The following is a 72,089-nucleotide window of genomic DNA, read 5'->3' on the forward strand; positions in this document are numbered from 1 at the left end:
CCTCTGCCTGTGTCTCTGCCTCTCATTCTCTATGTCTCTTTTGCATAAAAAAATAAAATCTTTAAAAAAAAAAAAGAATCACTTTCACAAAGTCCTTTGTGTCTTCTTGGTCATGATGAAATTGACCTACATTTTAGAACACATCTGGTATTCTAAATATTTGTTATTTCCAGATAATGCCAGTTGAAAACCTTTCAACTGTAACAGTTACTCAAATAAGTGATCCATTTTTGTACAATAGGAAGAGTGGAGGATGGCCATGAAAGCAAAAGTCTTTCCATACAAGTTGGAAAGACTGACACTCTTTTTTTTTTTTTTACAGGAAAACACAATATCTATAAAGCAATTGTATATATATATATATCTATATATCTATATATCTATATCTATATCACAATATCTATAAAGCAATTGTGTATATATATATATATATATATATATAAATACATTTACAGTTGTAATGAAATATCTAGGAGGAAAATATCCCCTTCACCACCTCTCCATTTGAAACTCCAGCCTCTTATGGTTTAAAAAGTGTTTTTCTTTTTTTAAAGGAACAGAGAAGGTTAAAAATGGAGTAATTGTTAGGTAAATAAGTAGGTCAGAACTCCCTGCCTCTTTCTGGTAAGGTTTTGGTGGCCTATTTGTGCTAAGAGATAGCATTTATATAGTCACAAAACTGTCAAGAACTACCTGAAATGCTTCATCAGATGAAGATCTTCCTGATGATACTCAGTTCCTTTTGTTTCGCCATCCATCTCTAGATACATTAAAACTAGTGCAGTGCTACCTCCTTTCTTTTACCTACAATTAAATTGTTTCTTATCAATAGTTATTCCATGAACATTCATGAAATTTTGAGATAATACAACAACCATAAGTTTAGGAAACTTTTCTAAGAATGGAATGTAAAAGATGTTTGTTTATTTAATGTTAGAAGTACTTCTGGATGAATAGACTGGATAATAATAATAGATCTAACCTACAGCTTTATTTTTTTAAGTAGATAGTGATGCAAAATTAGATAATTTCTGAGGAATTGTAAAATGAAGACTAAATTTCAGTATAATAAATACCTCTAAAATATAGATCATTATATCATTGAAATTTTCTAGTGATCTATATTTCAAATGATAAAACAATACTTGATTAAAATTTTAATATGTAAGTGAGATGTGAATTGCATTCTACCCACTTAGCCTTGTATTAATGTCCTTTCTGAATACCACTTGCCTAGTGCTGTCAAACTCCAGGCTTGCTGATGCTGGTTACTTTTTGATCAAATACAGGAACATGTGGACTTGATGTTTCTTGTTGCAGTTCTGTCTTGTTATTTTTTCATATTGTAGTCAAAGTCATATTATAACTGCTGGAGTATAGGGCTGATAATATATCATGTAGCCTAAAATATGGAGACTAATCAAACTGTTTTCTGAAGTAACAGCAGTGATCAACTTTGATAAAACCTTCAGATTATTTTATGCCCTTAATTTATTAAAATTTTTTACAACACTTGAAGTCCAAAGAAAATGGATACATGTAAAACATACTTTTCACAAAAGAATTTGTTAGAAATTGTTAAATAATAGAATATCAAATAGAAACCTTATATTTTTTAGTTTTTCTTTATCTGAATTTCATCTAAGGTAGTAATGGAAGTCTGAATCAAATCCAAGCACTTTGACACTAATTCTATATTTGTTGCATTATCACAAACTTTGAAAGTTATCATAAAATAATCATGAAAATAATAATTCCAAAATGATTATACACAATTTCTTAGAAAAGTATATTTTGAATAAAATACATAATATTTACCTAAGTGTTTTCTCTGTGTAGTGCAAGTGAAATGATCAAAGCACAGGAAATATCTTTTTTCCCATTTCTTACAACCTTCCTTTTCTGTAAAAGTAAATGTTCCACTTGGACACTGTCCTCTGAGGTGGGGCTGAATCTCACTGAAAATAAATGAAAGAAAAAAGTAAAGAAAGCAATATAGTGGAAAGGACAGAAAAGTGTACGTAGCATTCTCAAGTAGTGTTCACTTAAAAAAAAAAACCTGAATGGAAATAAAGCCTTCCACAAAAGCACTACAATGTTTGTTCCCCATATTCCACTCCACATCAAACCTCAATTTCATTCATCATTCTCTTTGTCCACTATTCCTCCACCAGCTGCTGTTTCACTCAGAAGCAGAATTCTAGGTCTGTAACTTTCAGATATCCAGCCAGCTCTATAATGTAATATTTTCATCAGCACAAGGATGTCAACTTTTCACTTTGCTTGTTCTTTCCCCTTTTATCATCAGTAGAGCTCAGATGCTGACTTTACCAGCGTAAATGCATATACCATGTGTTTAGTACTGATAATGGCTATCAATGTTTAATTGTATTTTAAATTCATAATGGAAATAAATTATTAATGAATTGTGATCATCATACTATGTGAAATCTGTAACAACTTGGTGCTGACAATATTGTTGAAATTTATGACAAAATTACCAGATTGAAAATAAGTCATGCATGCCCATAAAATTCATTCAGTCCTTTGCACAGCACAGAAGAAGTTAGTCGTTTTTTTCCTGATTCAACAATTATTTTTTATATTTCAATACCTTTTTTTTGGCTCAGTTTTACTGAAAAATAATTGACATACATCATGGTGTAAGTTTATGGCATACGGCATGATCATTTCATGTGTGTATTTTGTGAAATGATTACCACAAGAGGGTCACCTAACATCTATCTTCTCACATAGGTGAGAATTTTTAGGATTTACTCTCTTAACAACTTTTCTATATAGTCTACAACAGTGATAGCTATTTTAATCATCTTATTCATTACATCTCTACTACTCACTTATAACAGGAAGTTTATACCAGTTCTACCTGTTTATACCAAAATTCCAGGAGTATTGGGGTGGTTGTTGTTAGATTCTACATATAAATGAGAACATATGTTATTTGTCATTCTCTGACTTTTTTTACTCAGCATAATGTCTGTGTTCATCCATGCTGACATATATAGTGGGATTTTCTCGTTTTTAAGACTGAATAATATTCCACTATATATATCAATATATAGTTTTTCTTTTTTAAAGATTTTATTTATTTATTCATGATAGAGAGAGAGAGAGAGAGAGGCAGAGACACAGGCAGAGGGAGAAGCAGGCTCCATGCACCGGGAGCCCGACGTGGAATTCGATCCCGGGTCTCCAGGATCGCGCCCTGGGCCAAAGGCAGGCGCCAAACCGCTGCGCCACCCAGGGATCCCAATATATAGTTTTTCAATAAAACTATTAACTTGGGTCCTTTCTCTTTTTATTCTGGTTAGTCTAGATAAGTTTGTCAATTTTGTTTATCTTTTCAAAAAACCAAATCTTTGCTAATCATTTTTATTGTTTTTCTGTTCTCTATTTCATTTATCTTTCTTCTAATCTTTATTATTTCCATCCTTCTGCTATCTTTGGGATCAGTAATTCCTTTTCTTGTTTCTTAAGCTATACAGTTAGGTTGTTTATTTAGGATATTTCTTGCTTCTTAATGTTGGTGTTTACACCAATGAACTCTCATTTTAGAATTGCTTTGACCCATAAGTTCTAGTATATTATGCTTCCATTTGCATTTGTCTCAAGGATCTTTTTTATTTCTTTTTTAATTCTTCTTTGATCTATTAGTTGTTTAGAAGAGTGTCATTTAATTTTCATGTGTTTGTGAATTTTCCAATTTTCTTCTTCTTGATTTCCAGTTTCTCACCATTTTGGTCAGAGAAGATACTTGGTGTGGTTTCAGTCTTCTTGACTTTGCTATTACTTGTTTTGTGGCCCAACATATGGTCTATCCCAGAAAAATGTTCCATATGTGCTTGAGAAGAACATGTTCTATTCATATTAGATAGTGCTCTGCATATGTCTGTTAGGTCCATTTGGTCTGTAATGGTGTTCAAATCCACTGTTTCATAATTGATTCTCTGCCTAGGTTATCTATCAATTTTTGAGACTGGTGTATTGAAGTCCTCAACTACTATTATATTAATATTTCTCCTTTAGCTCTGTTAGTTTTTGTATTATATATTAGGTACTTTGCTGATGGATGCATAAATACTTATAACTGTTATATCTTCTTGATATGTGGAACCCCTTTATTGTTATATAATGATCTCTTTTGTTTCTTTTTATCATTTTCATTTTAAAATCTATTTTGTTTAAAATAAGCTACCCCTGATTTTTTGGCCACCATTTGCTTCAATTTGGCCACCATTTGCTTCAAATGGTTTTTCCCATTCCTTCACTCTGTCTATGTGTATCCATAACTTTAAGGCTAAAGTTAGTCTCTTGTAGACAGCATATTGTTGGATCTTGTTTTTTTTTATTCTTTCAGCACTTCTTAGTCTTTTAATTGGATAATTTAATTTGTTTATATTGATAGGTAAGGTCTTACTGTTTCCATATTGTTCACTGTTCTCTGGATGTTTTTCCCATTCCTTCACTCTGTCTATGTGTATCCATAACTTTAAGGCTAAAGTTAGTCTCTTGTAGACAGCATATTGTTGGATCTTGTTTTTGTTTTTGTTTTTATTCTTTCAGCACTTCTTAGTCTTTTAATTGGATAATTTAATTTGTTTATATTGATAGGTAAGGTCTTACTGTTTCCATATTGTTCACTGTTCTCTGGATGTTTTGTAGCTCTCTGTTCCTTGTTTCTCCTCCTGCTGCAATGTTTTTGTGTGTGTGTGTGTGTGTGTGTGTGTGTGTGTGTGTATGTTTTGATATCTTTTAGTATTAGCATGCTTTAACTTCTTTATTGTCTTCTTTTTTGGTGAATACTGTGAGGCTTACATAAAATATCTTAAGCTTATAAGATATTTTTAAATTGATAAAAACTTAACTTCCATAGAACACACAAACTTTTTTCATTTCCACTTCTCCCTACCCCTTCACATTTTGTGTTATTGTTGTTACAATTTAAATTTATTTTTATATTGTGTAACTAATAACAGATTATTGTAGTTGTGGTTATTTTTGCCATGTCCTTTTAACTACTAAAGTATAGGCATAGGTGAATTATGCACCACTATAATAATGCAGGATCTAACTATGACTATATATTTACCATTGCCAGTGAGATTTATGCTACTTTTTAATGTTTATATGACATTAACTAACATTCTTTTATTTCCACTCAAAGAGCTCTCTTTCATATTTCTAGTAAGGTAGGACTCTTGGTAATGAATTCTCCTAGCTTGTGTTTGTTCAGGAAGGTCTTAATTCCTCCTTGGTTTCTGAACAACAGCCTTGCCAAATATAGAATTTTTGGTTAACAGGGTTTTTTTTTCCAATACTTTGAATATATTATCCCATTTTCTCCTGACCTGAAAAGTTCTTGTTGAGAAATTCCTTGCTAATCATATGGGAGTTCCCTTGTATGTAATTTCTTCCTTTTCTCTCACTGCTCTTAAAATTCTTTCTTTGTCTTTGAGTTTTGACAATTTAATTAATTATAATGTGTCTCTGTTTAGCCCTATTGGAGTCTAAACTATTTTTGGAATACTTTGGGCCTCATGGATCTGGATGTCCATTTCTCTCACCAGGTTTGGGAAGTTTTTGTTTTGTTTTGTTTTGTTTTTTTAACCAGGCTCCATGCCCAGTGCAGTGTGGAGCTTGAACTCACAATCCTGAGATCAAGAGCTGAGCTGAGATTGAGTCAGACACTTAACTGACTGAGCCACCCAGGTGCCCCATGTTTGGGAAATTTTAAACCATTATTAGTTTGAATATACTTTCTGTCCGTTTCTCTTCCTTTTCTCCATCTAGAATTCCCATAATGTGAATATTGTTTCTTATCATTATATACCATAATTGCCATAGATTTTATTTGCTCATTTTCTTTTTTTCTTTTGCTTCTCAGACTGGGTAATTACCAGTGTTTTATCCTCCAGGTTGTTGATTCATTTTTCTGCATCGTCAATCCTACTTCCGACACTCTTTACCGAATTCTTCAGCTTAATTATTGTAGTTTTTTAACTCTACGTTTCTTTTTATTTTTTAAATGGTTACTATTTCCTTGTCAAATTTCTCATTTTGTTCATGCATTGTTTTCTTAGTTTTATTTGTCTGTCTGTGCTTTCTTGTAATCCATTAAACTTCCTTAAGAATATTGTTCTAAATTCTTTGACAATTCAGAGAACTCTTACTTTAGGGTCAGTTATTGGAATTTTATTAGTTTCCTTTGGTGGCCTCATATTTACCTGATTTTTCGTGATCCTTGTTTTTTTATATTGCTATATGGACAGTTAGTAATTGGACTCCTCTTCCAAACCTTGTAGATTTGCTTTGGAGAGACCATTCTTCATTAGTAAAATCAGTTTGATTTCTAGGTGTGTCTTCCAGTAATGTCCTTGGGCAAACTACTATTATAGTCTATTTTGGGACAAGGGAACTGTTTGAGCTCTAAGGATGAGTATGGGGATCTATGTCTCTAGTAGAGAACGTTTGGATAGGACTGCTGTAGATGGGCTCCATGGATACTGGATTGTCTGGTCAGGCTTACTACATGATCAGCACTGGGCATTACATTCAGTGATAAATAGTGATATGAATTGGCTGTAGTGCCATGGCAGGGCAGCAGGACAGGACCTAAGGGCAGTATAGCCTGTCTTCTGGGAACATGAATCAGTCAAGGGTATGCACTGGATTTCCTGGTCAGATGAGGCCATCGATTTTGCTCTGTAGATGGGGGAATACATAGGCTATGCTCTCTGTTGAAGTCCACTCTACGTAGGGCTATCGAATAGGCTATGAAGTTTCCTGTATGTTCTGGTTAGGTTATCTGAGTGGACAGTCTGAAGGCCATACTCAGTGATGAGTTGAGCTATGAATTGGATTCCCTGCCTGGGTTCAGCAGAAAAAGCAACGTCAAAACTGGTGAAATTCTTTGTTATCTTAAGCTTATCCACATTCCAAGCTCCCTAGCCAAACAAGGTAATTGGCTTTGCGTTGCAAACTCTTGGCTCTGCTTGTCCTTCTGTTACCTTGAGTGCCATCGAACCACACAGCTTCCAAGGGTTGTTGCCAGTCCTCCTCAGATGGGGCTGGAAGATGCTCTTTACAGTGGTGTGACTATGTCTCAGCAACCTTGCCAGAGTGGGAAGGGGAAGGCCTACTCTAGAGTATTCTCAATTTTGATTTCCTAACAAGCTTTCTGGTGAGAGGTGCCAGGAGTTACTCTCAGCTTCGGCTATGAATTAATCACCCTGCCTATGCATAGCATAAGAATCCTCCATGCTTGGCACTGGCTTTACTCTGAGGATGATCATGGAGGATACTTCATAGTGGGTCAGGGTCAGACTGTGACATAGCATCTTTTCAGGGTGTGAGCAAATAGGCTTTAAGTCCAGCAAGAATCCTTGTTTGAGAATGCAAATTAAGCAGATGTGTATCCCACTGAGTTCTCTGCTCATAGTATCCTGTTAATTTGTTTTTTTAGATGAGCAAACCCCTGGTTGGGATTACTACTTTGGCACTGCATGTATGAATGTGGTCTTCCAAGATCTGTGTGCTAATTATTGCAAACCCTTTCTTGCTCTTCCATCACAAATTCCCAGTGGTTGAGCCTTGCAGATTTCCCTGTAATCCCTATGGTGCAATATCAGAGTAGGAAGTCCCACAAAGTGATCCTAATGGTAGGGGTGCTGGTTGTCCCCCTGGAGTTCCCTTTTGCACCAGTGGATCTGGAGGTTCAGGGGAGACCTCTCCATGTGGTACAGTGCTAGCTTGAGGGAGAAGCAATGCAGTCAACATGTAGCTGCTTCTCTTCTCCCTTTAATATAGTCTATCTTGGCCTTTGTGAAACAGGAGGGCATATCAGCCTCACTCCCATATTCTAGGAATCTTTTAGTAGTGTCTTATTTGTAAATAGTTGCTAGCTTTTCTTCTTATGAGAACAAGCAAAGTCAGGAATAATCTATTTTGCCCTGTTGGTATTGTCATTCCCAGCACTTTAACAATTGCATATGACTGTTTGCTCTGCCCTGATTTAGTTTTCTGACCTTGGGCAAGTCACTTAATCTTCTCTAGAAACTCAGTTTTCTCTGTTCAAAAAATTAATATAAAAGGATTGGACTGTATACTTTCTAAAATTTCTTCCAGACTTATTAAACTGTTTCTATGACTGCATAACAAAATCATTCAGAAGGATGCTATAAAATAAACAAAATAGAGGGGCATCTTGGGTGATAGAGTTAGTTAAGCATCAGACTCTTGGTTTTAGCTCAGGTCATGATCTCAGTCTCATGGGATTAAGCCCCATGTTCAGCTCTATGCTCAGTGTGGTGTCTGCTTCAGATTCTTTCTACCTCTCCGTCTGCTCCTCCCAGTCATACTCTCTTTCTTTCAAATAAATAAATATTTGAAAAAATAGACAAAACATAGACTTACTTTACACATGTCAATATTTGTTGTGAATGTGAGTGCTTTACTACTTTTCTTAAGTGTTTATAAGCCAATTTTGTTTAAGTAATAATTTTGAAGATTACAAATAACAATCATGGAGAGATTTATGCATAGTACAATGTTTTATGATAAAATTGGTGATAAAATCTCTCTTTTTATTATTGACAGGTATATATTCAATAAAGTACAGAGAGGAAACATTCTCTGTCTTTCATATTTCTTCACAGCTTCATTTTAATTGAAAAATAATTGACCTCAAAAATTTTTCTTATCTTATTGCCACTACTTAAGTTTTAAGATTTGATATATCTCTCATATCAAAGAGTAGAAAATTTAATACTCCCTAGAAACTGTCCTTTATTTTTTCATGTCTGTATTGCCATTAATAAAATTAAATGTTGCCATTCCATGATGATTCCTTTCTTTTAAAAAAATACATTTTTTAGTTTTTATGTATTTATGTTTTTCAAATACTTTACGCATTTATTCAAAAGTGATCAAATATATAAACTAAATTAGAAATATCTTTCTAAATTAGAAATATCACAATTATTTTAATGATGGTTAATCCTAATAAATCATATTCTAAATTTTTAATATAAACATTGATAATACATCAGCAAAGGCTTGCTTATCACCCTATATGACCTCTTCCTAAGGAAAAAAAAATCTTTTTTTACCTATAAGTATTCAAAAGCAATATATAATAAATTTATTTTCAAAGAATTAGATAATTAAAAGAAGCATGATAAAATTCTAGTCAATTTTTTATTTAAATTTGTTAATACACATTCACTTCAGTTTTTCTATACATCTTCTAAAAATCTCAAACATGTTCTATCCCATTAACTAATTTATATCAATTTACTTTATGTGATACTCGACTGATGTCAAGGTCTTCTGATATAATTTATTAATGTGTCTCTTATAAATTAACCTCATTCTTCCAATAGTTTGAAAGATACTTCTTTACCAGGAGAATATTTGAAACTTTCATGACATCTAGATTTTCATGGCATAACCTTATCCTTATTCTTTCTGAAGTCTTCTATTATTCATTATTTCCCAAATGTTTTCCAACATAAGGATTTGTATTCTTTTGCTGGGTGTAGTCTTCTCTATATGTTAATTAAGTCAAGTTGGTTGATAGTGTTGTTCAAATATTTCATATCTTTATCTACTTCATATTTACTTTATTAATTCATTGCAGGGAGAATTAAAATCCATCAATTTTGTTTTATATACTCAAAAGCTTTGTTATTGGGTGCATATACATAGTATTTTGTATTTTTTTGATCAGTCGATCTTTCACATCATTAATTTATTTTTATTTCTAGTAATTTATCTTGTCTTGAAATCTATTTTCTCTAATATCAGCATGACCAAGCCAATATTCTTACTGGTAATTTTTACATGTAAGTCATTTTTTTGTTTTTAATTTCAACCTATTTGTGTGTTTAGGAGTCAGTTGTGATTCTTTTTTCCTTCATCCTTTCTTTTCTTTTTTTTTTTTTTTTTAAGATTTTACTTATTTATTCATGAGAAACACACACAGAGGCAGAGATATAGGCAGAGGGAGAAGCAGGAACCTTTCAGGGAACTTGATGTGGGACTTGATCCCAGGACCCTGGATCATGACCTGAGTTAAAGGCAGATGTTCAACCACTGAGCCACCCAAGCGCCCCTCCTTCTTTTTCTTTTCTCTTTGTTTCTTTTCTTCTTTTTTTTTTGTTTCTTTTCTTTCTTTCTCTTCTTTCTTTCTTTCTTTCTTTCTTTCTTTCTTTCTTTCTTTCTATTTCTTTCTCTTTCTTTCTTTCTCCTTTCTTTCTTTCTTTCTTTCTTTCTTTCTTTCTTTCTTTCTTCTTTCTTTCTTTCTTTTTTTTCTTCCTTCCTTCCTTCCTTCCTTCCTTCCTTCCTTCCTTCCTTCCTTCTTTCCTCTTTCCTTTATAAATAATACATACAGACTAATTTTCTTATGAAGTCTGGGAAATCTGCCCTTTAATTGGATCTTTTTGTTTGTTTACACTCAGTGTAGTTATTGATATGTTTTTATTTAAGTTCACTTCTTGTTATTTGATTTCTATGTGGCCCACTCACTCTCTTTCTTCATTACTTCTCTCCTGCTTTTCTTAAGTTGATTTTATTTTAGATTTTACATATTTTATTTTAGATTTTACGTATTTGAAAGAGACAGAGAGTGAGTGCAAGTGGTAGGGGGTGGGCAGAGGGAGAGAATCTCAAGCAGACTCCTTACTGAGCATGGAGCCTGATGTGGGGCTTGATTCTATAACCCTAAGATCATGACCTGAACCAACACCAACACTTAACCAACTGAGCCACCCAGATGCCGCTCTATTTCATCACTTTTAATGACTCTCTTTTCTAGTGACTCTTTTAGGTTAAGACTCTTGGCAATATTTTTATGATAGTTCCTTTAGGAATTTCAACATCCTTCTATAATAATTGGATCTATGTACAAAAGAATTCTATCACTTCATGATTGTTTTAAGAATTTTATGACAATCTATCACTGAGAGATTGCCTTTCTACCTTTTATATACCGTTTTAATATATTTTTAGTTCTATAACTACTATAAAATGTACATTTATTTATTTCAACAACAAATAGTCTTTAAGGAGATTTAATTATATATATATAATATATATGTATATATAAAAATATATATATTAGGGTTTCTGAACTCCAGTACCACTAACATTATGAACTGGATGACTTTTTGTTGAGGAAAGGGCTGTCTTGTAAATCATAGGATGGTTAGCATCATCCCTACTCTCTACTCATTAGGTGCCAGTAGCACCGGCTTACAGACATTAAAATACACACAAATGTTTCCAAATACGAACATTAAAAAAATAAATAAATGTTTCCAGGTATCCAAATGCCCTCTAGAAGTAGGAAGGCAAAATTGTACTTACCCTTGGTTAAATACTACTGATCAAGAACACAAATCAATTGTATTTACTAACTTATTTACTTTTTCTGGTGTTTATTACTTGGTATCTATTTGATTTGCTTTTAAAGCTTATAGAACTTTATGAAGCAGTTCTTACACCAGTTTACTAGAGATATCTTCTTTCAGTTTTGTCTCTCTGAAAATGTCTTTGCTTATAGGTTGTATACTGTACGTTGACAGTTTTGTTTTTTTTTTTTTTGCCACTGAAAAAAAATTGGGGTATAAAATGTCATATATGGACATGTCATATTTGTATCACCCACGAATCAGTGGTCTGCTAAAAACTGTAATATGCAAATAAAACATCTGTTAATTAAAACAGAAGAGGAAAGGGATTTAAATTGATGAATGAAAGAAGCAGTATATCTCAGGTTTCATATGAGGAGTACTGTAGGGGAAACTTTGCTGGAACTGTGACTAGAGTTAGAAAGTGGGAATGATGAGGTGGGAGTTAATAAAACACATATCCATTTCTTTCTTATCTCACAAGTTTTGTTTTTTCTTTCACTCCTTTGTATCCAGTGCTAGCCATGGAGGCATTACTTTATAAGGCATGATAGATACACCCTTGCATTTGACTGCATGTATTGCAAATAAAACTTTAGGGGTGGATCTAACTTTACACTCTAAGGCTAAAAAAGTAAGCTAGTTGTGAAGTGGCTCCATTACTCAGTGGCAGGTACTTTCTTGTAATTTTTACCTATTGAATATTATGACATCACGCTGGACATTGGGTGAAGGAAAAAGTCTTAGTGTGAGCAGTGCTACTACTACCTGCTGAATATGTCTCAACCAGGTACTCAACTGGGGGAAGAAAGATATAGATTAAAATAAGTAGAAAGTGAAATAAAGGGAATGTGATGGAAAATGGAAGGAGGATGCACAATTTGATCATGACGCCAGGGAAAGTAGTCACTCCTTATCCACAAGAGTATTTAAGAAACAAACAATCTCAGGCATTTCTCTCAGATGGATTACCAACAAGTGGCTGACACTGGAGAGGTCACTTGATGTATTTTGTCTGGAGAAGGGAAATTAGATTATTGGATCTGGATAATCTGGAAATTATGAAACAGTACCTCTTTGTTACTTAACTGACTAGTAGCAAGTTGGAGTTTTTTTGATTAACAATCTATATTTAATACCTTTGAATATCACTGGATGGATACTGCTGAACAGAGGGGGATGAGGCTGTGAATAAGGGTGAAGTGAGATTGCTCTTGTCTACTCAATTCTTTAGAGATCTTTTACTCTTTCAACTATGACAAATGGGAGTGTGGATGCACTAACTCTAAGAGGCAGGAACCATAAGTAGGTTCGAGTGGTTTGGGTAAGGCAGGTGCGGAGGGGTCACATATCCTTTGAGGTTTGGAAGGTGCTACTTCTTTGAGGCTTTTTACGACTCTAAAACTGAGCTGTATTTAGAGGTACAATTTTGATAGTTTCATTGGACAAATAATACTTTAAGGAACAAACAATGTACCCAGATTGTACCCAAGTTATGAACATAAGTGATATCCTAACCTGTCATCAATATATGTGTTGGCTTAATCAGCAGCAACTCCACTAGGTTATACATAACTTGGGTAACTCATTTAATTTATCGAATTAAACTCTTCTGTTACCCAGCTCACTTTGGATTTTCCTAATTTTGTAAATGGAAACATTGATAGATAAGTTTGTTGATGGATATGGTTTTCTTCTCCAAGAGGACATTTTTGGTAATTTTCCCACTGGTTTCAATACAGACAGGATATTTTAAAAATATTATTGTTTTATTTGGGAAAGATAACAACAGTCTTTTCTGCAACAGTCTTCACAGTCTCAACCACTGAGCCACAATAAAGGGAAATTAAGTCTTTGAGGACATGCATCAGGTTCATGCTTGAAACACACTTAAAATACTCAACCTATAGGAAAGTAACCATAAGAAACAGTCTACATTCTTATTTTTGTCTTCAAGTACTAGATTAGAATGCAAAGGAAAGGTAATTAGATCATGGAGATCATCATTAAATAGAAAAATAACTGGAAAAAGCGAGAGATGGCTTTTATGAGCTGTCAGCTTTATTCTATTGGTGGAATGTAAAAGCCTTGGTGCTTTTACAATACTGAAGTTAAGTCACTAGGTATTCATAGGCACTGAATTGGAGGAAACTGCCCTGGGCTAATTGCCATGTGCTGTGTTAAAGCTAATAGAGTTTTATACTAAGTGCCTGATGAAGCTTGTTTAAGTAATGGATATTCCTTTAGGCCAGCAGAAATCCTGAGATACTTTTACCTAAATAAGAGAATGGATGATGAAGGAATAGGGAAAGACAGAGAATACGATTATAAAATTTATGAGTAAGAAAAGAAGTAAAAGCTTGGATAAATGGAAGCAGATTTAAATGTTACTTGGTTTCTCCTATCAATACCTGGGTGGCTTTATCTATGTTGTCAAAGGCTAATTGAATGTATCATTTTTTATTTTAATACCATGAGACACTATTTATTTTATAATTATGCTCCACTCAAAACAGCATTTTAAAAAATTTTATAAAGTTACCTGATAATTTTCACTGAAACTGTTACTATGTTTTTTTCTAAATGATTTGAGACTCTACTTTCACTCTGCATTGTATTTTATTTTTTTTAGGATTTTATTTATTTATTCATGAGAGACACACAGAAAGAGGCAGAAATATAGGCAGAAGGAGAAGCAGGATCCTTGAGGGGAGCCTGATGTGGCTCTGGGACCATGCCTGGAGAAGGCAGATAGATGCTCAACCACTGAGCCACCCACACGTCCCCTCATTCCACATTTTAAAACCACCATTTAACCGTAATTTTAGGCACATTTAAAATATTATAACTGATTTTTTATAAAATAGATTATAATTGTGCAGCTGTATTAATTTCTTATACATGTAAATGTGAATGTGTCAATCTAGATTAACAAATATTTTCTTTAATATATCTGATTAAGGCATAATTCCTATAAATTATGGTCTAAGTGTTTGATATCATATTTCACTTAGAGTTTCTTATTATATAAATCAAAAAGCCATGCACGTTTATTAAGAGGACAAATAGGCAACCCAGAGTGGTAGATGATTTATGTAAACACATGTATTCAAACAACTCATATCTCAAATATATATAAGGAACTACAACTTGATAAAAGAAAGATAGATCAAGATATCTCTCCTCCAAAAAAAGCAAAATATTTGAACAGGGGCTTTAGAAAATAGAATATCAGAATGGGCAATGAAATATGAAAGTATATCCAATGTAATCATTATGAAAATAGAAATTAAAACCACAACAATATATTACCATTACATATTCACAACAATGACTAAAAAGTCAGAAGGCATATACCACTGAATCTTTTGCAAGGATATGGAGCAATTGGGACCCTAATTTGAATTTGAATACTATTTTTGGAAATTATTTGGCAGTATCTACTGAAGTTATATATGTGCATACCATGTGATCCTTCACTTCCTCTCCTAAGTATTAACTGGACAGAAATACACATGCTCCCTAAAAAAAAAAAAAATTAAAAAAAAATAATAAAAAAAGTTAATAGAACCATTATTCAAAATAGACCCAAACAGAACCTTACCCAAATGCCCACTGACAGTGACACAACTGTGACACAGTCACACAATGTAATTCTCTACAGCAATGAGAAATAACTATCAGCAACTAAAGACAATACTATATATGAATCTAATAAACATACAATGAGTAAAACAAGCATACAAAAAGCAAACAAAAAAAAAAACCCAAAATACAAAAGAAAAGTGTATACTGCATGATTCCATTTATATAAAATCCAAAATAGGCACTACTAATTTATGGCATTAGAAGTTAGGACAATGATTACTTTTGGGTGAGGTAGAGAATAAAAAGGGTGCCCTAGGGAAGCTTTGGGGATAATTGTTCTGGTGGCTTTGTGAAATGTCACAACTGAGCTTGGCTGAACCATGTTGCTCGGAATTCCCTTCTCTCTATATTTTTGGATATGATAGACTACAAGAGATCTTTTGAGTCAGAAGTGAAACGGTAGTCATTTCATGTTTCACACTTAGAAATTCAGGCAGGCATTTTGCACCTCACAGATACTATTGCTATGGCTCACGTGATTGCTGTGAGGCAGCAGTTGCACCTGCAACTCTTTGCCTCCTCTGTATTCATCTTTAGCTTCCCCAACTCGTGACCTAACTTCCAGAAGGAAGGTTGTCAGTTTCCCCTACAAGACATCCACAGCATTAAGTTCTGAACACTTAGGATAAAATGCCTGCCCTCATAATTATTCACTTGTATGACACTAAAAAAGTGGAAAAGTGTGCCTGAAAACATGTCTTCAAATATGCTTTAATGAATCATGAGTACTATATAAGGGTCTTTATAGGAAAATAATGTCTTACCTCTCTCTCCCAGTCTCTCCCTAGATAACCAAGTTCTTGAGATGACCTTCAGACTAACAATAGAGGAGGTAAATACTTTGAGGTCATTATTGTTATTCCAGTGTTGCAAGAGGCCACATCAAAAGGAATGAATAGAGAAAAGAAGCTGGCAGACAGGAAGGATCTATCCTGGAGAAGAAATTGACCAAATGGGTAAAGCTTTCGTTGTTTTTTTTTTAAGATTTTATTTATTTGTTCATGAGAGACACACAGAGAGAGAGAGGAGAGAGAGAGGAGAGAGAGAGAGAGAGAGAGAGAGAGACAAAGGCAGAGGGAGAAGCAGGCTCCATGCAGGGAGCCCAACGTGGAACTCGATGCCATGTCTCCAGGATCACACCCTGGGCTGAAGGCAAGCGCTAAACCGCTGAGCCACCCGGGCTGCCCGGGTAAGGCTTACCTTTAAGATGAGCCCTAAATTTCTAAAATATCCTGACACTTAAGGATTCCTTAAGGAAATAATCATGAAGATCTGATCTCTGTGTTTATTTATTTATTTTTTTTAGAAGTTTCCTGGGGTTAGTGAAGACTTGAAATCCTACAAGTAAGTTGGAAGGGGAGTAAAATGGGAAACAAGGAAGGGGAGAAGAAGACGGGAGAGAGGAAGTGCTCCTGAGAACATCAGAGATTCAGAGAATGATCAACCAGGGGATGGCACTTGGATAGGCTTGGAAGATCACCTAACCTATTGAAGAAAATCTCCAGCAGGAAGCTAATGTTTTAAGGAGTCCGTACTCTGTGCCAGGTAGTTTTTATAGGTTAACTCTTTAATGCTTCAAATTTTCTCGTAAGTAATGTTCATCCCACTCCTGTCCCCAGTGCAGGGCACTCTACAGCTATGGAAACAGAGGCTCAGATATATTGTAACCCCCCTCCCCCCGCCAAATACCTCTGGGTCAAGAAATGGAACAAGTCTTTAAATGCACTTTAAGTAGAGTTCAACGACCATATTCTTTCCACTATAGCACACAGCCTTTGTGACTCCAAGTAAGTTTCAAAGCTACTACCCACAGGGAGAATGAAAAAGAAAATCCTGACAAAATCTGCTCAGATACCTTGGATCAGTTTCCTTGTTGTTAGAGGGGGAAAAAAGCCATGTTCTGGTTCAAAAGCAGAGAGTCTCATCACCTAAGGCTTCTGCTGTACTTTTTGATCTGGTCATGATATTGCTGCAAAGGACATCCCATATTGCACCAGAGAAGGAGAGAACCTGAGAAATTAGTAGCCAGTGGTAGTGATTTTTTATATATAATTTTAAAAGCTTTACAGATCTAACCATAGTGTGTAATAGAACGTATATCTTTTTGGTCTGTAATAAAATATTATCATTTGGCATTAAAGCATACTTCGTATTTTATTTTATTTAAAGATTTATTTATTTTTTCATGAGATACACAGACTGAGAGAGAGAGGCAGAGACATAGGCAGAGGGAGAAGCAGGTTCCTCACAGGGCTGGATCCCAAATCCTGGGATCACGACATGAGCTGAATGCAGGTGCCCAACTGCTGAGCTATCCAGGTGTCCCACGCTTCATATTTTAAAAGCTTATTCTACATTTAGGTGGGGGCAAAGAAATAATCATTTGATTTCTAGTGCTTTAGACTGTCTTCCCCTAAGTACATTACTGTGTCTTCTCCACATTTCTTCAGAGCTAAATATTCAGTGCAAGGTGTTTTTTTTTTTTTTTTAAGTCTAAGAGGTTTTGTGTGTGTGTGCGTGCGTGTGTGTGTGTGTGTGTGTGTGTGTGTGTGTGTTTGCTTGTTTGGTAAATTTTCATTGAGATGATATATGTCATTTTGTAACCATTGTCTTCCATTATTTTAGAACTGTCTGAGTGAAAAGTTGAACTCTTGAAAAATACTAAAGTCCTAATTGAGTACTGGTGGTCAGGAGTTGGAATGATTTGAAATCCAATCTTCACCAATCACTAACTGTGACTTTGAACATATATGAGTGTCAAAATAAATATGAGGCTTTTATAACCATTCTATATGGGAATTAAGTGAGGAAACACATACGATCCGTGTTTGATACATTTCAAGTATTAATTATTTTAGTTTATTCATCTTTTATTTTCTTAAATTTTCTTTATGATGCTTTGATATCTTGAGAATGGGAGGTGGCCTGGGAGAGACTGCTACTCCCAGAGCACGCTAACTCTGAAGATAATGAACAACTTCTGGGAATACAACTTTCTTTTGCAAACCAACTCTGTCCATGGTCCATATCCCCAACCATGTCCTTTCTCTAACTCTCACATACTGAGCCAGTATTTCCCTGCCCTAAATCAACCCCGCGCCAAGTAACAAACTAAAGATTTCAGTATGGCTGAAAACCCATCAACAGTATTCAAAAAAGCAATTCTACACTATTTCCCTGCCCTGCCTTGTCTTTCCCATGGAAAACACAATAAAGGTTCTGGGCCATTTTTCCCAACCCTCTATCCCCTGACCCAAACTGGTGCTTCCTACATATGGCCCTACATGGTATGACACACCACCTTCTCTTGGCAAATATAATACATTCTTCCTTCAATGGCAGTGACGTCCCTCTGTTGTCACTCAGGCATCTATGTTAAGTTAAAATGCTACAGATACAAGAGACATTTACCCAGCTGCCCCTTTTTCCTTTATTTCAGGGATCAGCTTTGTTCATGCAGCCATGTGGATGGTCTCAGGGTATGGATTATGATTGGTTTAAACTCCTTCTGATAAATCGAATCTCCTTAATCAGTCAAAAGGTTGACGTGTGATCTAGTACTGGCAAAGGAATGTAAGAGAAAGGGTAAAAGGAGGAATTATAGGGAAACACTATTCTTCCTGGTATTAGGGAGACTTAAAGGGAGAGAGGACTCTTTAATTCCCTTTGCATTCTTTCCTGTTCTGGCTACTATTTGATGTGGACCTGAGCTTGGAATTGTAGCTGATCTCTTGCCATCTTCAGAGGCAAGTCTAAGGATGGCAGAGAAGCAGGATGAAAGACTTGAGTCCTAAAGGGCATTGTTGACCCACTAGAACACCACCAAGGGAGCCCATCTCCGGGCATGTTGTTAAGGGCATTACCACATATCCTATGCTTTAAGGTAGGACATTTTCTCATTCATTATTTGTTAAGCATTTGTATTACTTCCATCAAGGGCAGCCTAAAGGATACAACTTTCACATCTATATTTATAAATGTATTTTAAAAGTCTGAATAATTGTAAAAGTCTATTCTCTTCCTCATGTGACATACTACAAACATGAGGAAATAACAGCCAAAATACGGTGAGATCAAGTAATGTGCCCAGTAATGTAGCTTCAAAAAGTTTCAATAATGTCATAGTAAGGAGTTTTTTCTTTAATCTGATGGGCCTGCAATATCAAAAACACTTCTTTTTTATGACAATAGATTCACTGATCTGTTTATTATATATTTTATAAGTTATTTTAAAACAAAATTGTTCCTATTTTGGTTTGACATACCAATACCATTTAAAAAATATATTAATTAGATTTTGCTTTCAGAATCTAACATTCAGATTGAAATTCAAATTCTTATTTTGGCAGAAGTGTCAACTGTCTTTCCTCTAATTAAAATGGTTAACCTTTATTCAACATACATAATGTGCCAGTACATGCTAATTATCTTGGATATATTATGTCATTTAAATCACAAAACACTAGGAAGTATATATTTCCATTTCCAGTATATATTTTCCATTTTTATAGAGGAGGAAACTAAAATCTAAAGATGATAAGTAACTTATCTAAGCTCACCAAACTAATCAGCAGTAAATTAGGAAGCGTAGCTTTCTGAAATGACCATATACTCTGGGCTCCCAATCATCATGGTTTACTGCTATAGTGCTTGACCAAATCAATCCCCTCTTTTATGCCATGAAATGCATTTGAAAATCAGAAAGTAAAAGGGATGCACTAAAATAAAAAACAAAAACAAAAACAAAACCCTCACGGTGAATAAACAGGTATTCAAAAAGAAGAAATGCAAATAACTAGTTTGTGTGTCGAGACATGTTCAGGGTCACTGGCGATCAAAAAATGAAATTAATAAGAATTGATAACAATACCATATATTGTTTTCCCTACCACACATTTTAAAAATAATTCCAATGAAGAGTTGGAATAAAACAAAAACTCCAATACACTGCTAGAGTGGTTGTAAGTTGTTGTGACTTTTCTGGAGGAAAATTTTACAAGATCCCAAGAATCTTTAACAATTTTACAAGTAAACTTATTTTAGAAATGCTTCCTCAGAGAGTAATCAGAGATTTTCTCAGAGTTTATAGAATAAGATGCACATTAACAGAAATGCAGGGGTACCTGAGTCAGTTAAGCCTTAGACTCTTGGTTTTGGCTCAGGTCATGATCTCAGGAACATGAGATCGAGCCCCATGTTGGGCTCCATGCTCTGCTCAGTGTCTGCTTGTGTATCTCTTTCCTCATCTGCCCCTTCCCCTCTCTGGGGCAAGCTCATGTGTGCCCTCTCTTCAAAAAAAAAAAAAAAAAAGAAAAAAAAAAGAAAGAAAAGAAAAAAGAAAAAAGAAAAAAACTAAAAAAAAAGCTATTAACAGAAGTACAAAAAAGTGCAACATGTAGCATTTATATATCTTAATACAGGACTTATGTATACTTTTTATGTAATTAATAATATTGGTAAATGTTTACTGAATAAAGTTGAAAAAATGAGTTATGACTTTATATTTTGTGATATATTGTCTAGTGTATTCTAGCTTACTATACTTACAGAGTATGGAGAGAGAGAGAGAGTGAGAGAGAGGGAGGAAGAGATATTGTCAGTCAACAAAGTCAGCTGTGCAAAATTGTAATTTAACTTTTCTTCAATTCAGCTTCATTTCTATCTCTAAATCCTATGTATTTTGACCTCAGTTCTTCCTATGGATTCCCTTAATGTCATATCACATATCTAGCAGGTTACAAAGTCCAGAGTCAGAGACTATAGGGGAGGGCATGGAGGTAGGGCTGAGGGTTGAGGGCTACATTCTGTGATAAGTTTCTAAATGTCTTACCAACACTGATGTGGCCTCTGACTCTAGTCTCTAATTTGAGAGACAAGCCCACAACTTCACCTCTAACACTTCCTTCAACTTTAGATGTTGGAAAGGACCAAGAGGTGAAATTGTCCTTTATCAGGTTACATTTTTTTTTTAACTGTAAGAAGAGACTGGTTTTCTTTGTGATTATTTGTTTCTTTAAGAAAATTAGAATTTGGGGATTCCTGTTTGGCTCAGCGGTTTGGTGCCTGCCTTCAGCCCAGGACGTGATCCTGGAGTCCCGGGTTCGAGTCCCACTTCGGGATGCCTGCATGGAGCCTGCTTCTCCCTCCACCTGTGTCTCTGCCTCTCTCTTCCTCGCTCTCTCTGTGTGTGTCTCTCATGAATGAATAAATAAAAACCTTTAAAAAGGAAAAAAAGAAAATTAGAATTGAAAACAGGGTCCTTAAAGATAACTCCATATATGATTCCTTTTCTAGATATTCTGGAAAGTCAGGAAAATAAGTTTCATTAAACAAACAAATTCTTTCCCAAACAACAAAATTCACTGACCCTTTCTTTATTGCTTCTGTCAGTCCCCCAGGTTGCTGTTTTGTTTAGTTTTAACATCATTTTGTAGTACTTTGAATTTCTGTCTCATCAAGGTCTTCTGATGTTTCTGAGCAGTGATTCCTGAGAGTCCATTTCATGTCTCCATATCAACAAAATTATGAGCACTATAAATATATATGGGCATGAACTGTCACCTGTATCATCAGTCCTTAATTGTGGGTTTGTTTATGCAGAAGCTCAGATAAGACCCTTCTCTGTAGCAGATAGGAAATTCAAAAACTGGAAACACAGTAATAACTAATTTCTTGCTCAAAGACTTCTATTACCAAACTAGTAAAGAAAAGCTTACTTCAGATCTTCTTGGATTTCCACCAGATCATGCCACAGTTCTGGGCTTTGGCCACTTACCTTGCTTCCTTAGTGGAGCTGTTCTATTGATCTGTTCTACTCAAAGAATAAAAGAAAGCTCTGGATGCCAACCGCTGCAGCTTCCACCACAGTCCAAGACTGCCCCCATGCCACCTTAAACCGCTGATGAGGAGACCGACAGGCATTCCCCCAGATGGCTCTGTCTTTACCCAACGGCTGCTCAAAAGTGCTGGAAAACCCAGGCCTGAACTGTGTGTTTGTGGGGCCTACAGAGTTACATCCTATAGCTGCTACACTGAGCTCAAAGATAGGAAAGAGATGGCAGATTAACTGCTCAATCTTCCTTTCCCCTTTTTCACCAGCAATGGCCTGTTTTAAAATGTACTAGTTCCAAGCAGCATTTCGGGAGATGTCCCCAAATGTTACAGCATTGGGTTGTGTTATGATGCTAAACTGGCCCCAATTTGGTGACGCATTGCTTGTATGTGCTCTCTCTCTTTCTCTGTCTCACTTCTTTTATCCCTCATTCCTATTTTCTGGGCAGTACACTCTGCGATTTGTTTGCAAATAGGCTCTCTGCCTCAGGCTCTGTTTTTCAGTGAAAGCCAGATAGTGTTGTTTCCTCTTCAGGAGTTTGGCTGCAGGCTCTGTATATAGATTCCTACAAATAAGGTGTGGATCCTCTCTGCTAAAATGCACAAATCTTCTCTTCTCCCTTTTCCCCAGACATTCGCTTTATATGTCTGTTCTCATGCCTTCCTCTGGGGCCGGGCCTTTTGTTCAAAAGACGTAATTTCTGTTTGTCAATGGAGTCAATGAACAACCTGCAGTAATAAAGAAAAGGGAAAGGAAAGGAAACGGAGAAAAATATATAGCATATATTTCCTGCTACAAGCATTTGCAAACAGAGACATCAGGGAAATGAAGTAGGGTTAAAGAACAAGGAAAATGTAGTAGTTTTAAAGTAGTTTCCTTTACCTAATTAGATAGAAGTTAAATTTTTCTTCTCCCCACCTTTTTATACCATTAGCACTTATATAATTTGATCAATGATACTAAAAATATCTATCACAATTTTGCTGTTTTATTTTTGCTTTGTTGTGAGAGACAAAGAGGTAGGAAAAGAAAATAAATCATGGAGTCCTAATGATGAAGATGAAGCAACTAGAAATACACAAGAACGAGGGATGAATAAAGAGGATTGAGGAGAAAAAAAGGAAAGTTCTAGAATGTGTAGTGCTGGCTCTTAAATGTATAGTCACTCCGAATAGTTAACCTGAAGCCAGTTATCTGTCTCTTTGTAGCAGAATATCTATTAAGGTAGAGATTATGTTGGTTGTCCAGCCAAAGCTAATAAACTAGTCCCTCTGATGTTACTCAAAACAATGACCAATGTAGAACAGAGTGGGTGCTCTGTGAAGGAAGACTTGAGTGATCCATCTTTGCTCATGTGTATTTTTGGCCAGGAGGCATCTCCAGCCCTCAGGAAAAAGACAAAGCACATACTAAAAATGTTCTGAGGTTGCAAACCCAAGCCCTGAACATAACAGTGGGTTTTTAGAACTCCTCTCTAAAGAGGTAGTGATAAGTACATGAGAGTACAGTGCCCACAAAGAAGTAGTCACCAGGAAGATGGGAAAGTGTGGCTTTATCTTATTTATTCTAAAATGAGAGTTTGAGTCTTCAGAGATAGAGGCTGTTTGGGGCATGACTTACCTGCCCTGTGAAACTTTTCTTGAACCATGCACCCCAAGTAAAGCCAAAATAACTGAGCATGTCAACCAAAAGCATGTTATTGCTGAGGCTCAAGCATGGGACACTATCAGGTAACTCAGCCTCACAAGTTCCTTGACATGTCTAGAGTGTCACTGCACTAGCACCCAACCAGTTTTTGAATAATCCAGAACCATGGTCAACAGCACTGGTGAAATGGTTAGACTCCTGTTCACCTGAACTTTGCAGTAAGAGTTGAATAGTGTCCCCACCTCTACCCACATGGAATTGGAAGTAGACATGAAGAGGGAAATTCTGGAATTCTCCTTTAAAAGGAAATGTTGATCATGATAGAGGTGGGTAACTATCATTGATGATTAACAAGAAAAAGAAAAAGCAATAATAAAAAGTGACCATTAAAGATTTAGTGAAACAAATCATACTGGATTTATTTGTGATGATTATGCTTTACCAGTCTGTGTGTTCTATTCCCACTTTCTCCACCCAGCATCTGCCAGGTACATTCTAATAATGTAATCAATAATTATTGGAGTAAATGCTACAGATAATATTTAATATGCCTTTTAAAAAGAAATAGGGGCATCTGGGTTATTCAATTGGTTGAGTATCCAACTCTTGATTTCAGCTCAGGTCATGATCTCAGAGTCGAGAGATTCTCTCTCTCTATCTCCCTCTACCACTCCCCCGCTCTCAAAAAAATTAAAATTAAAATAAAAAATTAATAGATTTCAATTAAAAAACACTAGAGAATATAGAAAATATGATGATAATAGAAAAATCATCTGTTATCTCACCAGCAGATAAGAACTCCTCCTAATAGTTCCTATATTTCTGGTGCCATTTTATTTATTCTACTTTTACTTAAGAACTCTATGTAAGACAGGAGATTTGGTATCCATGTTAGTCAGGGTTCTCAAAGAAATAGAACCTACAAAATATATAGAGATACACATAAGAGAAGACTTGCTATAGTAATTGCTTTTCACATTTATGGAGGCTAAGGAGTCCCAAGGTTGGCTATCTCAAACTGGAGAACCAGGGAAGCTGGTGATGTACTTTGAATTGAATTCAAGACCTGAGACTAAGCAGATGGTGAACAGTGTCTGTCCCTGTCTGAGTCTGAAGACCTGAGAACCAGGAAATGAGATGTCCGAGGACAGGAGAAGCTGAATGTCCCAACTCAAGCAAAGAGCAAACTCATCCCTCCTATGCCGTTTAGTTTCATGGAGACCCTCCATGGATTGGCTGATGCCTGCCCACATTGGTGAGGGGGATCTTCTTTACTGCATCTATAGATTCAAATGTTAATCTCTTTAGGAGATATCCTTTCAGACAAACTTCAGTAAAAAGATTTTACCAGCTATCTGGGCATTCCTTAGCATTGTCAAGTGAATACATAAAATTAATCATCACAGGAAGGATCTAGTTATGTTTATTTGTAATATATACAATTAAATCATTTTATCTGTATAGAAAATAATTTATTAATAATGTGCAAATTATCTATATTTCCTTATAAATATCTATAAGTTTTGCTTATGAGCAGGTTGTGAGCACCAAGGTTATGAACTTGTGATCACATGGTCCGGTCTTGGTATACTAGGTTGCTAGGGCTGCCATAATAAAAGATCACACATACCAAGTGGCTTAAACAATAAAAATTTATTTTCTCACGATTCTGTAGACTACAAGTCCAAACTCAGAGTGTCGACAGTATGCTTATTCTGAAGTCTCACTCTCTGGCTTATAGATGGCTGCCTTTTGTCTCTATCTTTATAAGATTTTACCTCTTTTGTCTATGTCTTACTTTCCTCTTCTGATAAAGATTCTAGTCATTGCATTAAGGCCCACTCTAATGACCTCATTTTAACTTAATTACCACCTTAAAAACCCTGTCTCCAAATACAGTCACATTCTGAGGTGCTGGAGGCTAGGATATAAACACATGAATTTGGGGGAACACAGTTCACCTTTTAACAGGGGGATAAACTTCTGGCATCACAATTAATTAGCTACATGATACTAGGCATATTATCTCCATCTTCAGTTTCATTATATAAATATTTGAAATAAGGAAAATGTTATAGCATATCGTAAGAAGGAAATGATAAAATACAAAACACTTTATAAAGTAATTGGAATATGTTGAATAGTCATAGATGTTAGAAAGATGTACCTTTTGTAGATGGGTACACCTCTTAGTGAAAAGGTAGACTTAATCAGAGTATTATTGAGGGTCAGATACCACACAGTAGGGATACTTTAACAGGAGAACTGTTCATATCTTTGTGCTCATTTGTTTTCTCTTTACTGTTCCATTTTTTAAAATCAGGATTTCCACATTGCTGAGAAGTTACGATTCTGGACTAATATATAGTCACTAGTCTGTGTATAATATAAATCCATAAATAACAAGATAAGTAGCTGATCTTCGAGGGATTAGAGAGCATTCAGGGAACAGAGAAAACTTAGATAATTCTAATTCACATTTTTAATATCATTTTTTGTTTTCAACATTACTGAGTATCTATTAGGTAAAATATCAACTAGATTCCTTATAATCCTTTTAAAAGTCCTTCAAAGGGAAAATTTTTATTCTTTTTTTTTCTAGATGAAGAAACATAAATTTAGAGTTTAAGTAAAAAAGCTATTCATGGGAAAATCTTATGTTTTTCAAACTCTGTAGTTTATTCAACTTTATTCTTTTCATAGCTGTGTATGCTATCACCCACTGGGTATATGTGATTGATATGAGGCTTTTCATAGCAATCTTTGTCATTACCCACTAGGTACACGTGATTTATTTGAGAGCTTTAAGCTCTTGAGAACATGGAAGACTCATATCTATCTACTTCAAGTAAATTATGTAATCTCTTGAACCAAATAAATGACTTAGCATTTAATTCCATTCTCCCCCGAAGATTTAACAAACCTTATATTTTGCCTAGTTAAACAATATAAGTGTTTTTGACAATATTTCTCATTAGATAATTTTTTTCCCTTAGGAGGATTTTATGCTACTGTGTTTCAAAGATGGTTTGGAGCATTTGCTTCCAGTGCCATTGACTGCATTCACATTATAATACTGAAAAATGTTCTTTGTGTTTCAAGGCCATTATTGGAAATCTCCATAGCTTTCAAATAGTCTCTTCAAGTTTGACATGGAAACCCGATGAAATGCATTTATTTCTTTCCCTCTCTAAAATCCAAAGTACACAAAAATAGTCAAAAGCAATTTTTAGACTTTTGTGAGAAGTAGGATACAATGGACCAGGGACTTTGATTCTTTTCTGAAAAGTCTAAGGCATTTGATTTCATATGGAATGATTTGCCAATAGCATCGTTAACCACAACAGAAACCAGGAATTAGAGAAGTCCATGGAGGTGGAATTATTTCTTCCATATTGAAACCTGGAAACAGTGCAATCTTGGAGTCAGCAAATCTAGTAAGTAGAAATAGGTTACATTTCTAAGTAATGACAGAAAGAACGGCAGCAATGACACTGGCCTACATGTTCAAGCAGGTAATGAACTTGGGTGCCACTGAACACCTAGTGTGTGTATGGGCACTTTAGAATTAAGTTATATTTCTTTGGGGAACACAGATGGAAAGTGGAGAGAGCATGAGGCTGTATTCTGGGCCCATATAACCTAAAGTGAAACCAGTCAGCTGGCATGTCTCACAGAAGTAAAAGTCAAGTTGTATCTTCAGGGAAGGGGCCAAATGTGTAACAGAATTTTATGTGAAAGAGCGATCCAACCAAGCACATGTAATTAAACAAGCCATCAAATTTAAGCCAAAAAGCAGGTTTTCATTTTTAAATATGAAAGATATAAGGAATTCATGCATATGAGGAAAGTCGGCAACGCTAAAGTAATTTTAGAGATACCTAAAATAATCCAGGAAACAGATAAAAGTTACATAGATAGTTTTAATTAGTATTTTAGACAGACTCATGAAGAGAGCATCTAGAGAACACTTTACTCTGAGGAAAGGATAATCAGAGACCGTGGCAGCAATTTTGGAATTTAAGGTAGGATTGTGACAGTAAAATATCTGCTTGAAAGTCTGGAAGGACCCTAGGAAATTTCTCACCATGTAAAGTAAAGGGAAAGAAAAAAAAAAAAAAAAAAACAATTGACAATGCTTGAAAAAAATTTTCAAAATAAAGTGTACAGGGACAAATACCTATGAAGTTAATAAATTTTCTAATAGATGATCCAGAAAAAGACAACAAAGAAAAATGAAAGAAATAATCAAAGAAAGAGCAAAAAAAAAAAAAAAAAAAATACCTGAGTGGAAAAAAAAAGTACAAATTTTCAGACTGAAAGATCTCACTGAGTTCTAAACAGCATGAATCATAAAAAAAGATAGATATTTAAATACATTTTTCCTGAAAATTTAGAACATCAGACATAAAATGTTTTTTTAAATAACAGTTTATCTGTAAAAGATAAAGCTCAAGTATTCTATTAGACTTTTTTTTCACCATTAAGACTAACTTTTAGGGGGATCCCTGGGTGGCGCAGCGGTTTGGCGCCTGCCTTTGGCCCAGGGAGCGATCCTTGAGACCCCGGATCGAATCCCACATCGGGCTCCCGGTGCAAGGAGCCTGCTTCTCTCTCTGCCTCTCTCTCTCTCTCTCTGTGTGACTATCATGAATAAATAAATAAAATCTTAAAAAAAAAAAAGACTAGCTTTTAGAAAGCAATGGAATGAAATCTTTAAAATTTTTGATGATAACATGATATTGAACTAAAATTAGTATTCTACAAGGCAATTAAGACTTGAGAATGGAAGTAAGGCATTTTTAGATATAAGCAATTAAAATTTGGTATATGCTATGGTGTGAATGTTTGTGTCCCCTCAAATTCATATTAAAATTGTATCCCCACATATGCAGGTATCAGGGGGTGGGCGGTTAGGGAGGTGATAAGGTCAAAAGTGTGGAGCCCTCATGATGGGATTAGTGCCTTTATAAAAGAGACCCCATGGAGATCCCTGTCCCTTCCACCATATGGGGACAGTATGGGAAGATACCAGCTATAAACTAGGAAGAGGGTTCTCACGAAAATGCTACCATGCTGGCACATTGATCTTGGGACTTCTCAGCTTCCAAAGATGTGATAAATAAATCTCTATTGTTTGTAAGTTACCCAATCTATAGCATTTTTGTTAGAGCAAATTGAATGGACTAAGACCATGTGTTATTTGTTCTTTCTGACACAAAGAGTTTGAGAGAAAGAAAAGAATATAGTCTACCAAAGGGAAAATAAATCCAAGAAATAAGATTACACAAAGTGATAGAATATGGTAGTATCAGGAAAGGAAGGCCTTAGGAGGAATGACTCTACATCAGAACAAGGCATCCCAAGTCTAGGGAAAAACATCAAGAAAAGAATAGGTATGTTGTTATTTTTAATTAATGGAACATATCACAGGCCTTGCTATTGTCCCTTCTAATGTCTTCTCTTTTTCTCTTATAACAATAAAAGTTTTACCTCAGCGCATGATAGTGAAGGAAAAAATTATATTAGCTTCCCTGCAACAAACTCTGGCCACATAATTCGTTTCTGGTCAATAAGTAACAAAAGAAGTAGTAATAGTAGTAAATAATTTTACTGTGCTTATTATTTTACTCTGTCAGGTATTATTCCAAGTGCTTTATAAATGGTAGCTCACTGGATAATCACCACATCCATAGGAAGTATGTATTATCACTATTTGAATTTTACAGATGAGAAGAGCTATAGCATCTTGCACAGATTAACCCTGAATTACTAAAGTACATTACATATGCAATTTCTTGATGCTGTAGTTGAAAGGCAAGCTCATACCCTCCTCTTCCTCACTTTTCACCCTCCCACTGGCTGGAACATGCTAGTAGCTGGTACAGATCTTTTAGACTGCAAGATGCAAACCTAATGATGAGGTTGGAAGAGAATCAAGATAAAAATAGCCCAAAACATGAAGATGACATACCAGCTTTGTTTTTTAAAAGAGCAGATTATTAGTTAAACAGAAATAAGTTTCTGCTTTTTAACAAAAAATGACAGTTGTTTTGATCATTGGTACAGCAACCAAATTTCATCAAACCTAGGATATTGTTAAGAAATTGGATATTAGAAATATGGTAATGACATGCGATTCTTCTTTCAACAAAAACAAAAAAAAAAACAATTAGAAATTTCAGGTAAAACTGCTCAAGAATCATGGTGCAATCATAAAGCAAAATAAAATATGGATTATTTTTAACAATATATGGAATGTAACAATGGTGGATGAGGATCTGTCCTTGACATTTGGAAATTATTCCTATTTGCATCAAAGAACACAGGGGGTTTTACTATGTTTAATCACAGTAGTTGTTTTAGTAATACAGAGGGTGTTCATAATTTTATCCTCTCCTTGTTTTTAATGTCTACACTTAACCCATAAACACAGCATGAGACCAGCATGTTAACACTTTTATATAACAGGTATACACCTTGCCAACATAAATTAAAAAAAACAAACAAAAAACTAGAAGAATTAGCAAAGTAGAAAAGCTGGAATTTGAAAAGTAAAAAAGGATATTTGATACTGACAAAAGTTTAATAGTACATATTTATTTATCCAACTTAAATGGAAGCCAAAATAAACTGCTTGCAGTTAAAAGAAAGGGCCATAAATATTTTATGTAAAATATGAAAGTAATCAATAGAAGAAATGAAGAATAACCCTACAGAGATATTTAAGAAGGGGGAAAAGGGTGTATTTATTCCTTTTTTTTCACAGTAGGGAGTTAAATGAAAGTAAATTGACAAATCAAGAAATGGAGTTAATATATATAATATAATGTGACATAGAATCAACAGATGAACCAATAAACAGAATGGTGAAATGTGTTGCCTTGGGGCAGTGTCACTGGGGCTGAAGGTGACAGACTTTGGTAATATTTCTTTTTTATTATGTGCAATTATTTATGTTGCAATAAAATAGTTCATGTGGCAGTCACCTCATGTTTTTAGCTGTTCTAATTGGTAAGAGGCCTCTGCCAACATCAAGTACATTGTATTTACCTGGGATCTGTCTCTAATTTTGAAAAATTCTAATAATCCCCTTTCAATCATTCAGCCAAAAAAATCCTAAACCATTCAAGGCTTCTCTTTCGACTGCATGAAATGATCTTTACATGTCAGCTACAGAATTTCTCAAACTTAAATGCTAAGATAAATAGTTCAACTCTGCAAAATAAGCAGCAATGTCTTTGATATGTTTTCAATTTTGTGAGTGATAATAATTAAATATAAACTGATATCTGCAGAGTCATCAATGATAAATGATGAGATATGACTCTGTAACCCATGCATGGCATTTATAAAATGGTTTAACTTGGACAACAGTACAGCCTTTAAGGTGAATGGTGTTAATTCTTTCTCTATTCTAGGGGATATTTTTCTGGTAGGCCTAAACTACAGTCATGATGCGTTTTTAAAACTTTATTGAAGTATAATGTGTCTATGCAAAAGCACATGTATACTGCATATATAGCTTGATGAATTTCAGTCACTAATGGGAGTATGATAAGACATTTGTTGTTGAATTTGACAATAGAAAGTTCCTTATGAAGAGAGAATAATTAGGATAAAATTGAGGCCAAAAATCATAAGTAATATCAACACATAATGGAAAAGGTTAAAGAAAAGTGTGCTCTAGGGTGGTGGAAGGGGAGGTGGGCGGGGGGGGGCACTGGGTGATGGGCACTGAGGTGGGCACTCGATGACATGAGCACTGGGTGTTATTCTATATGTTGATAAATTCAACACCAATAAAAAATAAATTTGAACACCAATAAAATAAATTAAAAAGTGTGCTCTATACAAATACCATGAAAAAAATGACATGAAAAATTATTGTATACTGTAAACACTGAGCTTTTTAAGTAATAGTTCAGAGTATAGAGTTTTATGTTAAAAGTAGGTGTTCACCTTCCTATTTGGGATAGGAAGGTTGAGAATGTGAATGAATTCTAATCTCCAGCAGCACCGGTGGCCCAGCGGTTTAGAGCCACCTTCAGCTTGGGGTGTGATCCTGGAGACCCGGGATTGAGTCCCACGTCAGGTTCCCTGCATGGAGCCTGCTTCTTCCTCTCTCTCTTTCTCTCTCTCTCTCTCTCTCTCTGTTATGAATAAATAAATAAAATCTTAAAAAACAACCCAAAACGAATTCTAATCTCTTCTATTTGTTAACCTTTTAATATAATGGTGTTTCAGGGAGCAAAAACTGAGAAGACATTTGAAAAATTTCATAACATTTTCAGAGTAGATATCTTTCATAGTGCTAAGACCAAAAGTTATAAAGAAAAGAAGAAAGGCAAATTGCATGGGATACCAAGGTTGGGAAGTAGGTGGTACTCAGCGTGAGCAGAGAAACCGAAAATGAACTTATCACCTATAACCATTGAAATTTTAGTAGAATTATCATTTATTCACTCTGTTAACATAAAAAGTTTATTTTCAATAAGAAGTATGTTCTAGCCAGATATAAACAGATAATTTTTAAACTGTTTCTGAAAGGATTAGAAAAAGCCAAAAGTAAATCAATATTTGCATTTCAAGTTGATAGAAAGGTGGAGAAAAATGTAATATGTAAAACCATAAATAAGATTCTTGTGAGTGTTTCTCTATTGTCACTAAATATAGGAAAATATTAAAAAATTTCTCTTTCTTTAGCTGGTAATAATATTGTCTCTCTCTCTTTTTTGAAGTATATTATGAAAATATACTTCTTTATGCCCAGGCAAGCTCTGAAGCAGCCGTAAGTTTTGGTGCCAAAGGACCTTTCCCCCTTAGCAAACTTATCTTCAATTCCATATTCCTAGGGTAGCAACATGTATCAAAGGTTCAGTAACTTAGAGTCTCCTTGGCTGACTCTAATTTTTTAATGTCATTTGTATCTATAGTATTTTCTAATTATCCTTTGAGCTATAACTGGTAGTAATAAGTACACATTTCTATAACAAATAATATTTTTATAAAAGAAAATGTTTTCATATTTATGTAGTAGTTTTACTGTGTTAAAATTGAAAAAATTCACTAAAAAAGAGAGAGTTCCCTAATGACAATATTGGCTGCATTCTAAAAGACATGATAACAGTATTTAATTTATTAATTGAAGCATATATTTCATATTACATAAGATGTAGGAAATGACTTAACCCATCCACCAGGAAAGGGGAACATCTCCCTATTAATAGCAAAAACGTGTATAGGTTAAGTATGCACAATAATTTGTTACAGGGGTGGACAAAGGACGATCTGTGGACAAATCCTGCCTACTGCTTGTTTTCATAAATTTGTATTGAAAACAGAGCCACACTTGTTTGCTTATGTCTAGTCCATGGCTGATTTTCTGCTAAAATGACAGAATTGAGTAGTTGAAAGAGATGTGTGGCTAGCAAAGCCTAAAATAAGCCATACTTGGCCCTTTACAAAAAAAGTCCCCACCGCCCCCCCAAAAAAAGTTTGCCCAATCCTGTTCTATGAGATATTGTTCCCCTTGTGAAAAATATAGTTTAAAAGTTGTAGGCTATATAGCTGTTTCTCATTCAGTATAACAAATATTTCTGAAGAGCACATCTACATTCATAACTGTTACAATGTGTATGTAATCATATGAAGGCATTGAGCTAAAAACAAAGAGGAAAATATGGAAAACCTTACTTTTTCTAAGTGTAGCCATATGTGTAATCTTATTTACCACATTATATGTAAAGCAATTTTGATGTCATATTTTTTTAGTTATAAAAGGTACATCTTAAAATTTTGTGTTGCAATCTAAAAATTCAAATTTGCTTGTATGAAAGCCATTGTTTATCCTTGCTAGGGTGCTGAGAGTTCTCAAATTTTTACAAAAGGAAGTAGTATATTGTTAGCTCATTAGATTTTCTAGTACCCTGTCTTATAAATATATAAATAACCACACTTTAAGGTACTATTTAGTGATTTTACAATTTCATTCCCCTGCAAAAATAAAAACTCTACTTTTTGTCAAGAGCTACATTAAAAAAAAAAACCCACAAACCGGTATACTCTTTGTATGTGGGAACAAATAATAGACCAGTAGATAGTATATAGATATTCACTTCTGCATATCAAATACCTAGCATAAAACCTTAAAACATAATTGGTAATACGTAAATTTTATCCAAATAACTTAGTTAAAAATACAAGTAATTTCTTCTGGAATTCATTTTCTCTTTATAATATTTTGAAGAAGGCAACATGAAAATATTAAAAAATGAGAAAGATAGCAATAACTTTGCAACATCTTTTCTGTTGAAAAGTCTATAATGCCATTTTATAAATAGATGTTTGTAAATCATTACTTCTTTCATTCTATGAAGGCTGCAATATCTTATTCAACATTAAAGTCAAACATTGCTTACGAAGCAGAGGCATACCTCACTAGCCACAGTTACAAATTAGCAAGGAAATTAGAATCTTGGTTTGGATATGGTTGTGTACCTCAGTAGATTAAGTCCCACAAATAATATTTAAATACTAGATAACTGCATAAGCAAGTAGTTAATAATAAAAGGGCCCAAATCTGTGAGAACTATGTGCCTATCAGGAGATCTTTAGGGCATACCAACACCTTTATTTTTAGAAAATTTCTTATTTTGGAACAGCAGCTTTCAAATCTGGCATGATTTTTTTTTCTTCAAGGGACATTTGGCTATGTCATATTTGGGGATGTTTTTGATTGTCACAATTAGGTCTGCGGACAAGTGAGACTAAGATATAAATAGGAGAGGTCAGGGATGCTGCCAAACATCTTGCAATGCACAGATGGTCTCACAATAAAGATTGTCCATCCCCCCAAAGTGGGAAACTCTCTTTTAGAAAACTTGATATTGGTTTTCTTATACTAAGCAAGTTTCTTTCAAATATGTGTTTATTAAAGACCTCAATAAATTTCAGAGCAGAAAGTAATAACTAAGAAGTCTATTTTTGGTACTCTGGGTACCTAGCATTTTAACATTTAACCCACCCAGAATTTAAGTGCCAAATGGTGTCAAATAGCTTTCAGCAATTACCATCTTTCCCTTGACCCATTATGTTTATTATTAAGAATGAAGAAAATTTCATATTTAAATATTATTAAACATAAACTGATATTATTTTTAAAATTTAAACCAATTTTAGAGCTATGATATATACTAAATGTGATAAACATTTTAGCTTCAAATATTAATATGTATAAATATATAGAATCTTAAACTTTCTTCTTATAAAATTCAATTAATATCACATAATTTATTTAATCTTTAAAATGAAGCAATGTTTTGCTATGATATCGCAGAGAATATATTATGTACATTAAATGTAACTAATGACATTTTGTTGAATTTTTTTTAAATTTTATTTATTTATTCATGAGAGATACAGAGAGAGAGGCAGAGACATAGGCAAAGGGAGAAGCAGGCTCCATGCAGGGAGCCCGAAGTGGGACTTGATCCCAGAACTCCGGGATCATGCCCTGAGCAAAAGATAGATGCCCAACCACTGAGCCACCCAGGCATCCCATCTTGTTGATTTTTTTTTTTAAAACAAGGATTTGTGTAAATACATTGCATAAACAACTTAAAAGTTTAGGAATGATTATTTGGCTTTTGTTGAACAATGTTTAAAATTTAACAGTCATACATTTTTAGTAAAATTTAATTATGTTGTTTTATTTTTCTAAATGGACCTCGTGTTTGTGAAGGAATTCCTATTTTTCAGACTCTTTAAATACATAAAGTGCAAATACCATGAAAGTAGAAATTTTCACATGGGAAAATTTAACATACTTGAGTTTCACAAAGTTCTTGATTTTGCAGATTGTTGCTCTTACTCGTTTTGGATACTGTTGGTCATTATCTCTTTAAATAGTGCTTCTTTCTCATTTTCTCTGTTTTCTCCTTCTGGAAATCTATTATACCCACTGTAAAATTGTCAAGATTTTGGATGTTTTTTATACTCTAAAATTTTATTTTTAATATATATTCTTCTCAGTTTTTTCACTTTGATAATCTTCCAGTGATCTGTCCTCCAATTTGATAATTTTTAACCTGAAAGGCCTAATCTATTTTTAATGACATGTTTTACTATTAATTCTCTTATGTAGATTCTATTTATCTTCTGAAATCTATCATTCTTCCACTTATTTGTTCATTTCTTGTTTGCAAATTAATCATATGTATTAGCCTTATCTGCTACCTTCAGTAACTAGATCATCTCTATAAATGCTTCTTTCGTCTTTTTTTTTTCCTAGCTCTTTAGTCATATTTTCTTGACTCACGTTTATTCTGGAAATAGTGTGTAAAAGAATTGCTAAGGATCTAGATGTTCTTATCTTGCAAAAGAGAACAAAAGAGAGTTCTCTTTTTACTCTACAAGTAGCTACAATCTACTTTTGGTTTATCCCATTCCTTGCACATGACTCTCCCTGGCTTTGGATTATTTGGTGGATATCATTTTCTGAAAGACAAGTGGAGGTTGACCCATCTGCCTTTCATATCTTCTTGGTAACACTAAGACTCCAAAATCATAGAGCTTCAAAAGCTGACAAATGATTTAAAGATAAAATAGTGGTACTTCTTAAATAGATACAAACTACAAAAACTTAGAATTACAGTACAAAGGACTGTTTTTTCCTAAACATTTGAAAATAAGTTGCAGATCTGATGCTCAAATAAATTACTATAACTTTTCTGTCTGAAGGGACAATTGCCTGTATAATATAATCACCTACACGACATAACCATCAAAGACAAAAAAATAGCATTAACAGATTATTACTATATAATCTACAAATTTCTGTCTAGTTTGACAATTTTAATGATAATATCTTGAAAACAAAATCAATCCTTCATGAGTTCCTTAACTTTATCTTGATTCTCATGACTTACACAATTTAGTTATTCTATGTCTCAATTCTTTTCTTACAGATGATACCTTAAGTAGTGCTTCTTTATAGGTAGTTTCGGGTTATGCATCCTTGCATGAATATCCTACAAGTGACGTTGAATTCTTCTGAATACATTCTACCAGGTAACATACAATTTCAAATTGTTCCATTGCTTTTGATGTTCATTTAGATCACTGGAGCATAGTAATGTCTGCTAGGACTTTTCATTATAAAGTCACTATTTTTTTTCTTTCTAAAATAATTATTTTTATATAGAAATAGTTTGAAACTACATAAATGTGTTTTTCTTTACAAAAGTTTCCACATATTTATATCTTTATGGACACATTGTTTTTTATTTTATTCAATGGGTTACAATTTGTTGCCTCATTTATCTTAAAACTCAAATAATCTTCATTTTAGCTAGTGCTAGCTTCCGTGTCCTTTTAATATATTTCTCTCTCTCTCTCTATATATATATATATATTTATATATATAGCATATCCTCACTGTCCTGTTTGTGGAAAATGGCATATAGAAGCTAAGATGTAAGCAGTAGGTAGACTCAAAGCTTTTGGACAATTGCTGCTTTTAGGTTCTCTCAAGAGACAAAACCAGGGCAAAACACATGTGTGTATATGTATATATGTGTGTGCCTGTATTCCCAAATCTACACTGATGCCTCAATTCCACAAATATGCATATAACATAGTTATTCTAAAATATCACATATGCATCAAATTCTGCAATCATTTACCAAAGATTTAGATTACTTTGATTTAGATAGAAAAATGAAAATTACAATAAGCACTGGTTGAAAACACACAAATTCAGTGAGAAGTGACCTAACTTCTACCTTCAATCATATCTTCAAAGATCACCCTTAAATACAGGTGCATAAATGTGAATAGTTACTATTTATTTTATTGGATATTTAATTTGTATATTTTTGCTCACAAAGAATCAGTAAAGGATATGCTGCTTGACTTGTTTTGTAATGAGTAGTGTAACAAGCCTCAGAAACTAAATCTATACAATGATAGAAATTCCAACATCCATTGTTTTTTATGTATTCAGCATTGGAGGCTTCTCAGACTTTGCTTGCTTAAGAGAACATACAGAATTTTATATAATGTTTGTTTCATTTTACAAAGATCTTATGTGCATTGAAGGAACTAATTATTATTTTCTCCTACTACTTTTCTGTGATTCTCTAACAACAAACCCAATGTTTCAAAATTATAATTATATTCTAATTTGATTTAAATAAAGCAATCTGAATGCAGTTTTCATTTCTTCCCTTAGGGACAAAGAAAATACAAAGAAGTATTCAGTGATGGTGTAATTTCCAGTGTTATTGTATTCAATTCTGGGTTTAACACTCTTTGTCACATTATGATTTTATACACCATGGTATTTTCAAACATCAGAAAAAATTGATAATTATCTTAAATATTTTAAGAATCTACTCAAAAAATGCGTGGGAAATATCAGAGAGGGTGACAGAACATTAGAGACCCCTAACTCTGGGAAACGAACAAGGGGTAGTGGAAGGGGAGGTGGACAGGGGTACGGGGTGACTGGGTGATGGGCACTGATGGGGGGGCCCTTGATGGGATGAGCACTAGGTGTTATACTATATGTTAGCAAATCGAACTCCAATGAAAAATAATACACAAAAAGAAAAAAAAAAGAAAAAAATAATAATCTACCCAAAATGGTACTTTTAAGAAAAAGTACAGAATGCTAAGGCACAATAGAAAGCTCTATACTAAAATAAACTTGGAACTGTTATCCACTCGCTAAATCTTAAAAGTTTAGAAATGACCATGGTGCATCTTAGCATCTTTATGAAGTTGTCACATCATTGATTTATATATATCTAATTTCCAAGGGTAGTTTAAATTTGTATTTTCTTTCCGTACACTTAAGCAGTTTTCAGAATTATTAAAAATCCTACTGCTATCAGAATATTCTAAAGTGTTTTATTTTAAGCATTTATTTGCCTTTTCATTTATTTATTAATTCATCCCTTTTTTATTTCATTCCCTGTTCACTGTTTATCTTGCCTCACACATTATGTTTTTGCTGGGTATATGAGGCAAATAGAGGTTACTTATTCCTAAAAATACCTCAGTTCAGTGAAGAAAGCTATAAATAATTAACTAATTTTATGCAAAGGCCCCTTTCTGATCATCATCATTCACAAAGTTGGTACATATTTCATGTTAGTTTCATATTATACCTTTCATATTAATTTACAGTAAAACTCAAATTACAATATTTCTACACAAGACCCTCCAGTGTTGTCAGGAAGAAATCCTACTGTTCTCTCTTTATCTCATATTCATCCCTACTATTTTGATTTTGCTCATTTGTTTCTTGACCCAGTATACCATTTGCTCCTCCTTTTTTTTTTTTTTTAGATTTAATTTATTTATTCATGAGAGACACAGAGGGAGAGGCAGAGACACAGGCAGAGGGAGAAGCAGGCTCCATGCAGGGACCCTGATGTGGGACTTGATCCCGGGACTCCAGGATCACGCCCTGGGCTGAAGGCAGGCGCTAAACCACTGAGCCACCCAAGAATCCCTTACTCCTCTTTATCTACAAAAATCTTACTACTTCTTCAATAACATCCTTCTCAAATTTCACTTACTTTGGATTTCTTGGTGATCTCTCTTATTTGATCTCACTCTCAAGAACTCAAGATTTAACAGTTATTCTATAATCAGATGGATAATTATTATATACTAATTTCGCCATTTTGAATTATTCCTGGATTTTCTTCTTTATCACTTCTTTATCACTCATTTTCTATGCTGAGTCCCATAATCAGCATACAAAATGAATAGAAAACTCAGATTTTCAGATAATTTATTCTATCCTGTGACCTTGCCTGATAATTGAGGAACAGAATGAAGGCTTTAACGTTTTATGAGGATTTGCTTGACCAGAAGTTGAAATAAAGTTTAATGAAGTCTCTGTAAATGTAATTAATTTTCTGTCTCCTCTATCTACAGACAGTGACTTCTACAAAGCAACTTGGACCATTTTACAATATTTACACCAACTGCAAGTAGCTTGGAAAGGTAGAACATTTGCAGCTGTGGCTTAAATAATCTCATACCACACTGTACTCTAATCACAAGAATTCCCAAATTTATGGCTTGAGACTATGTTGGATAGAAACCACTAAGAAATCAACTGGGACAAATGGAGGATGTAGTACGGAATTGCATGTAGAAGAAATTTGCTTTCTACTCCATGTTTAATGTTTAAAAGAATTAGAGAATGCTAAGTCACATGAATGAAACTGAACTCAGTGTGCATTGCATGCTCTTAAATAGGATAGAAAGATATCAAACTATTAATTCAATAAGAAAATATTGAAAATATGCCAGAAAGGGATACACTGTATTCAGTAAATACATTTCAAACTGAAGTCACAAAAAATGACAGTACAATGTAAACTATGTTTCTTTATGCTCCATGTTCTATCACCATTGCATAAATTCTGGTGTTTGTATGTGTCTGTATGAGACAGAGATGAAGGGGAGAGAAATAGAGAGACAGAGAGAGAGAGAGAGATGGTCTTTGTGTAATTTATTTTCTAAATGATATTTGACATCTCCAATCCAAATTTTAGGATGAATTTAACTTCAGTTATTTGTGCAACAATTGAAAGAGAATTATCATGATTGCCTAAAAATGTGAGCATTCATTTATTTCTCATTTTCTCTTCATCCACTTGGAACTTCAGCGCAAACTAGATGTCATTTTAAAACGCATAATATAAAGCTAAACTGCCAACCAACTCAGTATGATATTTGAGTACACATAGTGAAAATGTAATTAAGAATAAAGAATTAAAAAAAAATTCCTACACTTCCAGTATCTATGTTTAATTTTATAACTTTTAACATAATATCGTATTGATGTGGTGTAGCAACTGGCATAATTTTTTACCACCCACCTACCAATTTCCTCAGTTAAAAATAATCAAATATACAATTGAGTATTTTTGCTCTTACTACCTAGTTTGCATTACTATGGATAAAGAAGTTAAAATAACACAATGCTTTTTTTTTTTTTAACACAATGCTTTATATCATTAGTAAAGTTTGCCATTTCAATTCAAATTTAGTTTCTAATTTTTGATTAGGTACTTTTAAGTCTTTTTTCATTTCACCTTGGATTGTGTTTAATAGTTTATTTAAATATGCTCATGGTTTTATAAGTTTCTCAAGCCAGGATGGGAGCAAACTATTTATGTTGCTTGGTTATGATTTGTAAATACCCTGTATTTCAGTTCTCACAAAAACTGTAATGTCCCAATTTTCATGTGTAAATGCACTCTGTGGAAATTGTTGTATTTTCAATGTTTAGGAAGACAGAGTTTAAAGAGTATCACAACTCTAACATGAAAGCATAAAACAAAAGCAAAAACAAACTATTAGGACTTCATCAAAATAAAAAGCTTATGTACAGTGAAGTAAAAAACAAAGCTAAAAGGCAACCTACAGATTGGTAGAAGATCTTTGCAAATGACATATCTGAAAAAGGATTAGTATCCAAAATATATAAAGAACTTATAGCCTTCCATTGCCACCTTCCAGACTAAGCTTGAGCCAGTGGCCTTCCGGCCTAGCACAGCTTTCTCCACGGCCCTCAGCTGATGCTGACAAGTAGAAGCAGATTAAACATACGATGGCTTTTATTGAACAAGAAGCCAATGAGGAAGCAGAGGAAATAGGTGCGAAGGCAGAGGAAGAGTTCAACATTGAGATAGGTCATCTTGTGCAAACCCAAAGACTGAAGATTATGGAATACTATGAGAAGAAAGAAAAGCAGATTGAGCAGCAGAAGAAAATTCAGATGTCTAATTTGATGAATCAAGCAAGGCTCAAAGTCCTCAGAGCAATAGATGACCTTATTACAGACCTACTAAATGAAGCAAAACAGAGACTCAGCAAAGTGGTAAAAGATACAACCAGGTACCAAGTGCTGGCTGGATGGACTAGTCCTCCAGGGTTTGTACCAATTGTTGGAGCCCCAAATGATTGTTCATTGTAGGAAACAGGATTTCCCTCTGGTAAAGACTGCAGTGCCAAAAGCGATTCCTATGTACAAAATTGCCACCAAAAAAAGATGTTGATGTCCAAATTGATCAGGAATCCTACCTGCCTGAGGAAATAGCTGGTGGAGTGGAGATCTATAATGGGGATCATAAAACAAAGGTTTCCAATACTCTAGAAAGCTTGCTGGACCTCATAGCCCAGCAGGTGATGCCAGAAGTATGGGGAGCCTTATTTGGTGCAAATGCCAACAGGAAGCTTTTGGACTAAACCTTTAGGAGAGGTAGAGTTCATCCACTTCTCTCCTGCTGTGGCATGGAAGTTTCTGATATTTGAAGAAATGAGACATCTGTGTGGCTTCCTCTTCCCCGTTCTCATCGTCTGTATTTGTCAGTGGATACTCTGTATAGCTAATGCCCTTATCCTAATTGTTAACAATATGAGAAAATTTCACTTCATATAATCAGGAAAGCTCCTTCTTAGCTTATCTAAAAGTAGTACAACTTTCATTGGCTTCTGTAGCATGAAGATGAGGTTATCAGATGGTGGTCACAGGAGCTTCACCAAGTCTCTGCTCTTCCTCCAGTCCTCTGCTTCTAGTTCTTGAGCCTAGACATGATGTGTACAGTGTTCTCTGACATGAAGTCTCTGCTCTTAGGCTTAAAATGCATGGGGGCCGTGCATTCTTCCCGGCAGTAGTACTTCACCGCTGACCTATTTGGGCCTAAAAGTGTTCCTCATCTGTAAATGTGGTTTAAAACCTAAGCCATGAATATGTCTTATTTATTAAAACAAAAGGTTTACATGGAAACAAAAAGAAAGAACTTATAAAACTCAACACCCCCAAAACAAATAATCTATATAGAAAATGAGCAGAAGACATGAATGTCTATTTTTTTCCAAAGAAGACATCCAGATGGCCAACAGACACATGAAAAGATGCTCAACATCACTGATAATCAAGGAAATAAAAATCAAAACTATGATGAGATAGCACCTCATACATGTCATAATGGCTAAAATCAACAATACAAGAAACAACAGGTGTTGGCAAGGAAGTGGAGAACAGGGAACTCTCATTGCACTATTGGTGGCAATGGGAAGTGGTGTGGCCACTGTGGAACACAGTATGGCGATTCCTTAAAAAGTTAATAATAGAACTGTCCTACAAGCCAGCAATGACACTACTAGATACCCAAAGAATGCCAAAATACAAATTCAAAGGGATACACGTATCCTGAAGTTTATAGCAGCATTATCTACAATAACCAAATTATGGAAACAGCCCAAGTGTGCATAGACTGATGAATGATAAAGAAGATATATATATATATATATAATATAATATATATATATATAATATGAATATTACTCAGCAATAAAAAGAAGGAATCTTCCCATTTGTAATGACATGGATGGAACTAGAGAGTATTGTACTAAGTGAAGTAAATCAGTCAGAGAAAGACAAATACTATATGATTTCACTCATATGTGGAATTTAAGAAACAAAACAAATGCACAAAGGGATAAAAAGAGAGAGAAGGAGACAAACTAATAAATAGACTCTTAACTATAGAGAACAAAATTATGGTTACCAGAGGGAGGTGGATGGGGGAATGGGTGAAATAGACAATGTGGATTAAGCAGTGCACTTGCTATGATCAGCACCAAGTCTTATATGGAAGTTTTGAATCACTATATTGCACACCTGAAATTAATATTACACTGTATGTTAACTAACTGGAATTTAAGTAAAAGCTTAGGGGTGCCTGGGTGGTTTAGTTGATTAAGCATCTGACTCCTGGTTTTGGCTCAGTTCATAACCTCAGGGTTGTGAGATTAAGGCCTGCATTGGGCTCTGTGTTCAGTGTGGAGTCTGCTAGAGATTCTGTTTCTCTTCCTTATGCTCTTCCTCTGCCCTTCCCCTCATACGGGCATGCTCTCTCTCTCTGTCTCTCTCAAAAATAAAATCTTTTTTAAAAAATGTTAACAACGAAAGGAATAGTACAACTTCAGTAATCTTTTTACATAAGTTAATTGCTATATTTTATCGCATTTCCATCTCTCCATGTCTGTGTAAATATGTTTCCTTTTTTTTCCCGAGTCATTTAAAGGAAATTAAAGACCCTGGACACTTCATCATTCAAAGTTTGATATATAATTCATAAGGAAAATAGCATTTCTCTATATAACCACATAATATTAGCATATTTAACACCCATTTAATAAAATTATGAATTATATAAGCCTTATTTTCAAATTACTACAAAATGTCTTATTTTTATATGTTCTCTTAAGGACACAAATATAATTCTTGCATGACAATAGTTTGTTTTGCTATTTTCCCTCTAAATATAGAGGAGTTGCACATTTTAAAAATTTTTTCGTGACCTGGAATTTTTGAAGGGTCCAGGCTAGTTTTCCTGTTAAATGCCTCACATTCTATACTTACCTGATTATTTCCTCAGGTCTGTTTTTAACACATAGATTTCTTGGCAGGTGCATTACAAAAGTGCATAGTAGGAAATGGATTCTTGAATTAGAGGTCAAACAGAAGTCTGTATCTCTGGCTACATGTTAAGACTCAAGAACAAAACCTTTGCTTATGGTACCTTGTTACAGGCTCCAAGTTATTCCCATCTGGTGCTAGGAATAAGGCTTCTACTTTATACCCAGGCTTGGACTTGATAGCTTGAAATAATAGAGAATATGTCCACAATCCACTATTCTGTACTTACAGTTAGAAATGTAGAGAATCGAATGAGATGGTGCTGATTCACGGAAAAAGGAAGAATTGAATTTATGTAAAACCTAATTACACTTAAAATGTTTATATTGCTGACAATTATTTTGATAAATAACATCTATGTTTTTTGGATTGTATATTTTAAAAAGTGATACTGTTTTAACTCAAGTATTACAATCTCTAAAGGGAAATGAAATTGTGTAATTACTGTAAATATACCAATGAACATTTAAAACCATGTTTTATTTAGCTCATATTATAATTTCAGTAAAATTGATATTGTTCTCATAATGCTTACAAATACGTTAACTTTAGGCTTTCCCGTCTTATAGACATACTTGCTTCTTTTTACCCCTAAAGAAATAGAGCAGACTATTTAATTCCATGATTTGTGAGTCAAAGAATTATGACTTAATTCAAAAATGACTTTGCCTGAAATATATTTGAAATAATATTACTAAAATCAAATGGTATATGATGTAGATGAATTGGACAGATCAGATATAATACTGTTTTATACTTCTAATAATTCTAGTCTATATAGTTGTCAAGTTCATTGTGGTAAAACTTTTAAAATCACCTACAGTAATAAATCTAATAGATTTTAGACTTAACAGGATTATTTTTTAATATAATATAATTTCTAAAATGGGAAGCTTTCCACTGAAATCTATTAGGCCGTCTTATCCTAACATAATGTTCATTTCAGTAATACTTTGAACTTCTGAATAGTATTCACTTTACTCAATGATTTAGCTTGTTCTTTATACAACCATGTTTTCCTGACAAGTCTTTGATTAACCATATCAATGCACACTCAGGTATGAGTTTATGTATGTGTGCGTGAATATGTGTATGTACCAATTTGCACCAAATAAATGTTAAGATAAATTTTATGTTTTACCATACACACACATAAACATGGTCTAAATATTTAACTATTTTTATATACTTTATTTATGTAAAGGAACCCTCTCCAACACCCAAAATATGTTAGATGCTTCATCCACAGTTCCTCAGAATCTGATCTTATTTGCAGATAGGATATTTACAGATGTAATCAAGTTAAAGTGAGGTCACTAGGGTGGGTACTAATTCAGCATGACTGATGTCTTTATAAAAAGGGGAGATTTGGATATAGACAGACATGCATCATAGAGGGAAGGCTATGGGGGCACATGGGGGAGACCATCTATAAGCTAAGAAGAGAAGCTTGGAATAGATTCTCCCCGCCCCACCAGCCCTTAGAAAGAACCAGTAAACACCTTGATTTTGGACTTTGAGCCTCCAGAATTGTGAGGCAGTAATTTTCTGTTCTTTAAGCCACTCCTTTGTGGCACTTCATTACAGCAGACCTAGCAAACTAATACAGAAACTGAAAAAGAAAATAAAAACACACATTATTTTTATTAGTTTTTCCTTTTCTTTACATTTGGATTCTTTTTCAGACTTTCAACATATATTAAAAATGCAATAGCTATTTTCTAATAGTTACAGCATGTATATTATATCATTTGATTTATAAATACCGTTTATACTATACTACTTTAAGAAGTTAATAATAAATTAAACATAAAACATGCTTTATGTGTAAAATTGGCACGAATTGCTTTCTTCGGGAGACAAAATGTTTCCCTACGGACATTATTTGTATTTAGTGAAGAGTAGAATTTCTTCAGTTCTTTGTTCCTTTTGTTTTTTTTTTTTCTAGACTATGTACTTTTTCAAAGACGTGCTATTTGTTAGGACATTATGAAAACACAGTCAAGATTTACTCGGTAAATAAAAATTAAATTAAGGTGAAAATTTAAGAACCTACCAGTTTTTCTTCTTTAATTATCTATTTTTTTTCTTGTTAAAGATTTTATTTATTTGAGAGAAACAGAGTACAAGCAAAGAGTGGCAGAGGGAGATGGAGAAGCAGGGTCTCCACTGAGCAGAGATCCAAATGTGGGGCTCGGGGATCCCTGGGTGGCGCAGCGGTTTAGCGCCTGCCTTTGGCCCAGGGCGAGATCCTGGAGACCCGGGATCGAATCCCACGTCGGGCTCCCGGTGCATGGAGCCTGCTTCTCCCTCTGCCTGTGTCTCTGCCTCTCTCTCTCTCTCTCTCTGTGACTATCATAAATAAATAAAAATTAAAAAAAACAAAAAACAAATGTGGGGCTCAATCCTAGGACCCCGGGATCATAACCTGAGCCAAAGACAGATGCTGAACTGACTGAGACAACCAGGAATATCGCCACAATAATTATCTATTTTACCTGACTCCTTGAATTAATATAATGTGCAAGCATATTCATAGCATGGATTCAAAAACTTTTACATACTCTAATAACATTCAAAATTAAAATATGCATGTATATTATGACATTAAAATTCCAGTCAAAATGAAGAAGTTACTCATTTATCTTTCTATTGAGAAAATAAAAATACTATCATTGTCCTGGTCTTAGCTGTAACAAACAATTCCAGACTTTTATTTATTGTGTTAAGCACCATGGGAAAGCAAAATCTTAAATTATTATTTAATACATTCTTTAAAGTTTATTTAATTGGAACCAAAGGCAATATGCTAACAAGAATTAGAGAATAAGTATGTGTTTATTTTTATTTTTAAAATTATAGTTATAGATAGGTAGAAATCAAAAGGACTATTAAGTAAAAACATTGAAAAATAAAAGGTAGAAGGATTTAAATAACAAATTTAATTACTTTAGAGCTACTCTCTTCCGGTATATTTCCTTAGTATATTTGCTGAAATACATTTCCATTTGAATATATAATAAAATTCCATTTATCCAAAATGGAAATGAATTAGTTTTAAATTTAAAATTTTGATTACTTTAGACTTTACCATCAGAGGAGACATACCAAGAAGGAAAAGAAACTTAGGTGTCATAGTCTCAAATGTCAAAAATTTGTGTGATAACAAGGTTTTGCTTACAGTTGTAGAATATTCTAAGTAGTGAAAGAAAGCTGGTTGCAATCATGAAGCATTTTTATGTAAGCATTTTTGGTAATTATAGTAGCTTATTGTTTTTATTTATGAATCTAAATAATTTTTGCTTTCATATAAAAATTTTAGTTTTGTAATTTTGAATTATTTTTCCTTAAAGGTCTCCTCAAAGTATATAAGCTTCAAGCTTCACTAATCTGGACCTGGCCCAGATTCTCTGATATCTCCATATTTAAATAAATTCTTTGGATGAAAAATATTTTAATACACAGATTACTCAACTAGCAAATGAAATGTAATTTTCTATAGTTATTCATTATATTTTAAAACCATCCATAACACTCAGTTATCACTGTAAATATAAATACAGAAAAATACTAAAGTATAAAATGTAAGAACATGTTGGGATCTGTGATGGATTCAAATCAGTAAGAACTTAAAACATACACATAAGAACAAAAAATTAATTTGACTCTTTACAGGTTGGCATAGAATAAAACTGTGAGATTACTAAATACTACCTTGTAATTGAAGGAGACTTTATATAGCAGGGAAACAGTAATAAGGAAAATCACAGTAATCATATTAGGAATTCTATCTAAACAAAATTGCACTGTAACTTGTCATTGAAAGTGACATAATTACATATTTTAATGGGTATTGCCAGCCTAAAAGTAAAACAATAATGATAGATGTCTAATGCTCAAAATCCATCACTTGGACTACACTGAAACACATGTAAACTAAGAGTATAATAAATTTGTAATTTTCTTAATAGATCAGCATATCAAACTCCTTAATGAGCAAGCAATTTTTTCTCTGCTTTTGCATATTCTATAATTAGGAAAGTATAAATTGCAGAGGTAAGCACATTCTGTGGTATACCTAACATATTTAACTATAGGAACTTCAGCCAACTATAATTTCTTTTAATTCATAGCCTGGATGCCACATATAACAAAGCAAGTCAGAGAGTTGGCCAATTGTTGGATAATTAAGTATTTGTGAATCAGTGTGTGTTGCACACATATATGTGTGGGAGTATGAACACAGGTGCATTGTGTCTACTTTTTCATGTAGGCAGAAACATCGTGAATTATGGAATTTCTCTCTAGCTAACATTTAGAAAGAGGACAGAATCATGAGCACATTACAGTGTGTTTATTTTTAGTTTTCATTTGCCAAGGCAAATTGCTTTGACTATAGCAGTAATAAATTTAAGTGTTGTTCTGTTTCACAATTCTTGTATTTTTTTATTCTGAGAGCTTTGGCTAAGCAAGAAACTATCTTCAGTCATAGAATGCAAAAGAAATATATATGATTTACTCATTAGTTAGAGACAAATTATCATCATATATTGTGTATATGGCAGCCATCTTCTCCTTCTATCTTACTGGTAAAGCTGAATTTGTTCCAGCATCTGCATTATATACATATGATTCATGAATAGTCCTTGTAATTGATGTCAATCTTGGTAGGCTTACTCCCTTGAAGGTGAGTAGTTGATGGCATCTTATCAATTTCTGGACAATAAGATGTAATGGAGGTCTTCTAGAGGGTAGTATTTCTCCTTTTTTTTTTTTTTTTAAGATTTCATTTATGTATTTGAGAGATAGGGACAGAGAGCAAAAGCAGGGAGGAGAGGGAGAAACAGGCTCCCCACTGAACAGGGAGCCCAACACAAGTCAATCCCAGGACCCCAGGATCATGACCTGAGACAAAGGCAGATGCTTAATTCACTGAGCCATCCAGGTGGCCCGGTGGTGTGTCTCCTAAAAGAGATCTTCTAGCTCTTAGAACCACATTAGAAATGTGCCATTTTCACCCCAATATTGTCAGGTCTTGATGTGAAATTTTGCAACCACAAGGGGAAATAGCCTGAAGATCAAACCAATACTTTGAACATGAGACTATTTTTTTTTTTTTTTTTTTGTGGTTTAGACCTTGCCAAAGACCACATGCTTGCCGTCCAACCACTCAGTCTTGGCGGTGCAGATGAAAAACTGGGAACCGTTTGTGTTGGGTCCAGCGTTGGCCATGGACAAGATGCCAGGCCCTGTGTGTTTCTTAGAGGAAGGATCCTAGATGCTATCTAAAATAATGCAGGGATTACTTCTATAGTACCTGTTGCCAAAGATCATTCACTTTTTGTTTAAATATATTCAGAAATAGGACATTATTTTGTTATCATTATGCTATTTCTAATGGTTGATTCTATGGGAACCACTTACTATTTTGCTAGACCTCAAGTTACTTGTAATTTCTATCCAGTGTTTTGGCTTTGCACTTTGACATGATTTACAATATTCCAATCTCTCTTAAATGACAACTCTTCCCATGTTAACAGACAAGTTTTATATTTCTTCTTGATCTCCCCTTTCCAGGCAAACCATCAATATTATAACTAAAAATTAATGTATAGAAACAACTGGTAAATATACTCTTAAAACATTTTTCATAAGCATGACTTCATTTTCTGTTCATTCCTCATAAGCCATAATTTCTAGACTTGTGTGACTATTCTGTATACAAAATGTAGAGATTACATTTTCTATGTCTGTCTTCAAATACAGAGTTCCACAGAGTGTAAGATAGTTGACAAATCTAGCAGTACCATGTCTCAGAGTGGCTTCACATCAGTCAGGTTACTTTCATTTCTGTTCCATAAATTTTTTTATGTGTCCTGATGTTTATATACTGTAGTAAACTAGACACCCTTCCTTTTTCTTTTCCAATTAGCTAATCCTATATATCTTTAAACATTGAACTTAAGTCAAATTTCATCTGATAATATTTCCTCTTTATAAATAAATGTGAAAATTTCTCTTTTGTGAAGACCTATTGTTCTTAAGCCTTTATTGTAGGATTTTAATTATCTATGTTCAACATTTCTTTCTCTCTCCTTTCTTCTCTCTATTTACATATCTCCCTTTATCTCTACCTCTGCCTCTATCTCTCCTCCTTTGTTGGGTGGTTTTTCATAAAAGGGAACAACTTCACACTTCTTTTACCACTTTCATTTTGACTGATACAGCCTTAGGCCTCCAGTGTATGCTCAACATCGGTAATTATAACAACAACTAAAAACTATTTGCATTTATAGATCAAAGACAGTGTAATTCAGAAATAAGAATCTTGGAAGAAAAAAATATTTTTTCAAGGTCCTAGTCTATTAGCACTAAAACCCTGACATTTAAGGAATTCATTTATCAAACAAAAAAGAATTACCTAATGCTTTGTAGCAAAGTAATTAAACTCCAGGGTCTCTACAAACTGTAAGGTAAGACCTTTCTTCCTGACCTAAATGTAGGGCAATCGATAAACATGATGGCTAGGGACAAAGATCACTAGACTTAAGTACCCTTTCCCATTTATGCCGTCATTTATGCAAAGAAACCTACTCTAATTTGCTAGATGGACCCAGTTAACTCTACCTTTAAGTATAGTTGAAGAGCCAATTTTCCTAACCATGGGGGAAAATCAATTTATATTCATAGAACAGGATCAGCTAATAAAATATTTTCTGCCTGGTAGATGTCATGAGTTAAGTACTCTATTGCATGTACCTCATTAAGTGCCACCACCTCAAATGTCATTTAGGTAAGTAGTGATTTTGGAAATCCTCCAAAATGTAAAGTAGCTGCATGTGGCTTATAAGCTGAGTCTAGTAAATGCTAGCATCTTTGCTGAATCTGCAAAAATGCTGATGCATTTGATCTAATTTTAAAGAAAAGATGTTCTATATCTATGTTTTAGTTGTAGTTTGACTATGCAGTGTGATAAGTTAAATGACTACGTAAGAGCACTCTCACTTTGATTTTTGAAATTTACTCCATTGTTTGTAAAATGCATATTTATGCTATATTAAGAATTTCAGTCTCTAAGTCACTGATGAGAGTTTCATCTTCTACAGGAAGAATGAGAAGTATATAACAAAACTTCTTAATCATCCATAGAGTTTATATTTAAAATAGAAGCTGTATGTTATGAATATTATATATTCAAAATAATTGTGAAGATAGATTACAACTTGAGATATTAAACTGTCATATTTTACAGACCATATAGCTTGAGGCAAAAAAAAAATGGCTTGGCATGGAGGGACAAATAGGGACTCTTGAGTTAGAGCAAATCAGTCAGTGATGTTCACATTGCTGAAGACAAATCATTCAAGCTAAAACAATCGCTGTTTATAATTTTGACTTGCAAAAGAAATTCCTGAGAATCAAAAGGAAAGAACTAAAAGAAATTGGCACTGAATTTTTGTCATAGTCAGAATTAAAATTATAATATAAAATGAGCTAGACTTCTTGGTTCCTGGGAGATAAATGAAGAGCTTCTTAGGTACACTTAGGAAGGAGAGGATGAGGTTTGACCCTGGAGGTTAGAGCCAGAGACAAGAAGACTATATCTAAAATGCTATAAGCACCTTGTATGGACAGTGCCCTAAAATATAAGTAATGGTCTATCATTAAACCCCTGTTAGCTGTGGGGTATAAACCTTCCATCAATAGTTTCCAGTAATTTGATTTTAAATTTTCTACCATAATAATGTCTGTCAATGCCCCAGAACCTGGATGAAACCCATTTGAACTGTCATAAGTTCATATACATTTTAATAACCTAGTCACTCAAATACTCACACTTGCCAAATTAAATGTTTAAGTACTTGACACACAAAAGAGAAAAAGCAGTGTAGAAGGGTTTAACTTGGCATTAATATTGAATGAAATTGCATGGTAGGAAATCACTCCCCCTAAACAAAGCATTCCCCTTACATATTTCCGTTTGAAATCTTCATCTTTAAAATAAGTTTATTTTCCAATCATTTAAAAATATTATCTTTGATATTGAATAAAATGATAAAACATTGCAAAAGGCAAATATTGAGCTCTTTTTAGCAGCATCATGCTGGAGAGTGTACAAGAATATTAGTGTATTACCAATACACTTACAGCACAGAATGAATTTTGTGAGTTTATGCTTTTAACCTCACCCCTATTTTCAAATACATTGCAATGATAGAAAAAAAGAAAAAATATTGGGGTGCCTGAGTGGCTTAGTCAGTTAAGTGTCTGTTTCTGGATTTTGGCTCAGGTCATGATTACAGGGGTCATGAGATTGAGCACCCACATCAGGCTCTGTGCTGGGCATTGAACCTGCTTAAGATTTTCTCTTTTCCTCTTCCTCTGCCCCTCCCCTGCTCTCTCTCTCTCTTTCTAAAATAAGTAAATAAATAAAATTAAAAAAAATATCTGTCTGGATATCAAAATTTAACTTCCTTTAAAATAAAAAAAAAAAGATTGGGTGGGTGCTTAAAGTAACTAGTTTACTGAATTTATGGTTCAGAGATTGCTCTAATTTGATTTGCTAGTTAATAAGAATTAAAATTGGTGTGAAAGTGTTGTTTTAGAGAAAGCATACATTCTCAATTAAGATTATAAAAACTAAAAAAAAAAAAACTAAAAAAAAAAAAAAAAAAGATTATAAAAACTAGGTATGCCTGAGTGGCTCAGTGGTTGAGTGTCTGCCTTTTGCTCGGGGTGTGATCTCGGGGTCCTGGGATTGAGCCCTGCATCAGGCTCCCTGCCCAACACAGAGCCTGCTCTCCCTCTGCCTATGTGTCTCTCATGAATAAATCAATAAAGTCTTAAGAAAAGATTATAAAAACAAAATTCAAATCCCTTTGTGTTGTAGGAATACTAATGGACATTAATAATAAGAAATATCAAAACTTTGCAATTATAAAAGAAATATTAAAATAAACTCCAACATAAAAACAGTAAAAAATGAACCACTCCCAGAACTAAGTAGAAGAAATACTGAAGGATGTATATTAGCAAGAGGAAAAGCGAGCCAGAGAAAAGGATTACAAAGCAAAAAAATGATAAGCATAGAAATAGACAAACAAATTGATAATCTTGCTAGTTTATGTCTACAGATGTAAGAAATATTTGTGAGAATGGATTTTAGGTGTCCTTGAAAAAGGATCCAATAATGTTGGGTCACTCTCTCTCAGTGTGTCTCTCATAAATAAATAAATAAAATCTTTAAAAAAAATAAAATCTTTAAAAAAAACTAGACCAAATGTTTCATGCCCAACCTGCCAATAGCAAAGGTCACATTGATCCCTTATAGTCAATCAATTCCCTAGAAAGGAATAAGCTGGAGTATCAGAGAGCTGCAAACTTTCATGTTATTTACAATTTGCTTTTGGATTTTATATCAGCATTATGGTAGATTATTTGTTTACTTTCCTTGACTCCTATCCTCCAAATTTATTGGTTTGACATTTGTATCATAGTCTCATCTTTCTTCAAAAGACCTGCAAAGATTAGATTCTAAAACCCACAGTTAAATTTGTTGAGGAAATGTGGTTGAGACCACTGCACATTATACCATTCATTATCACTGATGAAGAGGCCCATTAAAAGAAAAAAAAAAAAAAACAGAAATAATTACAGGAAAGCTTATTTCCTCAGAGGAACAGAGTTCTTACTCTATGAACAATAATAATAATGTTATTGCTTTTATTAGTATTTTTCGCTTAGGCTTCCAGTGGACTAAGACTCAAATATGGAACTCATCCATGTCCATCCTAATCTCCACCTCTGTCTCTTCAGGTATGTGACTTCTAATCTGTGCCTTGTTCTGCTCTTCATTTATTTGTGTTTTTTTCTATATACACCTTTCAAATCATCTGTGGTATGAGGTTGGTGTTCTAATAGTTAATTTATTTTGTAATTCATTTAATGAAGAGAGTAGGATATGATTGAAGTCCCCATCTCAGGACAGGGGTCTTAAGGAGGAGAGGTTCAAGAAGATAAGCAGCATTGTCAGGTGGTAGATTTTGTAGGTGCTAAAGTGAGTTAGTTGCTGCAGCTGCTTCTGTATGAATCAAGCCAAGGAGAGTTGGGATACAGGCAAAAATCCTAGGTATTCCCTAAGTGGTGTCAGATACAATATCCAAACTGCAATTCACATATTTTTAATGAGGGCTCAATCCTAATTTACTTCTATTTTACTTAATTTTGGAAATTATGTACCAGATTTTATTCTTGTTTCTTCCTACTTTTTTTTTAATTTTTTAATTTTATTTTTTTTAACCTGTCTCATGTCCTGTTCTGCTTCACTTTACCAGGTCTGCAGTACAAATGTAATCTGCTTTTCCATCAGATTATTATAGTAGGCCCCTAAGATGTCTTCTGCTGGTGATCTCTTCCAGCTCAACTTCACACTGTTTATTGTTTTCACAGTCATCTTAAAAGATAGCTCCAAATCATTTCTATGTGACTCAGTGGTAACCCGTTTATAAAACTCATCAGAATTCTTCTCTCTTTCAGTCAAGGCTCTTCATCACAAGGCTGCAGATGTCTTTATGAGAGCATCTCCTGCCTCTCTTCTCACCAACATATGTTCCTGGCATATGAACCTTTTTTGGTTCTCAAATAAATTAACCTGCTCCTGACCCATCTTATCTCAGACCTAAGCACATTCTCTTTCTTCCCCTGGAAGGCCATTCCTTCAGGGACCAGCATGGTTTAGTCTTTCACATTGCTTCAGATATACCTTTAAATGGTTTGTTCTTTGAAATTCCTTCCCTAATCACCCTAAACAAACCAGCACAACAGTTCTGATACTGCCAAGTTTTTTGCCAGGATTTATTTTTTCTATATAACACTTGCCATTAACATATATACTTTTGTTTCTTTTTGTTTCCACCCATTGGATTTTATTTTGGTCCCCATTGTGTAACCTGTTCATTGAAGAGTACATGGTCTTCATAGATACTCAATAAATTGATGTTATTAATGTGATAATTTCCAGTCCCTTTTTCTGTCTCCATTTATGTCATTTATTTTCAGTAGAAAAAAAATCACAGACCCTGCTTATTGTCCCTCAAACAATGCCCTTTCTTGTGTCTACATGCTTGTTGTATTGTATTTTATTGGTATATTGTCTAGGTATCACATGTTATTGAAATTATATTAATTCTTCAAGTCACAGTTCTTGATAAAACTTTCTCAAATTCTTCCCACCATTGTGACCATATGTTCTCATAATATGCAAAATACATAAATCTCTTCATGACATGTTATATCACTATTGTTTTATAGTTATTTCTGATCTTACTTTATGCCTTATACTAGATTATAAATTCCTTGGAAAACAATGCCAAACACCAAATTTATTTATAATTCTTGGAACTTCTAAGGCAAATGATAGCACTAAAATGAATCGAAAATATTTGGGTAGCAAGTTAGAAAGAATGTAGCTATTTAATTTGCAATGTTATTTTAGACACTACCAGAATATGTTAAATTGATCTCTCAATGTTAAACTGAAGATTTTTCAAGAGTTGACTCTTCAACAATTTTTCAAATGCATATTAATTTGCACTGAATCACCACCAGGCATTGTGAAAGAAAGGTACATGCACATACTTTCAAATCGATAAATGAGTGAGGCAAAGAATGACCTTCAAATGTGTCCAGAGATTAGTCCTTAGAAATTCTCCTTTTTTTTTTTTAAGTCCTTAGAACTTCTTAATATGTTACACTGCAGGGCAAAAGGGACTTTGTAGATGTGATTAAAGTTATGGATCTTAGATCGGGGAGATTATCCCTTATTTTGGGGGGATTGTCTCAATCTAATCACATAAACTCGGGATCCCTGGGTGGCGCAGCGGTTTGGCGCCTGCCTTTGGCCCAGGGCGCGATCCTGGAGACCCGGGATCGAATCCCACGTCGGGCTCCCGGTGCATGGAGCCTGCTTCTCCCTCTGCCTGTATCTCTGCCTCTCTCTCTCTATCTCTCTGTGACTATCATAAATAAATTTAAAAAAAAAATCACATAAACTCTTAAAAGCAGAGAATTTTCTCTGGTTGGGAGTAGGAAATAGGAGGTAGAAGGAGAGGTCAGAAAGAATAGAAGTGTAGGGACCCCTGGGTGGCTCAGGGGTTGAGCGTCTGCCTTTGGCTCAGGGCGTGATCCCCGGGTCCCAGGATCAATTCCCACATCAGGATTCTTGCATGGAGTCTGCTTCTCCCTCTGCCTAAGTCTCTGCCTTTCACTCTGTCTCTCATGAATAAATAAATAAAATCTTTATTAAAAAGAAAGAATAGAAGTATGATGAAAATCCAACCATCCATAATGGCATGGAAGATGAAAGTGGCAATGAGTCAGAGTAGGTGGGTGGCTTTGACAAGTGGAGACTCACTCTCTGCTGAGCCAAGAAAAAGAACCTCAGTCTGACAAACCCATTAAGCTGAAACCTGCCAACAACCTGAATGTGTTTAGAAACCTATTCTTCCCCAGAGCCCTCAAAAACAGCAAACCAGGAAACCAAAACAAAAAAATAAAAAACAAAAATGCAGCCCTACCGACACCTTGGCGTCAGCTCAGTAAAACTCTGAACTAGAACCCAGCTGAGCTATGCTGTGCCTGGACCTCTGGTCTATTGAAACTGAGATCATAAATTAGTGTTGTTTTAAGTTGATAATTTTGTGGTACTTTGTTATGGCAGAGATAGAGAAACTATCGCTGATAGACTTTACATTCTAATGGGGGAGGGGGAAACATACAACTTACAGTAAAGAAGCAAATAAGTAATACGTATAGTGCCCTAGATAGGAGTAAGTGCTGTGGAGGGAGAGAGAAGCAGGAAAAAGATAGAAGGAGTAACAGTGAGTGTGGGGAGAGGTCAAACCAAAAGAGTGTCAGGTAAGATCTCAGGGAAAAAGTGCTGTTTGAACAAAGATTGAAAGACAGTTGGAGGAAGACCCACATGGATAATTTCAGGAAGATTTCTCCCCCAAAATGGAGCAACTGATGCAAAGCCCAGATGTAGGAGGACAACTGGCATATTCAAGGATCTATTATGAGGCCATTTGACTAAGACAGCATGAGTGATGTAGGCAGTAGTAGTACCTGAGTTCCCAGAAGCAAAAGGAGGCCAAATCAGTTTAAGAACTTTGGCTGATACTCTTATTTTGAAAGCAGTGGGAGAGCATGAACCAGAGCAACTTCCACTTTAAGGTATAATTGTGGATACTATGGTAAGACAGAGTAGAGAGACCAGATGTGAGGTAACTGCAATAATACAGGCAAGAGATGGTAGCGGCATAGGGTGGGCTAGAGGCAGACAAAGAGGTAACAAATGGTGAGATTTGTAAAAAATAATGTGTTAATCTGTTCAGGCTGCCATAACACAATATCACAGACTGTGATAGGTGGCTTTAGCAATGGACATCTGTTTTCTTACACTTCTGGAGGACAAAAGTTTAAGGCTGGTAAGGCTCTCTTCCTAACTTCTAGACAGCTTTCTTCTCTCTGACCTTCTTTCTGTGCTGGTACACACACACACACACACACACGCACACACGCACACACATACACGCAGAGTCAGAGAGAGAGATCGAGCTCCACTCTCTTGCTATTCTCTGGTGTCTCTTCTTCTTGTTATATCACACTTATCAGATGAAAGCTCCATGCTCATCACCTTATTTAATCTTACGTGACTCCCGAAAGATCTTGTCTCCAAATACAGTCACAGTGGGAGCTGTGACTAACATACTAATTTTATCTTAATACCGTAATAGTATTATGAACAATTCTGTCTATCACAGATAGTCTGAAGAAGATTACTGGAACCATTGCATTTTAGATGGGGGAGAAGAGTCAATGATAACTCTAATATTTTTGGCCTAACAAACTAGAACAATTGAAGCTTGATTAATTGAGGTGAGGGAAACCAGGAGAAGAGAAGTAACTGTCGTGAGAAAGTGAGTTGGATTTGCTGAGTTGGGAACTATGTATTGAAATGAAAATATTGAGTAGACAGTGAGATACATGAGTAGCATACAGTAGAGATACATTTGGAAATTGTCATGTGTGGAGAGTAATTAAAGCCTCTAGATGTGGTAAAATCATCAATGGAGTGAGAGTAGATAGAAATGAGAGAGGTTGGCAAACTGTTCTTTGGAGCACTTGGGTGTTATGTGGTCAATGATGTGAGGAAGAGCCACAAAAAGAGACTGAGAAGGAACAGAAAAATGTACGTAGTATACTGCAAATCAATTGAAGGAAGTATATCAAGAAAGAAAATCATCACCTGTGGCAAATATTTTTTCCTTTTCATGCCTAAGCATCTTGAGAAATGCTTTTAGATTATTCTTCACATATTTAAAACATACATTAATACACTTGTAATGATTATAAAAGTGTACAAATATTTACTTATCATCTAACCAAATATATTTTTATTATTGCCATAGGTATTTTTCTTGATTGAAAAATTTTCTGATTGTTATAGGACTTCCCAAAATTTTATTGACTACTTTATAGAGAAATGATGTGTTTAAAGAAAAAAAATTAAAGCCAGGTATCCAACAAATGTGCAACAAATATCTTATCAATACTAAGACTAATGTGCTATTCTTTATTTTCAAACTGAATTTAACTTTTTATTTGATTTTCGTATCTTGAAAATGCTATTATGTAGTATTCTGTCTTCCACAAGTCAAAGCAATCAGCACTTGAGATTTATAGTAATAATAAAATTGAGAAAAACTTGGTAATGACTATCTAGTATGGACTGACCCTTTTTGATTTAGTATGTGCTAAAAATGTGTCAGTTATATTTCTTCTTAATAACTCTGAAAGTACATCAACCAAATGTAGTACAAACAATTTAATAACTAAATATGACGTGTATTTTTAGATCTTTTAAAGACTCTTCAGATGAAATGCATATAAATTCATAATTGAATTACTTGGTATTTCATAATAAAAGAGTATGGTATCAGAAATATTCATATGTTCCTATAAAAGAGCATTCTACTACAAGCATTCCTATCTGTTCTTCTATTTAAAAAGTTATTATGCATTCCAAACAACTTATCTCTTATCATATTTCCACTCTTTACATAACATTTTTCCTCTTCATATAAAAAAGCAAATGATTTAGAAAGCAGTAACCCATCACACCCTTGTCACTGTTTGACTACACAAAGAATATTTGGGGTATTAAGCTGTATCTAGCATGGTTACTTGGAAAGCTTTAGGCCATAACTCCTTAGAAATGAATGAATTATTTTTAGCTGGGAAAGCAAAATCTATAAACCAGACTCACCATTGGGAAAAGAAAATGCCATATTTTCTTGTCCTTCACTTAATTGTTATATGGTGACTCTGTATTCCCAGTCACTGTGTGAATATAGAATTGTATATAGCAGGGCAGCCCAGGTGGCCCAGCGGTTTAGCACCGCCTTCAGCCCAGGGCGTGATCCTGGAGACCTGGGATCCAGTCCCACATCGGGCTCCCTGCATGGAGCCTGCTTCTGTCTCTGCCTCTCTCTGTGTCTCTCATAAATAATTAAATAAAATCTTAAAAAGAAAAAAAAAGAATTGCATACAACAAAGAAAAAAGATTTGTATACCTTTTATTTTTAGTTAGTGAAGAAGTCTCTCCATAATTCTCCCAGCCGACTTCCTTTAGCTTGTATCAGGGAGCCATATGACTATATCTGTTAATCTTTAGAAAAACAGTCACTTTTGTACATATGTCTCTGGAGGGTTGGCCCTACCTCACAACTGTGTATCTGCCTTCAGCAATCTCAGTTCTTATCAATGAGACTTGGTTTTTCTGAGGTCATGATTAATTTTACATTAGGAGTTTTTACTTTCACAAATTGCTACTCTTTACATGAAGTTTATAACTTTGGAAGCACTATGTTTTTATTTTTTTGAAAGTCAAGTGAAGTATCCAAATGCAAATATGAATTTGTTAATTTTATTTTCAAATGTGCTGAGACTTAAATAAACCACACTTTAATCCTTTCCTTTCTTAAATTGAATTTAAGAAGTTTTAGATTCATTTTATAAACCTCTACAGAATAATTTTCTCACATTTTAATGCCGGTATCTAGAAAGGAACATCAAGAGAAAACCACTCGACTTATTTAACTAAATCAAACATTTAATAATACAAGACATCACTTAAAGATACTTGGGTGAGTATGGCATTATCAATACCTTCTCCAGTTTGGCCGCAGAAAAAGAATAGATAATTATGCTATTTTTATTTCAGTATAAATGAATGTCTATTTATCATGTATACTTGATCTAAGAAAAGACAAGAACAGAAGGTAGAAATTTTCTGCTCAGAAAGGATGACATTTATTCTTGCCATATGCTAATGTTACAGGATTTTTGTTCCCTTAATCCCTGGCATTCTTGATCACCCTACTTGGAAGAATGAAGAGGTAGACCAGACAAAGAGCAGTGAGCAGCAGAGCAAAGTTTATTGAGTGTTAGTACAAAGCTCCCAGAGACAGAGGAGCCCCGAGAGCATTGCCATTTTGACATTCAAAGATGGGTTTTTTTAATAAGTTCTTTTGTAGAACTGTCTTGAGCATCCTAAGTGTGAGTCCCCTCTGGATTGGCTACTAAGGTGTGCTAATCAGGGCTTGGACCATGCCCCAGTATACCTAGCGGGTTATTGTGCTGATGGTCTTTTGTACTGATAAATGGAGACTAACTGCCTAAACTTGCAATAGTGACCAGTGTTTTATGGTTAACTGTTTTTTTTTTTTTTAAGATCTTATCTATTTATTCATGAGAGACACAGAGAGAGGGGCAGAGACACAGGCAGAGGGAGAAGCAAGCTCCATACAAGGAGCCCGATGTGGGACTCGATCCAGGGACTCCAGGATCACGCCCTGAGTCAAAGGCAGATACTCAACTGCTGAGCCACCCTATGGTTAACTGTTTTGTTTTGGAATGTTTTGCAAAAGTCACAACTGTAGTTGCTGCTAGACGGGGTGCTAATGCAGTCTCATCTAAATTATAAAAGAGGACCCTAGTATGGTTTTATCTTAGCTGTCTTGGCTCCCCATATTCTGACTGAGGATCCTGACCCTGACTAACTAAGTGTCCAATGAAATCCTAACATTAATTCTAAAAAGGTATTTGGTCAAGCAAAGTGATTGTTCTCTTGTTATTGATTCCAAATTAACTTTTATTTTTGGCTTCAAAATGATATTTCATGTTGTAGGAAACACTTGCAATAGAACAAATATAGTATTTGGGAATAGATGATATATTAAGTTTCTGAAGAAAAAATCATGTGCCCCAATTATCAAAGTGATTTTCTTTTTGTTCACATATACACGTACACGTGCACACAGACACAAACAGGCATATACCTCATGCCATAATCACAGAGAACATGCAGTATTTCACATTTGGATTAATACATGCTTTATTTGTGTTTCAATTTGAAAAGTGAAGTCACTTTTGTTTCATTAATCACAGAGGTTAGAAGACTTTTAAAGTAGTGTTCTCAGGGAACCTGGGTAGTTCAGTTGGCTAAGCCTTCCACTCTTGATTTTTGCTCACATTATGATCTCAGGGTCCTGGGATGAAGCCCTGCAGAGGACTTGCTGCTCAGTGGGGAGTCAGCTTATCCTTCTTCCTCTGCCTCTCCTCCCTTGCTCATGCATGCTCTCTCTCAAATTAATAAATAAAATCTTAAAAAAAAATAGCGTTTTTCTTTTCATTTAGATGTCCTAATTTTCTAGAGCACAATATAATCAAACATTTCAAAAATGCTACGACACAGATTTGGCAATTGAATTAATGACAATGAGAACACAGAAATCTCATTCTAAGTTAATCCCTTTTAGGAATCTAAGAAAAACAGGGGTGCCTGGGTGGCCCAGTTGATTAAGCATCTGTCCTCGGCACCTGTCATGATCTCAGAGTCCTGGGATTAAGCCCCTCCCATTCCCTCCCCATTAGGCTTCCTGCTCAGTGGGAAGTCTACTTCTCCCTCTCCCTCTGCCCCTTCCTGCACCACCCTTCTGCTTGTTTTCTCTAAAATAAATAAATAAAATCTTAAAAAAAATTAATCTATGAAAAACAGCATGACTGCACGTATATAGATAAAATATTCATTACCATTTTTAAGCAATTAAAAAAAATTGAAAGGAACTATCAACAGTGAAATTGTAGATATTAAGGTACTCACACACATGGATCTATTTATAAAGATCATAAATAGATGCATCATAGCTGATGCATAGGAACAGGACTAGAATATTGCACAGCAATATGTGTGCTAAGGATAATGCCATAGAATAAAAATGGGAATGATAATTATTATTTTATACCACTTGAAAATTTACATCAATGACATTCATTCTGTTGATACATTTTGAGATCTGTTTTCATGACACTTCAAAGATAAAACATGAGAAACAGTATTTTTCCATACTATTAGTTTAATTTTCCTTTTCTAAAAATGATCTTCCATTGATTTTCTCCTCTTTTGTTCTTTTTAGAATTTTATAAGATTTTTTGTTTGTTATGCATTGATGATTTGCAGTTTACCCAACTGGTATTTAGCTGGATGGCCATGACAGAGGCTCCTTTTCCCTCATTCTTCTCACATTCTTTGTTGCTGCCTTGGTATGTGTGCAGTCTAAATAGCAGTTCCCAAGGCATTTTCCCTGAGCTCAGGCTCCAACCCTGTTCCTCTCTTACAGCTTTTATCTGGAGTATATCTCAGGTGATGGCATATTCTGGCATTTAGTTTATTCCAAAGCTTGAATACAGATGATCATAGAGAGATCATTCTTCAGTAACACTGATGATTTGTGATTAAGTGAAGATGCAAGGTTTTTTTAATTAGAAATTGGAAAATGAGGGGCACCTGGGTGGCTTAGTCAGTTGAGCGTTCTGTTCAAGTCAAGATCCCAGAGTCCTGGGATCAAGCCCCCAATCCTGCTTCCTGCTCAGCAGGAAGCCTACTTCACCCTCTTCCTCTGCTGCTCTCCCTTTTCATGCACTCATGCACTCTCTCTCTCTCTCTCTCTTTCTCTCTCTCTCTGTCTCATAAATAAATATATCTTTAAAAAAAAGAAATTGGAAAATGAAATAGAAGAAAAAATCCACTTTTAAAACCTTTGCTATATAGAGTACAAAATAAATGAGCTCCTTCTGGTTAAATGAAGTTATACATTTTGACTTTTCACTATCATCTTTTTTTTTTCCACTATGAGCTTCTGATGTAGGAATTAAGAATTTGGATTCTGACAGCCTCAGTTCACAACCTGATTTCCCTTTCACTCTATAACCTTGGACCTATGGTATATTCTGCTTGTTATAATTAATATATTAATAACTCACTAGGTTATTTTGAAAATTATTGCATTATTTAACCTTTGTTTTCATGATACATGAAATGGAATCACTAAATTGAAATTATGATTTTACCACCATGAGAGTGAGTTTTTTCACTGCAAGAGAAATTGTGTTAAACTAACATTTATGAAATCTTTCAAATGTTTACCTTCAAAAAGGTGATAACTTCACACAGTGGGGTTTCAAAATGCCTTTTTATAAGTTCTTAATAAACTACAGGAAAATAATAAAAGCTGGCATTAGACAGCAAATAAAAGCCCTTACATTCTTTATATATATATATATATATATATATATATATATATATATATATATATACGTATTGCATTCTTTATATATAATGTTACAGTTCAAACCATTTATATATATTTTATATATTATATATCTTTATATATGTGTTATATATTATATATATTTTATATATATTAATATATATATCTTTATATATATAAATATGTTGCAATTCAAACCATTACAGTTGGTGCTGTGAAGTGATTGTATTCTGTATTCACTAGCAAACTCAAACTCTCAAATTAGTCTAAGATAAACTAACACAAACTATATTTGCATAGAATATAAGCTCCTTAATGAACCACAAGCAATAACAAGACATTTCAAATAGGTGAAAGTGATCTACAATAGAAATATATCAAATTATTTATGATGGATCAAAAGGAAGAATGGGAACATGGCTACAATAACATAGCTTACTTACATCAAGTTTTTTTTTTTTTTTTTTTTTGTCCTTGCCCAAATAGAATATGTTCATTTTTCTTGTTGTTTCCTTTGGAGTTCTATTATTTTTATTAAAGAAGTTGAAGTTTACCTTTAATATATACACAATAGCTGCCACAGTTTTAGGCATCCCTACTGTGTCATGTAGCTTTGGCATATATAAATGCAATAACTTTGATACATTCCTATTAATGTATTTTTGTTTTTGTTTAGAATTAGTCACAGCAGAGAAACTCCTAAGTGAGTTTGTTATGGGAAATATTTGTGCATTATCAGTTGTGGGTTAGCTATGTGATATTTCTGACTCAATGACTATGAAATATACTAACTTATCTAGATTGATGACTGCTATTTATGCTAAATAAGAAAATGTTTTTATACACAAAATTTTTCATGAGTATTGAAATGTAACAGCACCAGGTGGTAGCTCTTCATTTCTTTAAAATGATTGAGACCACAAATGGTGCCAGCAAATCTTCATGCAAAAAAATGAAACTAAAACTTTACTTCATACCATATGCAAAATTTATTCAAAATGTAGTATAGACCTAAATGTGGGAGTTAAAACTATAAAATATTAGAAGAGAAAAAATAGTAAAGGATAAAGCAATGATCATTTAGATATTACATCAAAAACACAAATGAAAAAGAGATAAAGTAACCTTCATTGGATTTAAAGCTTTTATCCTACAAAGGCCCCCACAAGAAAATGAAAAGACAGCTCACACAAAATGAGAGAAAATATTTACAAATTATATATCTGATAAAGCACTTGTATCTAGAATATATAATGAATGACTCAAAAATAAAAAAATAAAGCTTAATTTTAAAAATGGGCAAAATATTTGAATAGACACATCATCAAAGAAGATAATACAAATGGCAAATAAGCACATGAATAAAAATTTCAACAACATTAGTCATTATGGAAAATAAATTCAAAATCCTGAGAGACCACTTCATATCTACTAGGATGGCAAAATTAAAAGGACAGAAAATGATGAATATTGAGAACAATGTGGAAAATTGGAATCATAATACATTGTGAAGGAGATGGTAAAATAGTGCAGTCACTCTGGAAAGCAGTTTGACAGTTTCACGAAATGCTAAATATAGTTATCAGATGATTTGACAATTCCACTCATATATATACATTCTATCAAATTGAAAACATATGTCCATACAAAATGTTGTACAAGAATGTTTATAGCTGCGCTATTAAAATTGCCAAAAAATGTGGAAACAATCAAAATGAATCAGCAAAATATAACACGCCAATACCATGGAATAGTACTTAATAATAAAAGAAATGAAATAGTGATATATTCTACAACATGAATGGAACTTGAAAACATTAGGCTCATTGAAAGAAGCCAGTCACACAAGTGTACATGTGGTGCCATTCCATTTATATGAAATGTCCAGAATAGACCAATCCATAGGCTCAGAAAGTAGATTAGTGATTGCCTGGGGATGGATAGAGGTAAGAATGAGGAATGACTGCCAATGAGGAGGAGATTTCTTTTCGAGGCTGTGAAAATGTTCTAAAATTAGCCAGTAGTGATGATTAAACAATTCTGTGAATATACTGAATACTATCGTGTGTACTTTAAAAGAGCGAATTTATGGTCTGTAAATTATATTTCAGCAAAGCTATTATTAAAACAAAAACAAAACAAAACAAAACAAAAAAAAGATCTGGACCAGAGACCAGAAAACTTTCTGTAATGGACCAGAGAATAAATATTTCAAGTTTTGCCAGCTATGTATAGTCTGTCACATACTCTTCCGTTTCATGTATTTATTTTTTATATAGTACCTTAGCAATGAAAATCATTCTTACCTAAAATAGATTGTGGGGGATCCCTGGGTGGCTCAGCGATTTAGTGCCTGCCTTCAGCCCAGGGTGTGATCCTGGAATTCCGGGATGGAGTCCCACGTCAGGCTCCCTGCGTTGGAGCCTGCTTCTCCCTCTGCCTGTGTCTCTGCTTCTCTCTCTCTCTCTCTTTCTCTCTCTCTCTCATGAATAAACAAATAAAATCTTAAAAAGAAAATAAATTAATAAAAAATAAAATAATAATAAAATAATAAAATAATAGAATAAAATAAAATAATAAAATAAAATAAAAAATAAAATAAAATAAAATAAAATAAAATAAAATAAAATAAATAAAATGACTGTGGCCCAGATTTGACCTTGGAGCTGTATTTTTCTTTACTCTTGACTTGTACCATTAGTTCTCAAATTTGTTGGTCACTCAAATAACCTAGAAATTTAAAAGTACAAATGCTTCAACTCTACCCAGGTGTTCTCAAGCAAAATGTAAAGAAATAGACTTTGGGAATCTTTATTTAGCATTCCTATAGGGTTCTTAAGCAGACAAGTACATAAAAAGGACTAGACAAATGTAACCTAATATATTTATTATAGTTACTATATATATGTGTGTATATATGTATGTGTGTATATATATGTGTGTATATGTATGTGTTTATATATATATGTATATATATGTGTATATATATATGTGTGTGTGTATACATATTCCTCATGGCCCAGATTAACTATCAGTGTGACTCACAATTTTATCCCTAAAGAGTGACACACTAATATCAGAATTAAGGCTTCTTATTTGCTATCCACATTTCAGAACAGAAAATACTCTTTATATCAAGATATTTCACTGTGTTTGTCTTTAATATTTTCCTTCTTTATTATGGTAAAAGACCACATTTTCCTGAAAATTTTCATTGCCATTATATTAGCATTTCTCAAAGTATGTATTAGAACTAGTCTTATGAGGTATTGTAAAGAAGTTTAGAACACTCAAAACAGACAAATGTGGCATATCTATCAACAAATGCAGAAAGAAATTTACTTCACTGTAACACAGTATTTCTTACACGCCCCCCCATTCTGTAGCACTTCCCTTTTTTTTTTTTTAAATACTTGTGTCAGAATCATATACTTTTGAGAACTCTTTCATTAGTTTATTTTGTTAGGGATACTCCATCCTGACTTATCATTAGCAGCTATAAATATTATCAAGACAAAAGCTGTCAATTTAGTATTCATGGAGATATCTGCTGAAATGAAGAGATTAATAGGAAAAGCACATTTATGAAAAATAAAAATATGAATATTAATCTTCTAGGAGAGATCCAATTTATTTATATCTCAACAGGAATCTATGAATTTGAGAGAATACTAAATATTTTCTGCATCATTGAGTAAGGAAAGTTTCTTCAACAAGAAAATAATATAGAACTGAAATCTTAGTATATCTCATCTTTTTAAAACAAAACTCAATCAGTAAAATTCTCTCAGGGATCATTCTCTATAAAGAGCATTGCTGCTTGGATACTTCCAATTTCAGATAAAAATAATAGAGAATTATATTTAAATTTGAAAATATGCAAACCATGAAACAATTATGGACACTGCTATAAAACCTAAACAAATAAGCTTTAGAATATTCAGAGGTGATATTTAAATCTCCAGAATAACTAAATTACTAAGAAACAGATTAAAAAACTTACTTTAGGACATGAAAAACAAAGTTGCAGTCATTATCTTTTTTAAAGATTTTATTTATTTATTTGTCAGAGAGAGAGCGGACATGCAGGGGGAACAGCAGAAGAGGGAGAAGCAAACTTTCCGTTAAGTAGGGAGCCTGATGCTGGGATCATGACCTGAGCTGAAGGCAGACACTTAATTGACTGAGCTACCTAGGTGTCTCTCAGTCATTATTTTGTTGTGCAATTATTTCACTGAATCTTCTCACATTTGGAGAATAATGGCAAAAGTTATTTTTTGGTATTTATTAATTCAAAAACAACTATTTTGGAATTGATACTTTGTGAAGCATAATTCACTAGGGAAGTCACTATTGAATAATGTAATTAATGTAAAATTACATGGAAAGTTAACATGAAGTAAACATAAAGGACCACTTAGAAATATATTTTACAATTACTAGTCATTTTTAAAATGAATACAGACGTAGTAGTGAATTATATATTCTTAGTACATTTAGACTGTAATTACCCCTTTTTGCAAAGTTATTGAAAACTTAAGTCTTCGTAACTGGTTTGCATTACTCATTTAAAAAATGATAGAGAATAAAGTTTCTAAATGAAATTTCTTCTCCATTTATTAGTTATCACAGACATCTATTGATTCTCTGAGATTTAGAATTAAAACATTTACAAAGCCATATCAAACTTACTATTTTCGTTTTCTATGGTAAATAGTATATAATTTGCTACATAAATATGATTTAAATCATTTCTGACACTGGCAGACTAACATAGGTTGCTGGATTTTCCTCCTTAACCTAAGCCTGGGAAATCAAAATTACAAAGATCTGAAAAATAATTGAGAACCTTCTTATGACTTTCTTATGGCTAATTAAAACAAATGGCACTGGGGTAGTGGTAGGGTAAGTTTGAAGGACTCTGAGGCAGGTAAGGGTTGAGATCCAGGGAGTAAGTACAGATAGTAAAAATATTTGCCTGCCCAAGCCTAGTTTAAGGGAGAAATAAAGGAAGAGCTCTAGGGACTTGGGCCCTTCTGGGGGTAAAGGGTGCATAGGAGATTTGGTAATGCCTAATAGAACTTAAGCCTTCCTTCTTCTTCTTCTTCTTCTTCTTCTTCTTCTTCTTCTTCTTCTTCTTCTTCTTCTAAGATTGTATTTATTTATTTATTTATTTATTTATTTATTTATTTATTTATTTGAGAGAGACAGAGAGAGAGCAGAAGCAGAGGAAGCAGCAGACAGAGGGAGAGGGAGAAGCAGACACCCTGCTAAGCAGGGAGCCCGATGCAGGACTCAATCCCAGGACCCTGTGATCAGACCTGAAATGAAGGTAGACAGTTAACCAACATGAGTCACTCAGATGACTTCTAAGCATTTCTTCTATTTCTGCCTTCAAATCTTAAAGATCAGAATATTAAAGTGAGAACTTTTGGAAAGGAAAAGGGTCTTAGACAGTGCTACCGGTAGAGACTCTCAAGTAAAGGATAACACTTTCTAATGTCTGGGAACAAAAAAAAAAAAGAAGAGTATGAAGCCCTGAGTAACATCAGAAGCCTGTGCTCTGGGGATGCCTCGGTGGCTCAGTGGTTGAGCCCATGCCCTTCAGCTCAGGGCGTGATCTTGGAGACCCAGGATCGAGTCCCTCATCAGGCTCCCTGCATGGAGCCTGCTTCTCCCTCTGCCTGTATCTCCACCTCTCTCTGTTTGTCTTAGGAATAAATAAATCAAAAATCTTAAAAAAAAAAAAAAAAAGAATCTTGTAGTCTGAATTGCATGCCCTACCACCTCAATACAACACATTCAGTAGAGAGGGAAGAGCCACAAGCTATAGTCCGGATTTTAGCTTCTGCCCTTGGGCACATAGTAGCAGTTACCAACTCCATGGCAATATATCTTCTTGGAGAAATATTACTAGACATATATACTGGCTACCTACAATAAATAAATAAATAAATAAATAAATAAATAAATAAATAACCAAACAGAATAGAAGTAAAAAGTAGTCAATTCAAAGTGTTCAGATATAGTGGCACCTGAGTGGCTCAGTGGCTCAGTGATTAAGCATTTGTCTTTGGCTCAGATTGCGATTGGGACTGAGTCCCTATCAGGTTCCCCACAGGGAGCCTCCCTCTGCATGCATCTGTCTCTCCCTGTGTGTCTCTTATGAATAAATAAATAAAATCTAAAAAAATAATAAAATAAAATAAAATTTTCAGATACTGTAATGTGAAGCAGAAAATACTAAATTTGAAAATTATAAATTATACTACAAAATAATAGATAAAATAACAACAGAATAATTAAACCAAGGTCATCTGACCATACTTGCATTAATTTAAAATTACTTAATAAAAAAAGACAATTTAAATTAATTATTAGATAATTTAGAAATTGATCAAGTGAGCTCATAGCCAAAAATGAGATTATGTTTGTGTATGGAGGGTAAAGAATCACTGACAAAAACATAAAGGGGATTTTCAGATGATAAAAGAGCTTGGCATCTTGATTATGGTTGTGCATAAATGAGTGCATAGATTTACTTCAACTTATTTAATTTTACACTTAAGATTTGTACGTTTACATTTTACCTCATAAAATAAAAATATTTTAAAAATTCAATTTCATAATCAGGAATGATAGAGGTCTTTAGAGATCCAGGAGTGAAAATAAAGACATTACCCAAATTGCTTCTAAGTAAAAATAAATTCATTAGTGAGTTAAATAATCAAGTAAAATAAACAAGGAAAGTTATTTCATGTGAAAGGTCAGATTGAAGAAGAAATACAGGAAGTAGGTTGTCCAGGGATCATAAATAACCAGTTTGTAAATTTACAGTAAGAATCATTTTGATGTTTAAGAAAATTAAACTAAAATTAAAATAATAATTGTATGTGTATTGACAAGAGGAGAATGAAATTAAAGCATTTTGCTTTATATTTGTTAATCAGAAAGAGAATACGGATATTAGCAGCCCATAGTCACTGATCACTAAATATCAAAATAAGAAAAATACATATTTAAAATTAGTATTAATTAATTTAGTGCCAAATCCTGAGTCAAACTGAGAGGAAATTTAATAATAATTTCCATTTATCCAAGTACGATTTTAGTTGAATTGGTATTGGTTTCACAGCATATTATTATTTTATTTTATTTTATTTATTTTATTTATTATTTTATTTTATTTTATCTTAAGGATTATTACCTCACTCAAGAGACATTAGAGTCTATCTGAGTTAAGCTGATGTTCACTAGCATTGTTTTTATTTTGTTTATTAAGCTGGGTGCCTCATCTAATTCTGGGCTTCAGGGAAGGATTGAGGTCGTCAAAGGCAGACAAAGAGTGCTGGAGGAAACAAAAACAATTATTTTTTGGTAACCAAAACCTTAACCCTTGAGGATGATCAACTATATGCCTATATCCCTCCACAAAATATTTGAGTTCTGGGAATGCTCAAGGGGCCAGGGACTTAAAGTGAGTTCCTGTCTTTTTGAAGGCAGAGTAAAATTCCCTGCATTTTCACTATGCTCAAGGAACAAAGCATATAGCTAGTCTTTGCCTCCAGATGATTTCTAGAGATTTGTTCTACACTGAGTAGGAGACTGGAAACAGAAACTGGGGAAATGTTAAGAATTAAGATGAATATTTATTGTCACGTCTTTCAGGAGTGAGGCCATAAAAACCAGATAAAGTCTCAATCAAAAGTCCTAAGAGCACATGCTCAAGGAAAAGAAAGGAAGCAGACATATGCCAAATATCCTCAAGTTTCCATCCATTACTGTCTGTGTTTGGATCGAAAGGATATACTTGCACTATTGGCATAACAGAGAAGTGAGAGTTCTTTCCCTGGTGAAAGAACACAAGATGTAGATTCTCTACAATGACTTTAAATATACGGTTTAGTATACCATAAAAATTGACATTAGAATAGACCAAAATATGACAGATGTTTTAGAGAAAATTAACAATAACAGAAAATGTGAAAATGGTCAAGAATTTTGACTTAGCAGAAAAAAATGGGTAAACTGTGCCTAATACAGTGAAAAAGATATATGAAATTGTGACTAAAATAGATAAAAGAATCATGAAAAAAATTTGACATTTTAAAAATAATCATAACCATATTCTAGATTGGGAAAATTCAATGTCTGAAATTAAGCTAAAGGTACAGAATTAACATCAAGTCAACACACAAAAAAATAATTAGCACACTATAAATAAATAAATAAATAAATAAATAAATAAGTAAGTACTGAAGAAACAAGAGAAAAAATACAATAGAAAGAAAAAGAGTAGAAATGCCAGCGGAATTTCAAAGACATGATTAAGTAAAACATGTGAAAAA

The 72,089-nt window shown here is 34.0% G+C and overlaps 1 pseudogene; it reads left to right on the forward strand.

Annotated features, from left to right (window-relative positions):
* Window positions 1–27,044: 27,044 nt before the first annotated feature.
* LOC112917716 (V-type proton ATPase subunit E 1-like) lies at window positions 27,045–41,840 on the forward strand (annotated as a pseudogene).
* The last annotated feature ends 30,249 nt before the right edge of the window (window positions 41,841–72,089 follow it).

The sequence above is a fragment of the Vulpes vulpes genome, chromosome 15 (genome assembly GCF_048418805.1).
Source record: "Vulpes vulpes isolate BD-2025 chromosome 15, VulVul3, whole genome shotgun sequence".
NCBI lineage: Eukaryota > Metazoa > Chordata > Mammalia > Carnivora > Canidae > Vulpes > Vulpes vulpes.